The sequence below is a fragment of the Myxine glutinosa genome, chromosome 2 (assembly GCF_964187855.1).
Source record: "Myxine glutinosa chromosome 2, kmMyxGlut1.1, whole genome shotgun sequence".
Classification (NCBI taxonomy): domain Eukaryota; kingdom Metazoa; phylum Chordata; class Myxini; order Myxiniformes; family Myxinidae; genus Myxine; species Myxine glutinosa.
In genome coordinates, this window is record NC_136262.1 from 85645033 (window position 1) to 85717121 (window position 72089).

At 44.8% G+C, this 72089-nt stretch overlaps 1 protein-coding gene across 1 annotated transcript; it reads left to right on the plus strand.

The window, feature by feature from the left end:
• The first annotated feature begins 10081 nt into the window (after positions 1-10081).
• LOC137421637 (uncharacterized) lies at positions 10082-48563 on the plus strand. Its single transcript, XM_068107880.2, has 7 exons — positions 10082-10355; positions 22474-22601; positions 24185-24270; positions 36445-36538; positions 39338-39412; positions 39631-39721; positions 48190-48563. Exons 1-6 carry the CDS (start codon positions 10204-10206, stop codon positions 39696-39698), a joined length of 603 nt encoding a protein of 200 aa, XP_067963981.2. The 5' UTR covers positions 10082-10203; the 3' UTR covers positions 39699-39721; positions 48190-48563.
• The last annotated feature ends 23526 nt before the right edge of the window (positions 48564-72089 follow it).

Genomic DNA, 72089 nt, shown 5'->3' on the forward strand with positions numbered 1-72089 from the left:
AGTAGAGTGACCAGGTCTGAAACCAAGTTGATGATCAGAGGTCAAGCCATTGGAGAAGAGGAAAGATTTCATATCTGAAGCAATGATGGATTCCATGACTTTGCTGATAATTGGGAGAAGGCTGATTGGTCTGTAGTTGCTGGGATCTGTTTTTGCACCTTTTTGTGGAAATCGGTGATGTTGGCAGATTTCCAAGTAGATGGCAGATGACCTTGAGCAAAAGAGAGGGTGAAGAGAACAGAGAGAGGGAGTGAAAGAGTGGAAGAACAGGATTTTAGGACCGGTGGGCTGATGCCGTCAGGTCCAGTTGCAGAATCAGAGTCGAGGGTTGACAGAAACTTTTCCACCTTGTCAGGAGGAAAGGACACAGAGTTTTGTTAGCTCGGGTGACGGTTGATGGGAGTTTGTAAAGAGATGGTGGAGGGGAGGAATGAGAGTGGTGTGGGGTTGTCGTGGGTATTATTAGATAGGGTGACAGTTGAAGTGGGATTTTGAGGAGATTGTGGAGGGGAGGTTGGCGGGGGAGGTGTGGGGTTGTCGTGGGTATTGCTGGCTAGGGTGACGGTTGAAGGGGATTTTGAAAGGAGGGTGGGGGGGAGGTGTGGGGTTGTCGTGGGTATTGCTACCTCGGGTGATGGTTGAAGGGGGATTTTGAGGAGAGGGTGGAAGGGAGGGTGGGGGGGAGGGGTGGGGTTGTCATGGGTATTGTTAGCTAGGGTGACTTTTGAAGGGAGGGTGGGAGGGAGGTGTGGGGTTTTCGTGGGTATTGCTACCTTGGGTAACGGTTGAAGGGGGATTTTGAGGACAGGGTGGAGGGGAGGAAAGAGAGAGGTGTGGGGTTGTCATGGGTATTGTTTGCTAGGGTGACGGTTGAAGGGGGATTTTGAAGGGAGGGTGGGGTGGGGGGGAGGTGTGGGGTTGTCGTGGGTATTGCTAGCTATGGTGACTGTTAAAGAGGGATTTTTGAGGAGAAAGTGGAAGGGAGAGGAGGGGGGAAGAGGTAAGTGTGGTTTGGTCGTGGGTGTTGTTAGCTAGGATGACGGTTGATGTTTGTTTTTTCTGGAAAATTGAGATGCCTCAAAAAACCAAGGCCACCTAAGTTGAACAGAGATCCAGCCTTTTTACCAAAGGAAATAATCAAGAAATCCAAGTCAAATCAGTTGTATCAGCAGTAAATATCCTCCAATAAGAGATGGCGGAAAATGTGTTGTACTCTTGGAACAAGAATGCCCATAGGGTCGCCCGTAAGGTGGGTACTCTGCGAGTACACACAAATGGGCAGTGGAATATAAAAAAGAGTTGGACAGATTGGGCATAGACAAAGAAGGTTCTTTGGAATGGCTAAGAAGAGGTCAGCTCAACTGGGACGGCGAACGAATCTTAATAAATACCCAAGATTAAGGACACCACACCAATAATAATAATAATAATAATGCATTTATTTTATATAGCGCTTTTCAGGAAGCCCAAAGACGCTTTGACAGAGTGCAAAACATAACGCATAGCAAAACATAAAGACAATTGCAAAAAAAGAAGAATCAATAGGGAAATATTCAAAGCACAAAGGAGGGAGAAGGAGAGGAGATAGTCAGGGGTTAGATGCTGTGGGTTAAATGTTGAATGCAGTGTTGAACAGGTGGGTCTTGAGTGATGTTTTGAATGTGGTGAGTGAGGAGGAGTCTCTGATGGTGTGAGGTAGCGAGTTCCAGAGGGTGGGAGCAGCGATGGAGAAGGCCCTGTCCCCCCAGGATCTAAATTTGGTCCGGATGGGGGGGGTCAGGAGGTTGGTACCAGCAGAGCGGAGGTTGCGGGTGGGAGTGTGTCTGGAGAGGAGGTCAGCCAGGTAGGATGGGGCCAGGTTATGGAGGGCTTTGTAGGTCAAGAGGAGGATTTTGTACTGGATTCTCTGGGAGATGGGGAGCCAGTGAAGCTTGTAAAGGACGGGGGTGATGTGGTCACGGGTCCGGGAATGGGTGAGTAGACGGGCAGCGGAGTTCTGAATGTATTGGAGTTTATTGGTGATTGTTGAGGGTGAACCATAAAGGAGGCTATTGCAGTAGTCCAGACGGGAAGTGATGAAGGCGTGGATGAGGGTTTCTGCAGCCACAGAGGAGAGGGATGGACGGAGACGGGCGATGTTTTTCAGGTGGAAGAAGGCTGTCTTTGTGATCTGTTTAGTGTATTTGTCGAAGGAGAGGGTTTGGTCAAAGATGATGCCAAGATTCCGGATGTGAGGGGAGGTGGACACTGGGAAACCGTCGATGTTGAGGGCAAAGTTATGGGTGGACTTGGTGAGCGTTTTTGGGCCAATGATGATTATTTCAGATTTATCACAGTTAAGTTTGAGGAAGTTGATTTGAAGCCAGGATTTTATTTCAGTGATGCAGTTTGTCAGGATAGAGTGGGTGGCGGTGGAGATGGACTTGGTGGAGATGAAAAGCTGGATGTCATCGGCGAAGCAGTGGAATTGGAGACCATGACGGCGGATTAAGTGACCGAGGGGGGACAGGTAAAGGATAAAGAGGAGGGGGCCAAGAACTGAACCTTGGGGGACACCTTGGGGGAGGGGAGCAGTGGGGGATTTGCAGTTATTGATGGAGATGAACTGACGTCTGTCAGAGAGGTATGATTTAATCCAAGAGAGGGCAGTGCCGGTAATGTTAAAGGTGGTTTCAAGTCGGGTGAGGAGGATGGTGTGATCGATGGTGTCAAAGGCAGCGCTGAGGCAGCAATGGATTTAAAAAGATGGCGGGACTAAGCCAGACGGCCAAGTGTAGGTTCTGCAAGACAGAAACATACAGTACTAGTCACCTGCTCTGGAGATGCAAAAAACTATTATCAGAACAACTTTACACACAACGGCACAACAAAGTATGCATAGTGCTTCATTGGTATATCAGCAAAATTTAAACATCCCAGTACCAGAAAACTCATGGAAACACGAACCAAGGGCAATCATTGAAAATGAGGACGTCATGCTCATGTAAGACCTGATGATTCCATCGAGCGTGCACATAGAAAACAAATCATTGTGTCCGGACATTGTACTCAGGAACATAAAAGAAAAGACAACATTGATGTTTGAGATATCAGTACTCAACGATTTTGGACTAAAAAACGCAGAAATCAAGAAAATGACCAAAAACCAGGACCTCAAAAATGAGGTAAAGAGATCTTGGAAGCTGAAGAGCATTGAAATTGTACCAGTGATAATTGGAGCAACAGGAATGAAAAAGAAGAACCTCACAGATTTTAAAAACCATCCCCGGGAATATTACCACAAATTAACTACAACTGGAGGCGCAATCCGGGGTTCGGTGACGATATTGAAAAGAGCCTTTGGAAGAAAACTCTGAAAAAGTTGAACAACTTGGTCCATGAACCATGATCTGTGTACCAAAGAGGAGATTGTTACTTTGGGTCCTGGGAGGACTCCGTTCCACCTACTGAAACATGCAAATGAAGATAATATCCAACGACACATACATGCATGTATATATATATAGAATTATATATATATATATAATATATATATATATATATATATATATATATATATATATATATATATATATATATATATATATATAATTATATATTTATATTTATATTTATATATATATATATATACAGACTTGGCATTTAATATGGAATAGAACTTACTTTTCAAGATGACTTAGAACCAAAAGTTCATTGGAATTATGTTGAAATTCTTCTAGATTTTGTTAATGTGACCTTTAAAAGAAACAAAAACCACATTTGACATTTCGAAGCAAATAAATTGATCCTTGAAAGTGATGTAAACTGATATCAAACTCAATTCACGGACAGTACTGTGTTAAACTTCTGTACGTTTTCCAGAAGTATCTCTTTATTTTGCACATTAGCCAAAATTTTTTTTAACAAAAACGAAAGTTAAATTACGAATGGGATTACAGACAGTAAAATTACAGCTCAATACTTCGTGTAACCTCCACGAGCATTCAGGATAGCACGTACACGTTGAGGCATGCTGTTCACGAGATTTGCCAAGGTTTGGACAGGAATCGCTTGCCATGCAGTTACAATAGCCTGCTGCAATTCACGCACAGAGGCAGGCTGCTGGTCCAAGTTGTCGATTTGATGCATTAATTCTGCCCACAAGTTCTCTATCGGATTCATATCCGGGGACATAGCAGGCCACTCCATATGCTCTACACCACGGTCAGCAAGAAAGTGTTGGATTATGCGAGCACGATGAGGCCGTGCATTGTCATCTTGGAAGACAAAGTTTCCTCGAAAGGCTGCATGAGCAAATGGAAGCAATGTTTCTTCTAGAATGGCCCTGTACTTGAACTGGTTCAGGTTTCCATTCAGAACAACCAGGTCAGTTTTTCCCCCTGCATGAAAAGCAGCCCAAACGGTCACCCCACCACCTCCAGCTTGGACTCTTGGCACTATACAATCTTCGTTGTAGGCTTCATGCACTTGTCTGCGCACTCGGACGTGGCCAACTTAACGATAGACCAGAAATCTAGACTCGTCACTGAAGATCACGTGATTCCAGTGTCCTGGCTGCCATTGACGGTGCTCTCTGGCCCACTGCAATTGGCGCTGGCGCTGTTGTCTGGTCAGGTGTGGCTTTCTCAGGGGACGCCTGGCACGATAGCCTGCTTGAACCAGTCGTTGGTTGACTAGCCTTCTGGATACAGGCACATTTGTCAGTTGCTGCCACTCAGCCCTAAGCCGATTAGCTGACTTGGTAGGGCCATTGCGGACTGACCAATGCAGCTATCGATCATCCCTCCTTGTGGTTCTGTGGGGATGTCCTGGCCTCAGTATTGGAGAAGGGACACCCCTCTGAGCATTTCGTTTCAGCATCTTTGACACCTGACCTTGAGTGATGCCATACTGCCGAGCAATAGCACGCTGTTTCATGCCGGAATTTCGTAAAGCCACCACTCCATGACAAACAGCATTGTCGAGTTGACGGACCATCTCCAGAGGAAGTGGCAATAACTTTTGTAGACGGGCAGCAGTTGTTTTCCACTAATACAGAACGCAACAACCCTTATATACCCGATTGTGAAGCCAATCGTCAAATGTACCTGGCCGTACATTTTGTTACGCCACCTGTGATATAATCTTGATATTGACTTTTTGCTGCGACAGACAATCAGTGTCTGCGCGCGTTCTTTCAACAAAGAAATCACCGAAGTGTAAAAGAAACTCACCAGATTGATATAATGAGTTCAGAAAATAAAACCAAGTCAAGAAAAAAAAAAAATTCCATATTAAATGCCAAGTCTGTATATATATATATATATATATATATGACTCCATGGTAAGATCTCCAACCTTTAATTGAACAAACAATGACTCAACGTTTCGATTAACAACATGTGAAGCCACACGCCTACGTTAATCTTCCTCAAGAGTGATAAAATCATCTCAACATCCCCTTATATGCAAAGTGGGCGGGGTATATGCAAAGTGGGGTGGGCAAAGCTGGACAGCCAATGAAACCGTATCACACCGCTCTCGTGAACGGAGACGTTATTGACCAAATTCAAAAATCAACCGCATATTAACGGCTTAAAATAATCCTGTAAGCAATGCTGGATTATAACTCGTCTTTAGAAAATCAGGAACAATAATTACATTTTATTAAAAGTTAAACTTGTAAACAATTAAATTGTAAATTAAATTAAAACTGCAAATATATCAAAGAAAAATTTTTTTTTAAGATAAAATAAAATTGCCATAATATCAAGATCATCACATGTGGCCCTAGGCGGTAAACGGGAATGCGGGATGGAGGGGAGTTATAGGGGGGGATAAAATGGGGGGGGAAACCAGAGAGGGGGGTGGAAGCGGAGGGGGGGGGGGGGTGGGAGAGGGGTGGTTTGGAGGGAGGGGGGGGAGGGGGAGGGGGCAAATTGTCCGAATAAAAACCTTGTGTGACATATTACCAGTCGTTGGTTGGTACATAATATGTCACACAAGGTTTTTATTCGGACAATTTGCCCCCTCCCCCTCCCCCCCTCCCTCCAAACTACCCCTCTCCCAAACCCCCCCCCCCCCTCCGCTTACACCCCCCCTCTGGATTCCCCCCCCCCATTCTATCCCCCCCTATAACCCCTCGCCATCCCGCATGCCCGTTTACCGCATAGGGCCACATGTGATGATCTTGATATTATGGCAATTTTATTTTATCTTAAAAAAAATTTTTTGCTTTAATATATTTGCAGTTTTAATTTAATTTACAATTTAATTGTTTACAAGTTTAACTTTTAATTAAATGTAATTATTGTTCCTGATTTTCTAAAGACTTGAGTTATAATCCAGCATTGCTTACAGGATTATTTTAAGCCGTTAATATGCGGTTGATTTTTGAATTTGGTCAATAACGTCTCCGTTCACGAGAGCGGTGTGATACGGTTTCATTGGCTGTCCAGCTTTGCCCACCCCACTTTGCATATACCCCGCCCACTTTGCATATAAGGGGATGTTGAGATGATTTTATCACTCTTGAGGAAGATTAACGGAGGCGTGTGGCTTCACATGTTGTTAATCGAAACGTTGAGTCATTGTTTGTTCAATTAAAGGTTGGAGATCTTACCATGGAGTCATTTGGATTTACTCCCAACCGCAAATCTTTGCTATATATATATATATATATATATATATATATATATATATATATATATATATATATATATATATATATATATATATATATATATATATATATATATATATATATATATATATATATATATAATCTTCTATATATATAAATATCCGGTGTGTACCCAGATTTATAATAGGTACACCATATCCCTGCGCATCGAAGAGGTGACTAAGGGTTGGCGTCAGGAAGGGCATCCGACCATAAAAACATTGCCTCAAACAGGGAACCATGATTGTCCTGGGCCCCGCAAGGCTAACCCCTGCTCTAGCGGGGAAAATGGCCTTAAAACGATCATTCATTCATTCATATATAAAAGAAAGTTTTTGTTTGTTTGTTTGTTTGTCTGCGCGCGCTAATCTCCTGAACGGTGAAAATTAGGAGGAAACCTCGAACACAAAAAATGTCGGGACGGGCCCCGGGAAGGTTATAGGCTAGGTGGCGAGGCCGGTCGAGGCCGCTTCGGCCAAGCTGGGCCCATTTCGCAATTAAAATATTAACGCTTATATTAAAATATTAACGATTAATTTTCGCTCTTTCACGAGCCTCGATCTTGTATACAAAAAAAAAAAAAAAAAGCTGAGCTGAATTATAGTAGTCAATCTTCTAGGGCCACGAGTAAAAGCTGAATTATAGTAGTAAATTCATTCAAAAAGAACTAAAAATGTCGGGACGGGCCCCAGAAAGATCATAGGCTAGGTGGCGAGGCAGGTCGAGGCCGCTTCGGCCAAGCTGAGCCCATTTTGCAATTAAAAGCTGAGCTGAATTATAGTAGTCAATCTTCTACGGTCGCAAGTAAAAGCTGAATTATGGTAGTAAATGCATTCAAAAAGAACCAAAAATGGCGGGATGGGCCCCGGGAAGGTTATAGGCTAGGTGGTGGGGATGGTCGAGGCCGCTTTGGCCGGGCTGGGCCCATTTCGCAATTAAAAGCTGAGCTGAATTGCAGTAGTCAATATTCTACGGCTGCGAGTAAAAGCTGAATTATAGTAGTAAATTCATTCAAAAAGAACCAAAAATGTCGGGACGGGTCCCGGGAAGGTTATAGGCGAGATGGCGAGGCTGGTCGAGGCCGCTTCGGACACAGAGTACAACAACAAAACCCCCTCCAATCCCAGAACCACATCCACTCACTCACACACCAAAAAAACCAACAACCGAACACTTACCCTGACAACATGCACCACTCAAACAAAAACACATTCATGCAAAACCACACCCACTCATGCAACACACACATCCACTCCTGCAACACACACTCACACACACACACACACACCATTCACAGTCGGGACGGGCCCCGGGAAGGTTATAGGCTAGGTGGCGAGGCCGGTCGAGGCCGCTTCGGCCGGGCTGGGCCCATTTCGCAATTAAAAGCTGAGCTGAATTATAGTAGTCAATCGTCTACGGCCGCAAGTAAAAGCTGAATTATAGTAGTAAATTCATTCAAAAAGAACTAAAAATGGTGGGATGGGCCCCGGGAAGGTTATAGGCTAGGTGGTGAGGATGGTCGAGGCCGCTTTGGCTGGGCTGGGCCCATTTCGCAATTAAAAGCTGAGCTGAATTACAGTAGTCAATATTCTACGGCCGCGAGTAAAAGCTGAATTATAGTAGTAAATTCATTCAAAAAGAACCAAAAATGTCGGGACGGGTCCCGGGAAGGTTATAGGGTAGGTGGCGAGGCCGGTCGAGGCCGCTTCGGCTGGGCTGGGCCCATTTCGCAATTAAAAGCTGAGCTGAATTATAGGAGTCAATCTTCTACGGCCACGAGTAAAAGCTGAATTATAGCAGTAAATTCATTCAAAAAGAACCCGGGCAATGCCGTGTGCTTTCGCCAAGTATATGTATAATTTCAAAACACACCTGGTCACAAGTGTGCCACATTGACTGGATCCTCAGCATCAGCCCATTTTGGCACTTCAACCTCGATACGGTCAGCTACATTGGGCCAGCAGGGTCACATACACCTCCACATGCAGCAGCTACACCTGGATGTGTACATACCCCCACCCACAGCCAGTGAGAACACAGAGTACAACAACAAAACCCCCTCCAATCACAGAATCCACAGCCCCTCACCCACTCACTCACACACCAAAAACAACAACAACCGAACACTTACCCTGACAACATGCACCACTCAAACAAAAACACATTCATGCAAAACCACACCCACTCATGCAACACACACACCCACTCCTGCAACACTCACTCACACACACACACACACACACACACACACACCATTCACAAATCTCTAATTATCTTCCACGCTCAGTCACTACCCCTTTAGGCTGAAATGATCCACGACCCACAACCTCAACCTACACCGTTTGACGTGCCTCCATAAACGTCCTCCATATCCAAAGTGAGCCTTTCAAGGCAACTTGGGCCATTCTGTCACACATCCTCTTTCTTTTTGTCCCACACACTCCAAGCCGAGTAAGAAATGCAGAAAAGGAATTGCCAATATACCATCTACACCCCACCTCAAATGGCTGACAAGAAACTCGCCAACCCTTCTCCCGACACTCTGCCACCAGCTCACTGTACTTTCCTCTCTTCCTCTCGTGCACCCCCTCTATGTTCTCTTCCAAAGGAACAGATTATTCCCCTAGGATGACCTGTCTTGTTGCACCTGACCAGATAACAATGTCAAGCTGCAACCTTGTCACACAAATCTCCTCTGGGAATACCAATTGTAGCTTTAGGTCTGCCACCACCTGCCGATCACAAGCATTTGAGAGCCCTTTTGCTTTTCACCTCCTCCTCTTTCTACCTCTGCCCACTTGGCCCGCTTTGAAAAACAACACCTCTCCCCCATCGGTCTCCTTCTCCACTCTTCTCTCTCTCGATTTTAGTACCTCTTGTGTGTATATATATATATATATATATATATATATATATATATATATATATATATATATATATATATATATATTATAATATGTCAGGTATAATATAAAATTATACGTGGCACATTATGCATAGTACGTGATTATACATCTTATACATGACACACACACACGCTCAGGCACACACACACACACACACACACACACACACACACACACACACAGACACACACACACACGCGCAGGTGAATACTTGAGAAAATGAGACGTGGGAGGGCTCCGTTACACTTTCTGAAACCCGTATATGGAGATACCAACCAACCAACGACACACACGTTGAGACAGACACAAAGGTGGAAGTGTGAGGTGTAAGCTGTTCTAGTATCTCTCAGATGAAAAATTATACTTTAAGAAAATGTATTTCTTTTTGCAGGACAACGATTCTATTTCAATGGAACTGCTCACACTCCTTATCTACCGAGATTGATGAGTTGGAGATCCCGCACGGAAAGGCGACCATGCCAAACTTGCATTTCCTGCACCATATTGTTTCTGCTTGCATTGGTTTTCTCATATCAAATTACCGTTTATGGCTGAAATAAATGTAAACGTTGACGTGTTGCTTTTGGTGCGTGCACCATGCAGGTTAAAACTACGAAATCATTTATATTGTAAATTATGGTGGAGGAGGAGGAAGAGGGGAATCGTTTGTGCTGTTCGTCAAGCGTTTGGCAAGACCATTCTGCAAGTCCAGTTTACGATGAAAGTAACAAACTTTCAGAACTGCAAATGAAAAAGAAGGTCTTTGAAACGATGCTCCTGGACCAGTGGTAAGTTATAACGCAATGGTAACTCTTTCTATGCCTTTAAGGCCCGGATGCAAATCTGTCCTATTAGTGAGATACAAAATGTAAACTGTTCAGCCTGGCAAAGGTATGCGTTTGTACAGAGTGCCGTTTGAGTATTTATGTCCGTCCATTCCACCTCAACTGAAACGTGGTACATGGCTTTATTATGATAAGCTACAGAATAAGTTTGAGTTTCAGGGCATTTCGTCCATTTTTCACAGAGATATGTCCTTTTTGGACTTTGAAAATATCACATCGGTAGGGGAAATGTATTGCGAGGAAGAGAGGATGTCGGAGGGGTGTTAGTGCAGAAATGTAATAGATAGATAAACTTCCATGAGAGCAAAAATGTTCTTTCCCTTGATATATTTCTTTCCTCTGGCTGCTGGAGATGTTGATATTCCAACTCCATGTTTAAAAATCTTATCATATTTTGGTCTCACCTTTTCACTTTCCAATATCCAGCACCAACACTACTTTACATTCTGTCAATACGACTTATTTTACAATCATCTTTCCATTGCTAAAACATGTGGACAATTTGTGAAAAACACAACAGCTATGTTGGATCTTAGCAAATCCCGAGGACAATTGGTGAATCTATACTTAACTAAAGTCGAATCAACTTGTTCTTGTCACCGATGCAACTCATCTGCCAAGTTTTGTTGTAACCCGTCCACAATCTTTATTATATCATGCTATAATATCGTTTTTGGCCCTATCTCTCAATGGTGAAACATTCGTTAAGAAATTTTAAAAATTCTCATATCCGCTTTCAAATCTTAACCAAAATCTAATGAATTTGTCCTTGTCACACTCAAACTGTCCACCATCTTTTGTCCGAATCTGCCATTAACTTTTTGATATCCTGCTTACCGACAGACAGGCAGGCAGACAGACAGGGGTGAAAACATAACCTCCATCTACCCTCGGTGGCAAAGGTATTATCCTTTATATATTTTACGAGCAGGGGTACCCGGCTTTGCCGGGTGCTGTTCGAAACTCAGTTGGCATTTTGAATAAAAAAATAAAATAAAATTGTGGTGGTCTAAAATACAAAGGAATGAGATTGGGGAACATTTAATATTACCTTTCACGTAAAAGGTTTAGACACTATAGAGTGATTAAATAAACAAGACCAAAAGTCTAACAGCGGTGTAGCTGGGCTTGAAACATATTACAGACTTGGCATTTAATATGGAATATATTTTTTTTCTTGACTTGGGTTTACTTTCTTAATTCAGTATAGCAATCTGGTGAGTTTCTTTTACACTTTGGTGATTTATTTGTTAAAAGAACCATGTCATTGATTGTCTGTCGCAGCAAGAAGTCAACAACAGGATTATATCACAGGTGGCGTGGCAAAATGTACGGACAGGTGCATTTGATGATTGGCTTCACAGTCGGGTATACAAGGGTTGTTGCGTTCTGTATTAGTGGAAAACAACTGCTGCACGTCTCCAAAAGTTATTGCCGCTTCCTCTGGAGATGGTCCGTCAGTTCGACAATGCTGTTTGTCATGGAGTGGTGGCTTTACGAAATTACGGCATGAAACAGCGTGCTATTGCTCGGCAGTATGGCATTACTCAAGATCAGGTGTCAAAGATCCTGAAACGAAATGCTCAGAAGGGTGTCCCTACTCCAATACCGAGGCCAGGACGTCCCCGCAGAACCACAAGGAGAGATGATCGCCAGCTGCACCGGTTAGTCCGCAATGGCCGTACCAAGTCAGCTAATCGGCTTAGGGCTGAGTGGCAGCAACTGACAAATGTGCCTGTATCCAGAAGGCTAGTCAACCAACGACTGGTTCAAGCAGGCTATCGTGCCAGGCGTCCCCTGAGAAAGCCACGCCTGACCAGACAACACCGCCAGCGCCGATTGCAGTGGGCCAGAGAGCACCGTCAATGACAGCCAGGACACTGTAATCACGTGATCTTCAGTGACGAGTCTAGATTTCTGGTCTATTGTCAAGATGGCCGAGTCCGAGTACGCAGACAAGTGCATGAAGCCTACAACAAAGATTGTATAGTGCCAAGAGTCCAAGCTGCAGGTGGTGGGGTGACCGTTTGGGCTGCTTTTCATGCAGGGGCCAAAACTGACCTGGTTGTTCTGAATGGAAACCTGAACCAGTTCAAGTACAGGGCCATTCTGGAAGAAACATTGCTTCCATTTGCTCGTGCAGCCTTTCAAGGAAACCTTGTCTTCCAAGATGACAATGCACGGCCTCGTCGTGCTCGCATGATCCAACACTTTCTTGCTGACCGTGGTGTAGAGCATATGGAGTGGCCTGCCATGTCCCCGGATATGAATCTGATAGAGAACTTGTGGGCAGAATTAACGCGTCAAATCGACCACTTGGACCAGCAGCCGACCTCTGTGCATGAATTGCAGCAGGCTATTGTCACTGCATGGCAAGCGATTCCTGTCCAAACCTTGGCAAATCTCGTGAACAGCATGCCTCAACGTGTACGTGCTCTCCTGAATGCTCGTGGGGGTTACACGAAGTACTGAACTGTAATTTTACTGTCCGTAATCCCAGTCGTAATTTAACTTTTGTTTTTGTTCAAAAAAAATTTGGCTAAGGTGCAAAATAAAGAGATACTTCTGGAAAACGTACAGAAGTTTAACACAGTACTGTCCATGAATTGAGTTCGATATCAGTTTACATCACTTTCAAGGATCAATTTATTTGTTTTGAAATGTCAAATGTGGTTTTGTTTCTTTTAAAGGTCACATTAACAAAATCTAAAATAATTTCAACATAATTCCAATGAACTTTTGGTTCGAAGACATCTTGAAAAGTAAGTTCACCCCCACAAAAAAAATATTCCATATTAAATGCCAAGTCTGTATAAACCACAAACACACATGATTAGCTTTTTAAACAGTCGTTAATGCTTGCTTTTCATGACATTAAACAAAGAAATTTGGAGGAATCTAGACATCTATGTGGTAAGTTTTACTTACAGAACTGAGAGAAGATCTACTGTAATCTAGATTATACCCCACATGGTTGAGTAGTACCGTTTTGTTGGACGAGACGTAACGCCGATGCTTTTGATATTTGATGGTCATTTTAACAATCGGTTTGTTTGTGTTTCACACTGAATGAAAAACATAAACGTAAGCATGGCGATTGTGATATATGACAGGTTCGACGATATGTTCGGCATGAACGGCATACAAATCAAAATGGCGGAGTGTGGAGAGTCAGCAGCTGCACCACCGTAATGACATCAGACGTAATCACATCACCCTGTCATGTGACCAGATTCTCAGCTCTGATTGGAATACGTTTGAAGGGACAGACATACGGACGGACAAACACTGTTCTAGATGGGCTACGCCGTAAAAATCCAACTTTCTTTCCGAAATTTTCTCATATGGTTTTTGCCTAAACACTCCCCGGCACATTCGTCGACAAATGTGTGAAAGTTTGCCGAAAATCCATTTGGTCATCTCTGAGAAAAATGGTGACACGAGGACAATTGTAAGACCAACATCTCTTTTATAGTATAGACCAGTGGTTCCCAAACGTTTTTATCCATGATCCAAATGGTACTGATGATAAAATCGGTACTTTGTACCGATGGGGAAATTTGTACCGATGGTAAAAAAAAAAAAATTCTTGGAGAAAGCGTTTTCAACGTGAAAATCCCCTTCAAAACCGGGATTTTGAGTGGGGTCTTTCAGGTTCAGGTCGTGATCCTGGATTTGGGAACCTCTGGTAAAGAAATTAAAATAAAAGATGGGTGTTAGTGTTGCCAAGCAACCAGTTCCATTGTAAACTCCATTGTGTTGAATCACGTGACCCGCAGTGCGCAGACCAAAACTGCACCGCATTCTGTAAGCAGCTGTGTAACTCAAGTAAATCAAGAATTAGTGATTAGAATGAGCACTTAATTTAAAAGTTTACAGTTATAATTATTTTACATAAATATGTACATCAAAAATGATAAAATATGAGCTGGAAGAAGTGTGTGATTATTATTAATAATCTTTATTGCCCCATTTCCAGGGAAATTCCTCTTCAGTGACACAGTAAATTCAAAACATAATGTAGAAATAGAAGACATCAAAAGGAATAAGATTAACGAGTAAGATATGGAAGATGGACGAAACAGCAAAACAGCAAAGAATTTGAATTTAACACTCAATTGCACATGGTATAAATGACCTTTTTAAAATGTTCTTCTTCATAAGCATAGAACGATAACGTCTCGCTGATGGCAGTTTTTTCAAAAAGACTGTTCAAGAAATGTCTTTCATCAGTACACACATGCATCTTCCTTTTCACCTCTCACAAATATAGACTCCATACAGATTGAAGGTCCACCCAATTTAAATGCTAATGTAAGGACATTTCTCAGTCTTGACTTATTCCGCATATTTATATATAACTATACCAGAAAACCAAATTATATGACAAAACACTGATCAGCAAGGAATTAGTCAACATCCGCATCATGAGCGAGCTCACACCAAATGAATTCAACTTCCTGAGAAGATACAATCTTTGCATCGATTTATTGTACACAGCATTGGTATTTTCATCAAAAGTTATACAGCTTGTTTACAATAATAGTGCCCAGGTTTTTGAGTTTGTGAACATTTTCCATCTTTTCACCATTTATGGTTACATACTCATGATTGTGACCTTTGCTAAAATCCTAAATCATCTCTTTAGTTTTACATACATTCAGAGTGAGACAAAATTCCCTACACCGCTTATTCAACGTTTCAATCTCAATGTGGACTGGTCTCCATCAATCATCTGTACTGGTCTCTGATCTCCACTGCCTCTGACATCAACTCTTCCTGGGAATTCTTCCAAAGTAAACTGCTCTCTTTCTCATGCACAGATTTATCCCATCTCATCTTCAGTTGTCATACCCTTCCTCCCGTCCATGGAACACTGAAGCTTGTGGTGAGGCAGTTGCCAGGAAGCAACTTGCGTTCACCTCATGGAAGGCTAATCCAACTGAAGGAAATCTCAGCTCCTTTAAAAAAGCTTGGAACAAGTGTGTGTCTACCCTCAGGAGAGTCAGGATACAATATCTCTCTACTCTCAAGACGGAAATCTCAAACCTGTCTCCCTCCTCCAGATCCTGGTGGTGACTGGGCAAAGCTGTTTGTGGTGTTTGTTCCCCTTCCCCCCTCCCTTACCTCAAACGGCTACACAGCTAACTCCGCACGTGACAAAGCCGAATGCCTCAACTCTGTGTTTGCCTCAAAATCTTGTGTCCCAAACCCATCTCTCTCTGTACCCACCACACCCAGTCATACCCAGCTGCTAATGGACTCTGTGTCCTTCTCTCCTGACAAGGTGGAGAAGTTTCTGGCAAGCCTCGACTCTGATTCTGCAACTGGACCAGACAGCATCAGCCCACGGGTCCTAAAAACCTGCCCTGCTGCTCTATCTCACTCTCTCTTTCTTCTCTTCACCCTCTCTTTTGTTCAAGGTCATCTGCCATCTGCTTGGAAATCATCCAACATTACAACTTTAAACAAAAAATGTGCAAAAACAGATCCTTGCAACTGCAGACCAATCAGCCTGCTCCCAATAATCAGCAAGGTCACGGAATCCATCATTGCTTCTGTTATCAAATCCTTCCTCTTCTCCAATGGCTTTTCTCTGATCATCAATTTGGATTCAGACCAGATCACTCTACTCTGGACATGCTGCTTCTGCTGTCTCAACAATGGGTGGAGGTCCTCAATGCCAAACAGGAAATCAGAGCTGACTCCCTTGACATATCTCGTGCCTTTGTTACGTGGTCCTCCCGGTGACTACCTGGTCTCGGTGACCCCCGGACCGTGAGAGGAACTCCGCCAGAAAGATCTATGATTTATACGCTTTCGTAACGCAATCAATATGAATTCCAGTCAATAACAAACCCCACACCAAGGATCCGGAGTAATCAATAATATATTCCCCCAAGGAATCCCCAACCATCAACAATCAACAATCAATATTACAAAGATGGCCATCTTACATATGTGTCCCCCCCTGTCCCCACTCACGACCACTTGGGTCACGGTCACTGTCCCTCACAATGTCTCTCTTCTCCGCACACGGGCGGTTGAACGAACCCCGGGCGGACGTGCTCCAAACGTGCACGTCTCGTACCGGGGACAGCTGCTGCAGCGCACACCTCCTTGCCAAGCAATGGGGCAAAACCAAGCACGGCTTGCAAAGCGCGCGAGGCCCAAGGTGCAACCCGTACGCGTCCTTGTAGACAGTGAGGCGAACTGTGCCGGACGCTTGGTTCCGTGCACGAACCCACGGCGACTTGACGTGTAAATGGGTAATTACACGTCCAGGTAACTCCTCTCGCCAGACGGGCTTTCACACGCAGCGTTCCCCACGCTGCTCAATATCGATACCGCTCTTCTCGGCGCTGGGCGAGGAAGAGGAAGATCGCTGCTTCTCCCGGACCTCGTGTCTTTTCTTCTTCCGTTTCCGGTCTCCTTTTCCCCAGAAGGGCTCCTGACCCTTTAATCACAACAACCTTTAATCGACTACACATTAATAAGCAAAGACCTGAATAGTAATTCACATAAATCCACATAAATCCATAACACTCCCCCCCCTTCAAGAAAGAAAGTTTGAACCCAGCGAAAACTTTCTTTGCCGGCCAACTTTGATAAACAAATCAGATAACTCCCACCCCCACATCATCAGTTCCCCCCGGGCACAGTTATCACTTAAAAATAAAGCAACAAAATTTCACACAATCCCCTAGATTAATTCCCTCTGGACCCAGCGTCAACCACTTCTAGTTTCTCTTGAATGGCGGTTAAGAGGTGGTGACCAAAGCCCCCAAATTTACCTCTCGATAGCACTTTTTCAGGAGGCCCAGCTGAGTATTCCCTACATGTACGCCTTAAGGAATGTGGAGTTCCCGGTTAGTCCGGGGAGGAAAGTTCATTACATGGACGCCTTTAAGAACGTGGAGTTCACGGTTAGTCCGTGCAGGAAAGTTCACTACCTGGACGCCTTTAAGAACGTGGTGTTCACGGTTAGTCCGTGTAGGAGCCCCGGCTCGGCGGCTCCCCCGTATCTAGTGCTTCAACTTCTCCAGACTCTTAACAGTTACGGTGGGACCCCTTGTCCCAGCCGTTACTTGACTGGCGGTCTCCTTCTCGGCCAGTGCTCTGACATTCCTTCTTTCGGGAGGTGCCGTAACTCTGGGAGCCTCCATAGTAATATCGGCTGCTGCCAACCCCAAAACTACCGCCAAGTTGTCCTCTTCTGTAGACCTCTCGACGCCTACAAAATGCCTTCCCTACTGTTATGGTCCGACCCTCCAAAGCCTTACCATTCCAATTCTTCTCTGCCTCTCTGGCGTCTCTTGTGCTTGCAAACGTGACAAAGCCGAACCCTCTTGACCGTTGCGTTTCCCTGTCTTTTACCACCCGCACTTCCACCAGCGGCCCATATCTGTTGAAGACAGAGGTCAGAACTTCTTCCTCTGTGTTGAAGTTCAGTCCCACGACAAATAACTTGGAACTTTTGTCGCCATCCCGAGCGGGGGTGGTGTTATTTCCCCTGCAGGGCTCTTTACCCACCCTTGGGTTACCATAAATTTGCCCCCCGGCCAAATCATTCCCGATAATCACAGATACTCCCTCTACAGGAAGCGTGGCTTGTAAGCCGACGGTGACCGGTCCTGACACCAAATCGGATTCCAAATGGATGACATGAAGTGGGGCACTAACACAGCCACCGATCCCTTGTAACCGAACACTATCACCAGTTGCGGTACTCTTTGACAATGGCAAAATGCCTTCAAGCAATAAGGATTGATGGGCTCCTGTGTCCCTCAAAACCCTAACCGGTCTTGGGTTAGTCAAGTCTCCCTTGAGTGAGACCAACCCCTCATAAATAAATGGTTGGTAACTCTTCTGTGGGCGATATCTTACGCTTGCCATCGCATTCGGAGTGGTAATAGCCGGACTCCGCTCTGGGTCTTCCCTTTTCATGAGGTAACAACTGGACATCAAGTGTCCAGGTTTCTTGCAAAAAGCGCAAGTAGGCCCGGAGGAAAAACTCGTGGTCTGCCTCGGGCCCCCCGAAAAATAAGTTTGTCTTGGGCCCGTAGCCCCCTGATTTCGAACAGTTCGGGTATCAGCGTTGACCCCATAATCATCTTGAGGCCGCCGCCATGTATTGTCGTTCGCCACACCTGCTGTTCCACACCTCCCCTGCGGAGATCTAGGCGAGGAGTTAGGTTCGTGGACCCCTATCCGGTGTGTTAAGGCATAATCATCTGCCATGGTGGCTGCGTCCCACAACTTCGGTACTTTCTTTTCCTGCAGGTACACTTTGATGTCCTCGTGGACACACTGTTGAAATTCCTCCACCAGCATCAGGTCACGCAATGCTTCGAAGTCGTTCCCGACTCCTTTTGACTCACACCACCAATCAAACATATTTTCTTTCACTCTAGCAAACTCCACATGGGTCTCACTCTCCCTTTTCCTGGCATTCCTGAATTTTTGCCGGTAAGCTTCCGCAACCAACTCATAGGCTTTGAGGATGTGCTTCTTCAATACCTCATAATCTGCACATTGGTCCATTGGTAGCGCCGAATAAATCTCTTGAGCTTTACCCACCAGCACACTTTGCACTAGTATGGTCCAGGCCTCCTCCGGCCAGTTTAACTGTCGAGCCATTTTCTCAAAGTGTGGAAAAAATTGAGTGACTTCCTTTTCACTGAAGGGTGGAACCAGCCTCACATGTCTGCCCACCTCCCAGGTGTTCTGGCTAGGTGTCGACCCCATCAGCAAGGGTGGTACCTCTCCCCGTTCTCTCATTAAATCCAGCTCCTTGAATTTAATCTCTTGCTGAAGCGCCAGATCACTTTCCTTCAACTCCCTTTCGGCTTTTCTCTCCTCTGCTTCGAGTTCCCTGGCAGCTCTCCTCTCTTCTGCTTTTCTCCCTTCTAACCTTTCCTGGAGTTCTCGTTCCACTCTCCTTTCCTCTGCTTGTTTCCCTTCTCTCCTCTCTTCTGCTTTCCTTTCTTCTTCTGCTCTTTCCTTTTCTGCTTTCCTTTCTTCTTCTGCTCTTTCCTTTTCTGCTTTCCTTTCTTCTTCTTTTAACCTTTCCTGGAGTTCTCGTTCCACTCTCCTTTCCTCTGCTTGTTTCTCTTCTCTCCTCTCTTTTGCTTTCCTTTCCTCTTCTGCTCTTTCCTTTTCTGCTTTCCTTTCTTCTTCTTTGATCCGTTCCTGGCTCCGTAATTGCAACTCCAGTTTCCGGAGCTCAACGTCTTCTGGTTCTTCGGGTAGCCACTCCCAGGCTAACTCGTCCCATGTTCCTAATCCCACCATAGACTGTATCACCATGGTCTGCAACTCTGCCTTCCTCAAATTAGTTCGGATCTCCAAGTTAAAATGTTTGGCCAATTTCAAGAGGTCCGCTTTTAGTAACGCTCGGAACTGTGCCTCACAAGGTGTTACCGCAAAGTTCTGTGCCACAAACGCCATGGTGCCTATCGTTAACACCTGTTAACCTTCACCCAAGACTTTACCCCTAATTTCCCAAAAATTTACCAATTAATACTTAATTAATAAATTTTTATTAATAAAAATATTATTTTATTATTTTATACAATTTTAGATCCCGGACGAGCCCCCAATTCTGTTACGTGGTCCTCCCGGTGACTACCTGGTCTCGGTGACCCCCGGACCGTGAGAGGAACTCCGCCAGAAAAATCTATGATTTATACGCTTTCGTAACGCAATCAATATGAATTCCAGTCAATAACAAACCCCACACCAAGGATCCGGAGTAATCAATAATATATTCCCCCAAGGAATCCCCAACCATCAACAATCAACAATCAATATTACAAAGATGGCCATCTTACATATGTGTCCCCCCCTGTCCCCACTCACGACCACTTGGGTCACGGTCACTGTCCCTCACAATGTCTCTCTTCTCCGCACACGGGCGGTTGAACGAACCCCGGGCGGACGTGCTCCAAACGTGCACGTCTCGTACCGGGGACAGCTGCTGCAGCGCACACCTCCTTGCCAAGCAACGGGGCAAAACCAAGCGCGGCTTGCAACGCGCGCGAGGCCCAAGGTGCGACCCGTACGCGGCCTTGTAGACGGTGAGGCGAACTGTGCCGGACGCTTGGTTCCGTGCACGAACCCACGGCGACTTGACGTGTAAATGGGTAATTACACGTCCAGGTAACTCCTCTCGCCAGACGGGGTTTCACACGCAGCGTTCCCCACGCTGCTCAATATTGATACCGCACTTCTCGGCGCTGGGCGAGGAAGAGGAAGATCGCTGCTTCTCCCAGACCTCGTGTCTTTTCTTCTTCCGTTTCCGGTCTCCTTTTCCCCAGAAGGGCTCCTGACCCTTTAATCACAACAACCTTTAATCGACTACACATTAATAAGGAAAGACCTGAATAGTAATTCACATAAATCCACATAAATCCGTAACACCTTCGATATGGTCTACCACCCCGCTCTGCTCACAAAACTCTCCTCCTATGGTATCCATGGAAACCTCCACGCATGGCTCGTTCAAGGTCATCTGCCATCTGCTTGGAAATCAGCCAACATCACAACTTTAAACAAAAAAGGTGCAAAAACAGATCCTTGCAACTACAACCCATAATGCTTCCTCTCTGTTCGCAGCCAATGTGTGGCCCTGAATGGAATTCTCTCATCTCCCCTTCCTGTCCAGGCTGGAGTTCCTCAAGGTAGTGTTCTGGGCCCTGTGATTTCTTTGGTATTAATCAATGATCTCTCCGACTCTGGAAAATCCTCTCTATCTCTTTGCTGATGACTCCACTCTCTGCTGCTCCATACCTCATCCCTCCGATCGGCAGTCTGCAGCCTCTTCACTCTCTGCAAACCTGGATAACATCACAAACTGATCAAACAAGTGGAACATGTCTTTCAAGCCTGACAAATCTCCCACTCCCACTATGTCTCTCCGAAAAGACCGTCTGGACAACCCTCCCATCTACTTTCTCAACAATCCTCTCAAAGAAGTTTGGTCACTCAAGCTTTGGGTCTCTGCCGTGGTCTTTCCTGGGAAAACCACATTTCCAAACTGGCCTCCTCACCACAAACAAAGCTTTCATCCACAGCTCAATGGAATACTGTTCTCCCCTCTGGGCTGGTTCTCCTGCCTCAAACCGAGCTCAGCTTCACACAGTTGAAACGAAAGAATTCAGAATCATTGGAATCTCCAACGAAGAAACTGATTCTGAGGGCCTATCACTCGCTCACCACAGGCAGGTAGTTGGCCTTTCTGTCTTCTACCGACTCCTCTCCGGCCTCGCTCTCCCTGCTCTGTCTGTGCTCTGCCCCCCAAATATTCATGCATGACGCACAAGATCTGCCAGCAACCCTCTTCTGGTGAAACTGCCAAAATCAAGACTCTCTGCTCACCTTCACTCCTTCATTCCTCTTTTCTCCCGCCTCTGGAACAATCTCCCACACTCTCTTCAATCCCTCTCCTCCCTCCAGGTGTTTAAAACAGCTGTTCACCACCATCTCTTGTCTTCCCCCCATCCAAAACCTTGATCTTTTCTACCCCTGCTTCTTTCTTGAAATTCCCAGTCGTGTTCATTTGCTTTATACCCCCAGCCCCCCCCCCCCCCCCCTTCCACAGATCTACTGACATCCCTGTTCTTTACTGTTGTTGTGCTTGTGTGCTTCCCTCTCTCTCCCCATCTTGTCTCCCACTCCCTTCATTGTATGTTTTATGTGTCTGTGGATGTTTTCATGCTTAATGTGTTAGCTCTTACACAATCCTCGATTCTGTATCCCCAAAATATATATATATATATACAATAATAAAGATACTTTCCAAAGTACTGAACTGCAAATTCGAGATACCTGCCACAAGTTTGCCTCTTTCATTAACCACATTGGAGTTGTCAAATACAGTAAGGAGTAATTTTTGCATCTAAATCCCATAATTCTTCATTGCAATATTATTCTATCATCATGATTATAATCACTCACCACGAACCTATGTCACTAATAACATAATGGAATTCAAACTAAAAAGTTACTGAAATGTTTGTGCAATGACTTTAAAAATAAATGACATGACTTCTTGTTACAGGAAACTCAATGACAAATTAATGTTGTCTCAAGGACGACTTCACCAATGCAATATGCAGCTGAAAGATCAAATTGCAGAGCGTCGACTTTGGAGCATGTCCAATGAGGAGGAGTTGAAAAATTTACAAGGTAATCTCATAACTATCTTCTCAATACGAGCTTCCTATGCATCTCAGCCTTTACATTTATCAGGGGATTGAATCAAAATATTAAACATTGATCGGTGCATGCTACTGTTGATTCATTCCCCTTTCCATTGATTGAATCAATCATTCTCCTGCGCTGCACCGACTCTTTATTATCATTATTATTTTTGTATACAAGATCGAGGCTCGTGAAAGAGGCAACATTAATCACACAATTTGAATGACACCAGCAACCACTGACACGTTTTCTGTTGTTCTTATCCATTACTATGTTATATCTTCTACTTTCGGATACGAGGTGTTGGACAAAATGGTGTATAATTATTCTGTGTTACTTTTTTTATGAATGTCACATAATTCGACAATTTTATGGCTCCGCCGACAAACTTGCCCGAGGAATTATGGTTTCGGGTTGTCCATCCGGCAGTCCGTCCATCTGTCCATGACAGGTTTTCGTTACCAGATAACTTGAGAAGGGATGAAGGCATATTAGTCAAACTTGGTGCTGGTATGTATAATAAAGTAACGATGAACTGATTATATAATGGGGTCACGAGGTCAAAGGTCAGAGGTCATGTGAGGTAAAAATCCTTTTACCACTATAACTTGTGAACCATTGATGGGATTTTGCCCAAATTTGGTATAAGTATCTTACTATAATTCACCAAATGTCCGTCTGTCTGTCTGTTCGAAGGTACCGTAAAAACTGCTGAACCGGTCGCAAAGATATTTTGGGTGGGTACCCTGGGATCTCCAGGAGTAAAATAGGCTGTTTAGTTTTCCCAATTTCAGCTTTGTCTCCAGCATTCTCAGGTTTGGACTCCCGCATAACGTTCATTGTGACGATGTTCTAATTGTGACGATGTTGTGACGATGTATGTGTTCACGGTAGTGTTTGATGTGACGGTGTGAACGTAATTTAGTCATGTTTTTCGTTTCATAATCCTTTAATGAACGTTTAATGTTTAATGTTTAATGAACGTTTAATGCCCATCGATGTCCGGGGCCGCATGCGCGCTACACTGGACGGGCCAGCGTGTACCTTGCCCTTCGCAGTCAGGCTCGGGTAAACCGCTGAGCCCCATCCGTGATGGGGAATGGGGCTTGAGACAGTGTCCCACGAACGAGGAATTCCCAGCAAGCGCGAGTCATCAGCTCACGTTGATTAAGTCCCTGCCCTTTGTACACACCGCCCATCGCTACTACCGATTGGACGGTTTGATATCCTCGGATCAGCCCCTATACGGGCCGTTCTCGGCTCGTATATTATGATGCAAAGATTAACTGATTATGTTTTGGCATCAAAGGTGAGGAGTGAGGTGATTTTGTGATTTTGGTGAGGTCAGAGGTCATGTCAGGGAAAAATGTGATAAATTAGAACAGCTGAGTGGATTTTAATAAAACTTTGTACAAATTTGTACAATGATGTAAAAATGCGGGTGAAGGCATATCGGTCGACATCGTGATGACGAAGAGTGTCGTTTTATTTTATTGACACATTATCCCGTGCTGGATACTTTTATTTTGGTGTTTATTTTTCTCAACATATGTACTTTGTTTTGGCAGTGGAATGCCAGAAAATGAAAATGTTTGAGGAGATTGACATACCTTCTGAACAAAAGGACCTTCATCTTGCAAAGAAGCTTCTTCAGGTAAGGCTTTTATGTACATCTAACATTGCTTGAAGCTCTCAACATGCACTGATGAGATCACAAATGCTGAGGATAGATACAGTCACGTGAAAAAGTAAGTACACCCCACGTAAAGTTTTGACTTTTTCAACATATTTCAACATACAGCTATTTGATGTTCATTTCAACAATATTGATAGATAAAGGTGGTATAATATAACAAATATCATGAAACGTTTACATTTTGTAGTCCATTGTATAATTTAAACAGCAAAGCTGCCCCAAACCATAATATTTCCACCACCATGCTTTACAGTTGGTATCATGTTCTTGTGGTCAAATGCTGTCTTTGATTTTTGCCAAACATGTCTTCTGGTACTGTGGCCGAATAGCTCTACCTTTGACTCATCTGCCCAGAGCACGTTGTTCCAGAAGTGCTGGTCTTTGCCTTGGTATTCATTGGCAAACTTTAGTCTTGCCCTGATGTTCTTTCTGGACAGCAAAGGTTTCCTCCTGGCACACCTCCCATGTAGATCAAATTTGTGCAGCCTCATTCTTCTGGTGGACTCGTGCACTTTGACATCAACAGTGGCAAGAGCTACCTGTAGGTCCCATGATGACATTCTGGCGTTCTTAGAGACTTCTTTCGGCATCTTGCGGTCTGCTCTCGGGCTGAACTTGCTGGGGTGGCCTGGCCTGAACAAGTTGGCAGTTGTTTGGAATCTTCTCCACTTGTAGATGATCTTCCGGACAGTCGAATGATTGATTTCAAATTGTTTGGAGATCTTTTTAAATCCCTTCCCAGACTCGTAGGCATCTATAACCTTTTTTCTGAAGGCCCCAGAGAGCTCTTTTGATCTAAGCATGGTGACACCGCACACTTCAACAACAAAGAGCAAACCAAACTAAATGTCTGAGGTTTAAATAAGACAGGTTCTTCCAAGATCCTCTCTAAAGATGTTCTAATCATTTGCACCTGAGCTGGTGCACCTGATTCTAATTTTAGGTATTTGAAGTAGTGATAAAATATGTAGGGGTGTACTTACTTTTTCCACATGCGAAATTTGCATTTATCTTTTATTGAAATTATGCAATGGACTAAAAAATGTAAATGTTTCATGATATTTGTTATATTATATCACCTTTATCTATCAATATTGTTGAAATGAAGATCAAATAGCTGTATGTTGAAATATGTTGAAAAAGTCAAAACTTTACATGGGGTGTACTTACTTTTTCACATGACTGTACAACTGGATAAATAAAATAATTGAGGTGGTGTCAATTTTGGGTGCGGTCAGTGGTGGAGGTGTTGCGAGTGTGGGCGGTGACAGTGAGGTTGTATCTGGTGCAGACGGTAGTGAATGTGCTGCGAGTGTGATTGGCATTGGGGTTGTGGCAGTCAGGGTGAGGTGAGTGTGATTGACTGTGGAGGTCCAGGCGATGGTAGTGGCACTGCGTGTGTGGATGGCAGTCTTGCTGCTGTGGCAGTAGGTTGTGGTTGGGATGTGGCAGATGTGGGTGTTGGTGGGAGTGTTGCAAGTGTGGGGGATGGTAGGGTTGCAGCTGGTATGGGCTGTAGTGGGGGTGCTGCAAATGCAATTGGCATTGGGGGTGCGGTAGTTGCAAGTGACTATGGGGGTGCATGGTGCTTCAAGACCAGCAGCAGTGGGACCCCTGTGGGCATGGGTGGTGGTTTGGGGTGTTTGTGTGTGTGTGTGGTCAACGGTCATGTGCTGTGAGAGCGGGGGTGGTACTTGGGGTGTGGCAGGTGTGGGTTGGCAGCAGGGATGTGATGGACTTGCACTATGGTAGGGGTGGGGTTGCGATGGGTAGGAATGACTGCGATGGGCAAGGGAGACGTTTTTTGTTGCTGATTAAACTATTAAATATATTGCTGCAGTAGAATGTAGAATCGAATGAATAGCTATAAAGGTACGTACTCGGACCCACCACCACAACCGACCTTGAGACCACCAGGCCACAAATAACTCTGCGCCCCGACGGGTTGTTAAGCAACTGCGGATGCCGGTTGTGATAATTACCGATAGGTCTATCAAGGTCCTCTCACCTTATGTTGTGTTACCTGTTGGTGATCTAATGACCTCAGCCAAGGTCCCCACCCTCAGCATTCACCTATCTCCCCTTCTACTACAGTCGAGCGAACCATGAGTAAACGCTGGCTAACCACTACCAAAGCAAAACATTGGGGAGAACTCCCAGCTACCGACACACTGTGTCGGATCAATGAAAGAAAGGATGAGAACGAAGCAAATAAAAAATGCATAACGATAATTTATTTACAAAGCAATGGTGTTAAGCACATTATTCACAAGTCTTTATTCACAAAGCAAAATCAAAGGCAAAAGGGCAAGTATTTACAGCAAAAACAAAGTCAAAAGGCACAAAAGAGCAGACTTATCCTGAGCACGTATTTTTATGGTATTAGCACACACAGAGAGACATGGTACCTTCATTTATTCTGTGAAGAAGAAAGAATAATAGAATGAATGAAGCAGTTTGGAGTATAGGAACGACTCCTCGCATACGTCATGTAACCAGGCGGGGTTGTGTTAGGCCAAGTAATATAAGCGGGAGGGAGAGAGAGGAGGGGGAGAGGTTGAGGTTAAGGATGGGGGGCATGGGGTGCTGGAGTGTTATTGTGGTGTCAGGAAGCATGTTGTGTAAGTGTGGCGGTGCCGTGTGGCATGCCGGATATTCCATAGCGTCATTGCGCCCTCACCTTGCATTGCCCTCTCCTCGCTCTGGACCCAACGTGACTTGTTCCGGTCACAGAGCAATGCAATGTTAGTTTGTTCTGGCAGGCGACCCTTCGAGCAGGCAATGCTCATAATGAGGTGCCCCTGACACACACATAACAGCAGCCACCACCCAAGCTGCATTCTCGGCTTTATACTCGCCATACCAGACATGGCTTCGAGGCGAGTACATTCCATGCTCGTGTCTTTCTCACTCGTGCAGCCATTTGCCATTTATGTTCATCCAGCTAGTGTGGAGGTTCTCGATGAAGCCTTCACTCCAGCCCCTTGCATGCGCTAGCGATGGCAGATTGAGAGAAAGAGATTGCTGGAACGGACCGATGGTGGATAGAGAGAAAGCGATTGTTGCAATGGACCTCTTGTGGAGTGAAAGAAGAAAGAGATGATTGGAACACATCAATGGGCGATTGAAAAAAAGAGATTGTTGGAACGGACCTGGGATTGTTGCAACAAACTGAGGGTGGCCCACAAATCATCATCAGGGAGGTCCTGCACAAGCTATATGGTGGAGGTGCTTTCAGACTGTGGTGCCCACAGTCCAAAACAAGTCACCCGACTTCATGAACTCAACATCCAGGACAATGAGACTCAGGGCTCCTAACGTCACAAGGATGTCGGAGGTTGGTTGGCTCCAAGAGTGTCGTCCGCCATGCCAATCTTCCCCTGCACCCTTACAATCCACCCAGGAGCTTCCCGACCCAGATAGTGGCTCAATCTCTCACCTTGGACTATCTGTTGAAGGTTATGCGGGCCTCACCAGGCCTTTCTCAATCACACAGATGCTTCGGTGGTTGTCCAGTGGGCTGCACTCATATCCTAGTCCTTGTCCATGCGGTTTTACCTGCGTCTATATGTTTTACCTGCATCTATACCCAGTCCAGCATGGTAGGTATCCTCTTGCTGGCTGTCCCAGAGCCTCTGGGGTTTAATGAGGAGTCAAATTGGAAGACAGGACTTGTATGCTACAGTATGTGAAGGTGTTATAGGAAGGAGAAAATAGGAGGGGGTGTAGCAATCTGGAAAAAGACAGTATTGTGTTGAGAGAAAGGGATGACATTAAGAAGGGAATTAATGTAGAAGATAGCTTCTGGGCCTGATGACCTCATCCAGCATCAGGAAGGGAACTGTGAATATACGTGAGAGATTGGAGGAATAGTAAGATACTTGTAGGATGCCTTTATAGAGATCCTCGTATGAGTGAAGAGCAGGAAAGGTGGTTTGTGAAGAATTCTGAAAGGCCTGTGAAAATGGAAGAGTAACGTATTGGTTATGGAGGATTTTTTTTTTTTGCCAGGGATAGATTTGTGCCAGCAACAGGGAAACTAACATATGAATTATTGCTGAGTTTTGCTCACCACATCCGAGGAAGGACGCAGCTGCCATAGAGTTAGTTCATCATCGAGCAACGAGGTTGAATCTGGGACGATTTAGACTCATATATGGAGCAGATGAAGGAAACAGGACTTCATTCATTCCAAAGGATGTCATTATGAGGTGATCTGATGGGGACCTTTAGGATAATGAATGGTGTATTGACAGAATAAGTGCAGAAGAGGTTTTAGCATCATCGACAGCGGGCAATAGGACAAAGGGACCATAACTTGAAAGTGAAGAAGATGAGAGTTAGGATGACATTATGGCAAGGGCCTGACGCTCATAAAGTAGTTAATGAATCAAATGGTCTTCCTGGAAAGGTAGTTGCAACAGAAATGGTAGCTGCCTTCAAACTCTAATTAGATGGGTACCTCAAAGCAAGTGGGGCAGAGTGTTACATTGGATATTGGTAGAAATGTGGCGGCATGATGGGCCTCATGGCCTCCCCCTCCTGCTGCATCAAATTTTCTTGTGTTCTCACGATGCGCTAGCATTATATTGTTACAGATCGCGGTTATGATGTTATAGACCGAGCGGTGGTTTAAAACCGCGACCTAACAAAAACTCACCCGATTCACCCAGACTTTGGCCGGATCGCACCGCAGCTGCTCAATGAGGGGAAAAGACAAAAACGACGAATGCAAAGAGGAAAAGGAATAAAACGAGAAGACGTACAGACGAGTAATGGGTTTTATTATTTACACACACAAGCAAAAAGGGGCAATCAAGTTTTATTTACAACACATAGTCATAAGACGCAGGTGACACAGTGCAAATTTAGCTTACCTACAGGCTTAACTTATCCCAGGACAGAACAAACAGAACGCTGACTCACGCGGGGGATGCCAGGAATGGCAGAAGGTGGATGGCTGGAGGGAGAGGGAGAGGTCCAAGGGGGGGTCCCGCAGCACAACCGGCGCGTTCAGCAGCCGCCGTTCCTCTTTGGCCCTGCTCCAAACCGCCGTTCAGGCCCCCTTTGGCGGTTGGGTGGTCTTGCGGCTGCGGCCTCTGTCCGCTACGTTCTCAGGACTTGTCTGGTCCAAACCCTCAACTCCTCCTTGCTTCTTTCACTCCTCACCACCGACTCCTCACCGCAACCAACAACCTTGCAACCAACTCCTCAACCAACTCTTCTCCCTCAACAACCCTTCTCTCTCTTTTGCGACCGACTCAGTCCAACCCAGAGTGCATCTCTTTCTACTCACTTCCGGTTGCGCTTTTTATAGCGCCCCCAGCGATCACGCCCCCGGCGCTTTGGACACGCCCATCGGGGGTGCTCACCTCGGCCCTGGTTGGTCGCGCGACCCTCGGGCTCTGCCCTGGATGACGACGGGCGGGCGCGCCCCTCCTCCCCTCTGACGAGGTGCGACACGCCTTTCTTCTCCGACTCAATGCCTCGTGGTTAATGGCGGCAATTGGATCGGAGGTAATTGGTAATCGAGGGCTCAGCAGTGACGAGAGGGGGAATGGAGGTTTTGGGAATGGGAATGAAGGGAATCTATCTCTTTCACTGGTGCAATGGAGTATTTCAATTAATGGAAGACACAGCCTTACACTAATACACAGAATAAGATATAACTGTCAAAAGAAAGGATATATCGTGTCCTGCATGTATGTTTTATGGACTAACTACGGAAACGCCCTTTGACCTTTATACAACCACAAACGGAGGGAGGAGGGGTGATATTTTACAACAACCTTTTACAACAACATTTTACCACAACAACAAAATAAAAAAACATTCTCATATCCACAACACTGCACCCTCCTCCCCTTAGGCACGTCCCGGGCCTATTACTTTTACCTTAGTGTGGCATGTAGGTGTAGTTCCCTCTACTTTTAGCCTGACCCTGAGTGCGACAGTTTTAAAACATAAATAAATGTGTCCCGCTGCTCCATTGCACCCTGCCTAACAGACTTACGCCCACAGTTAACCGAATTGCGGAATGGTCTTCAAACTACACACTGACGGTGGGAAGCATTATTTACAATTGACGCTATTTTTATTTACAAAACTAACCCAGGACCTGTAATTGTTCTTTCTGGGGGGAGGACAGTCTGCTCTGCATCAATGCACCATGAAAGCACCTATAACGCACCAACACACCCTCAAGCACCAATCAGTGCAGTCACCACTGTTCATCAATAAAATAAATCCAACAAACCCAAACCCTGCAGGTGATCTCTTGCTCTTCGGCTCCCTCTGCTGGTTATTATTTGTTCTTCCAGATGTTGTCATTCTTTTGCTTTGCTTACTGGCGGCCTATTTTCAATAAAGTGTGCCCAATGTGTCCTTTTTTTATTTGATTTTATTTATGGCCCACAGGGCCGACTAGTGTGGTTCACCTGTGGGGCATCGGTGCCCTGTGGCCAAGGTCCGCCAGCAAGATTTCGGGCCCTCATGGCCGGTTCCAGCAGAGGGGCCTTGCCCCAACCCATGGGGTCCATAAGTGGTGCTCGGCCACTGACATGTGGTCCATAACGTGGTGCATCGATGCAGACAGCTGGTTCTGGGAATTTCGGGCGCACAATGGCCGACCCACGCACGCTCCCCTCGGCGCCCAACGGCGCTCAGGTCCTCATGTGGGAGACAAAAAGGGGGGACAAGACAGATGAGCGAGGGGTAAGGTCTCAAGGGTACACGTCAAAAAGGCAATGCAAGGCAAAATGCGTACGGAGGGCGAAGTGAGAAAGCTCGTCCCTACCGTACGTCACCCCCCTGTCACCTAGCCTACCCTTGCCCTTACGCCATATGTACAAAATCTACACATTACCAATTCGTCACTACTGTCACGTCTTCCCCATATTTCCCCTATACCAAATTCGTCACCACAATCCCTCTACTTCAAAAATTTGCCATCATCAATTCATCATCAATCCTCATAAGGAGGAAGAGATGGAATTACGCACAATGTCACACCCACGTCATGATGCGTCTCACATTCCAAACATTTGCACAGTAAAAATAATTAAACATGGCATGGTGTGGAGTACCTGTCACCTCAGGTGAGTGGATGCAGATGGTGCGAGGAGATCCTTCATCCTAACTATCCTCTAAATGATTTTAACACACTTTACACTACCCGGGTTCTTTCTCCGGCCAAACCATTGGCCCTCTTACACTATGGGTTCTAAAAACCAATTCCCATTGGCCAAACTGTGGTGCTTCTCAATTTGGGGTCTCACTCCCCCGATTCATCTCCCGGTGCTCTAGCACAATTTCTGGGCTGCGACGTGTACCTCTCCCAGTGGGTCTACCCACCTGCACACCTCCACCACTGCAGTTGCCACCCGAGCTTACCTAGCTCCTCACCCTAACCTATCTAACTGGGGCAGGCCCCTCCTGGCTCTGTCACCCCACTCGGTGCCCTCTGGCACTGGGCTACCCGGGTCCGTCCTCCGGATCCTCGGGCCCCATCCACAACAACTACTACCGGCTCCCAGAGCCCACCTGCGGCCTCACCTGGCCGACATCCTCACAGTGGTGGAGCGCCCAACCAACTACACACACTAACAGGCTACACGCCCAGCCATTTCCACAACACCAACGCACCCATCCACATACCATTCTGTCACCCGCACCACAGATGCCAATATCCAACTACAATTTACCTGTACCCTCTACCTAACACTTACACTACCCGCCCCGGGTATCCGTGATGGGGGTCCACTCTTCCCCCATTCACACCTTTGCACCATCCACTCCACTCCACAATTTCCACCATTCTCACTCCACTACCATCCATTCCACTACTCCATACCATTTATTCCATACAACCACATACACCTGTTGTTGCACACCTGTGCAATCCTACCTGGTGCCACCTGCACCCTCCTCCTCTTCCTGGACCAGTTGGTCAACACAACACACAATCACCACTACTCCCTCATACACTGCTCCACACACCTGTTCAGTTGCACACCTGTGCAATCACACCTGTCCAATTCTCACCTGTTCAATCCTCACACACACGGCATCATCTCAGCTAACTACTCCCTTCTGAAACTTGCGCTTCCCAGTCGTCCCTTTAAACTATTGCGCTCCCACGTCATTATCATCCACACTAATCTACCTGCGTCCCCACTACAGGTATCAGTCACTAACTAAACTTAACGTTACCTAATGTCATCTTCTAGGGCCCTATCCATATAACCTAACCCACCCGGGCTAGTTTTCACTGCCATACACCCCATAAACTATAGCTCCTTTGCCCCCACCTGGGAAGGGTGGGAGGGATGCCAGCCTTACCCACCGGGCCCATCGCTCACTACCAATTTTGCACATCAAATTTCAACAAATCAAAAATTTGGCCAATCACTGCCCATCATCTGCCAATCATTACTGCCAATCCTTTGCCAATCATCAAATTTTGTTTTTCTCTAATTTTGGGGCCGAAACACTATCCTCATCATCCGTCTACTTATTAGATCCTCTCGGTGCGCCGTGACATCATTAAACTCGGTTCGTAAAGCCGAGCAATGAATTCGGGTGGTTTGGTCGCCTGCAGGTTGAATCCGTCCGGCTTTCGGTTCAAGGGAGGTGGTTTGGTTGGACCGAGATTCCACGCACCATCTCGGCGCGGCACCTTGCGGTCCCGGGCCCGATGGCTCCATCTCCCCTGGTCGGAACCCCGTCCCCACGAGGGGGCACCGTTCCGCTTCCTCCCACTCGCCCTCGAACCGGACCGGTCGCCTCGCCCGACAAAGCCCGGACTCGACCGTGTGGGGCGGGGCCAAGCCCGAATCGGCAACGACGCTTCGAAGAGAAACGACGCAGCTTCGATCGACGCCGGGCCTCGCACCCAACCAAGCACCCCTCGCACCGAGTGCTCGCATCGGCTATCCGTCGCTCTAACCACTAAACCGGTTACCATCGATGCTTCACTTGCATGCTTACAAGCATACGCTACCCCTTTCACCCTCACAAAACCTGGCGTTCCAACGCCGTCCGTACATTCCACCAACGCTCTCTCTGTTACACACCACACCTCTTGCGCACACTTCGGTCCACACCTCTCCTCCGTTACGTCCTCCGTAACACTCACCATGGGCGTGCACTCTTGCATCCACCCACTAACGCGCTCACATGGGCTCTCCCACACCCGCGCCATGACCAATTCAGGTGTGCTTTCTCGCACACGTTCCACCACCACCTTACTCTCCGTGTCACACTTCGTACACCCCGACGTGCATTCTCGCTCGCACTCGGTTTCACACTCGCGCTCCGATGTGCCCTCTCGCACCTGCGCCATCACCAACTCACTATTCGTGTCACACTCCGTACACCCCGACGTGCATTCTCGCTCGCACTCGGTTTCACACTCGCGCTCCGATGTGCCCTCTCGCACCTGCGCCACCACCAACTCACTATTCGTGTCACACTTCGTACACCCCGACGTGCATTCTCGCTCGCACTCGGTTTCACACTCGCGCTCCGATGTGCCCTCTCGCACCTGCGCCACCACCAACTCACTATTCGTGTCACTCGCCGTACACCCCGACGTGCATTCTCGCTCGCACTCGGTTTCACTCCCACACTTTATAACACACCCACTCGCCGACGCACACTTTTTCCTCCCACGCGTGCCATTTCCACTCACACGGGACCCTTCACCAACGCCCGGATGCTTCCTCGATCCCAAGCGCGCGAAAATTCTTTTGTCGCTAAACATCCTCCTGCAAAATCTACCCGCACAATATACAGCACGACTCACCTGGGGGATCCTTTTCTCCACGCGAACCTGCAAACTTCCATTCGGGTTAGCGAGTACAGCATCATGATTTGAGCAGGGACTTTGTACATAATCCATTTCTCCCTGCAATTCCCGGGTTACCTCCGTCATCTCTTCAATTTTAATTCCCGCTACTCCTTTTTCTTTATTAACCTCGGCGACTGTTGGCTTTAATAAAATTCCCTCTACTTCATCGGTCGCCGGCTTTTCCAAACCCCGTGTCGCGATTTCTACCCCCGTCATTGTACCCGTGCTTTCCTCCGCTTCGCTCAACCAGCGCTTTTCGACACGCGTTACCTCCCCGTGCACCCGTGGGACCTGCTCGCCCAACCTGCGGTCAATGTCTTCCTGTATTCTTTTTACCGTGGCGTTTATTTGCTCCTCAAATCCAATCGGGTTGTACCTTGCTTCGTGCCTCGCTTTTTCCGCGTCTAGCCCCTGGGTAGCCATCATTGCATCAAATCCCTTACTGTCACCCCTCAGAGCGGCACTGAAATGCATCATGCAAACACCCCAGTCCATTGGCACTGCGGGTCCGGCTATCGCCGTCACGTACGGGAGGCTGCCATTTTGTGCACCTGATATTCCCGCAACCACACCTTCTTTACTCTCCTCCACCATTTTTTTTCCTAAGTCCTGGGTCGATTCTACCCCGTCTATCTCTCCCACCGGCATCCCGTCGCCTTGAACAGCCATGGCGCGATTTCAAAATTCGGGTTTTGCTTTAAAAAAAACCAAATTTCGGCAGCTCGTAATTTTGACCAAAATTTTTTTTTAGATGTTTTAAAAATTTGGTTCGGGACCCGAATTCCACTCCCAGACACCAATTGTTACAGATCGCGGTTATGATGTTATAGACCGAGCGGTGGTTTAAAACCGCGACCTAACAAAAACTCACCCGATTCACCCAGACTTTGGCCGGATCGCACCGCAGCTGCTCAATGAGGGGAAAAGACAAAAACGACGAATGCAAAGAGGAAAAGGAATAAAACGAGAAGACGTACAGACGAGTAATGGGTTTTATTATTTACACACACAAGCAAAAAGGGGCAATCAAGTTTTATTTACAACACATAGTCATAAGACGCAGGTGACACAGTGCAAATTTAGCTTACCTACAGGCTTAACTTATCCCAGGACAGAACAAACAGAACGCTGACTCACGCGGGGGATGCCAGGAATGGCAGAAGGTGGATGGCTGGAGGGAGAGGGAGAGGTCCAAGGGGGGGTCCCGCAGCACAACCGGCGCGTTCAGCAGCCGCCGTTCCTCTTTGGCCCTGCTCCAAACCGCCGTTCAGGCCCCCTTTGGCGGTTGGGTGGTCTTGCGGCTGCGGCCTCTGTCCGCTACGTTCTCAGGACTTGTCTGGTCCAAACCCTCAACTCCTCCTTGCTTCTTTCACTCCTCACCACCGACTCCTCACCGCAACCAACAACCTTGCAACCAACTCCTCAACCAACTCTTCTCCCTCAACAACCCTTCTCTCTCTTTTGCGACCGACTCAGTCCAACCCAGAGTGCATCTCTTTCTACTCACTTCCGGTTGCGCTTTTTATAGCGCCCCCAGCGATCACGCCCCCGGCGCTTTGGACACGCCCATCGGGGGTGCTCACCTCGGCCCTGGTTGGTCGCGCGACCCTCGGGCTCTGCCCTGGATGACGACGGGCGGGCGCGCCCCTCCTCCCCTCTGACGAGGTGCGACACGCCTTTCTTCTCCGACTCAATGCCTCGTGGTTAATGGCGGCAATTGGATCGGAGGTAATTGGTAATCGAGGGCTCAGCAGTGACGAGAGGGGGAATGGAGGTTTTGGGAATGGGAATGAAGGGAATCTATCTCTTTCACTGGTGCAATGGAGTATTTCAATTAATGGAAGACACAGCCTTACACTAATACACAGAATAAGATATAACTGTCAAAAGAAAGGATATATCGTGTCCTGCATGTATGTTTTATGGACTAACTACGGAAACGCCCTTTGACCTTTATACAACCACAAACGGAGGGAGGAGGGGTGATATTTTACAACAACCTTTTACAACAACATTTTACCACAACAACAAAATAAAAAAACATTCTCATATCCACAACAATATCATGGCACAGAAAAAACCGTCCTTGATGAAAAGCTCACCATCTCCTTGCTGCAAGTTTGGATTAGATATTGGGAGCTAACACAGGCAATGTTTATTGATAATTTACAGCCAAATGTTGTTGTTGGTTTGATGAAGCAAAGCATTATTAACACAGCATGATTTGGCATTTATGATTTTTTCACTATATTTTAACAATTACTTTTTTGGTATCCCATTAGATTCCTGACTGTAAGGAAGAAATAATGTCAAGAATACTCTCTGCCTTGTTGAACAATCCCACCATCATGCAAATAATTGGCCTGCTTTGCCAAGGTGAGCATCATTGAGGTGAACACATTGAGGAAGAATGGTCCACAACATTTTCAAACGTCAAAGGGTTTGTGGGTGAATGTCCTACGTTCTTACCTGGGAGATCCTACCTTATTATCAGAAAAAAATGTTCTTAGAAAATTGAGACGTGTCCAATAACAATATTGTAATTTAAATGTTTGCCAATGACTTTACTAGGTATTAGTGTACTTTTACATGAATTATGTTTTATTTTGTATGCACCCTATGGCTGCTGGTTGCATCATTGCTGAGAGTGTGGTTGTGACACTGATGCAGTTCCACGTTTCCAGTCGGTGGTACTCATTTTGCCAACCTCGGAACGATGACAGGCATGATTGCAATCCAGGAAGGGCTAGAACTATGACGCAATGTACTCGACCAAGTGTGCAGACCAGGTTCCAGCGATAACTCACTTACTCTTCACAAAGGACACTGTGGGATCTTTATAGCATTCACCAACTAATGCTGGCAGATAAGACACCTAGTTTAACATATATTTGAGGGATGGAACACACATTGATGCATCACCCTTCAAGTGAAACACCATGATTACAGTTTATTGTTGGATTGAGATTCGAATCCAGGCTACACAGATCAGAGGCGAGGGGGCATAACATCATGATCCAAGGGTTCATATTGAAACACTAACAAAAATGTCATTGTTTTGACAAAGGAGAGATCAGAGGGTGCAAAACCAGAAATGAGGTGGAAGAAGACAGAGACCATCGACTTGTAGTCAATGGCGAGGTTATAGACACATAGAATCAGCTTCATTGTGAGAGATTCAAATGATCTCGAAAGCCTTCCACAGCATCAAGCTGAGCAAGATGTGAGGCAGGGGAGCCAGCCCAGAGGGGAGAGGACCGTCACCTTGCATTATGTGTAGATCAGTGAAAAAAAAAACCATTTAACCCTTTCTTAAAATCAGGCTGAAACACAACAAAATGTGGAAAAAGTCAAGAGGTGTGAATACTTTCTGAAGGCCCTTTAATTTGGTTAAGCGGTGCAGCAGTGCAAATCAGTCAAACAAACGAACTCCTCAATTTATCATGATAATTTCCAGTCGATTCTTTTCATGCAGAGAAGTAACGTATTTTATTACGTTATGACTTGTAATAACCACTCCAACCAGGAACTAAACACATTTACACATAGAATTTGCATCGAATCCATCACCACTTCAGCCAAAACAAACGGACTATGAATGCTTTTTTAACAACCTAAAATCTGCCTGGGTAAATCCCAACTACAACCATTCAAGTTTCAACTCATTCCGTCTAGAGGTTTCAGAGTGCATACAAGACAGACAGACAGCATACTTGCTTTGTACATATATATATATATATATTAGCTTGGCTCGGCTGGCTACACTCGCCTCACCCACGCGTCGTTACAGAGGAACAGACTTATTTTAGCTGAGGGTAATGACTGTACCTGAGTTGCTTTGTCATGATTTACACCAATCATAATACAAACAATTATTTTGCACAAATGTATTTGTGGTCTTTGTGATATTACATTTTTATAGGCAATTTAGGTTGAAGATTTAGGTTGAAAAAATAAATATGAATTCAAAAAAGAACCCCTCAGCACATACATACGGGAGGGGTAGGTGCAGACTGGAAGTTTGGACGATTACACCTCACCACCACGTAATTAAAACACCTCACCACCACATGATTCAAAACACCTCACCACCACGTAATTAAAACACCTCACCACCACATGATTCAAAACTCCTCACCACCATGTAATTCAAAACACCTCACCACCACATAATTCAAAACACCTCACCACCACGTAATTAAAACACCTCACCACCACATGATTCAAAACACCTCACCACCACGTAATTAAAACACCTCACCACCACATGATTCAAAACTCCTCACCACCACGTAATTCAAAACACCTCACCACCACATAATTCAAAACACTTCAACACCACGTAATTCAAAACACCTCACTACCACGTGATTTAAAAACACCTCACCACCACATAATTCAAAATATCTCACGACCACGTGATTCAAAACCACCACCACGTTATTAAAAACACTTCACAACCTTGGAAACAAAAGTTTTAGGGAGTAGTTCAGTGACAACACAGACAAAGCCCAGATATATAGATTGATGAGTCAACCCCCCTGGCGTTAATTCAGCGATCGACGGGGATTCGAACCCAGGATCCCAGGCTATATATATATATATATATATATATATATATATATATATATATATATATATATATATATATATATATATATATATATATATATTATTTATATATATATATATATATTATTTATATATATCTATATATATATATATATATATATATATATATATATATATATATATATATATATATATATGACCTATATATAAAAAACACAAACATCTGCACTTCCTGCTCAATAGAGAAACTTGACTCTCATACATAAACATTGCACCACTTTAAACAACACAAATGTGTAATCATTGGATAGCACAATGACTGTTATCTCTAGTACCTTCATATACTTCACGTATTGTACTTCGATCAACATGCCATATGCTGCTAACATGGAAGAGTCTTTTGTGCATGAAATCCTCCCCCCTCAAAATTCTAAAGTTCCTGCAAGAGATGCATCTTGACAAAAAAAACACATCTTTACACAAGCACATCTTAAAATTACATATTCTTCACCAAATTGTTTCCACTTAAATGCTCTAAGTGGAGGTTTGATCATGTTCAGCATGTATGTAACTTTGCCTTTTGGATGATTTGTGGTGTTGCAGTTGTTTTCCAGATTCTACCTATGATGCTCGGCTGCCTGACTGCTGTCTTCTCATTTTTTTGCCTCTCCTTTTCCTGTGAGTCTTATCTTTCCTCATTCACTCACACCGTACATTTTGCTGTTATTGAATTAATGAACCATAACAATATTGATTCAAGTATGGAGGCCTCACTCAACGTGATTTTGTGCAGAATAATCTTACTATGGTGCAAAAGCCAAGACTTGCAAAATTACTCATTATTGTGTACTTCTAATTTATCCTGTTCTCAAATTTAACCTTATCTTCTGTTGCAGCAACACTTGGAATAATTGTTATGTTGATGGGCTTGATTGCTTTGTTGAAGCTGCTCCTGACAAATTGAAATGAGAGCATCTTCTACTTCAGGTGAGAAAACTTTGATAGCACTTGTGGAAGTGTAAATTTATTAAGCAAGCAACTTTTATGAGCCTCAACCCTTATTCCTAGTCTGCGGGTGTTTTTTTTATGGTTTGCATGCAAAACTTTGCGATCTCCCTGCAGTTGGCAGTCTGCTGTCCTATGTTCTAACTAATGCTTCATTGGAGTCTGGCTCATCGGAGCCCCGGGTACTCAAATCACCGATCCTATATGCACATGGGCTCAGGCAATCCGTGTGAATGATGTGGAGATGGGAACGTTTCCCATCTTGATCTTGAAGATCGTGTCACTGATTTTCACCCGGACGATGCCCAGACCTTGCCAAGGCGATGTGAGCTTGGGGCATCAGCTCTTTCTCCTCCAAAGTTTAAATAACAAATTATTGTCTCCCAGAGCGTACACATTCACCCTGCCCCATGCGTTGTGCCAGCGTTTCATCTGCTCACCTTCGAGATGAAGCTGACAGCATGTGAATGCATTGACCTGCACCATGCTCTTGTCCAAGTGACATGGGTACCCTTCCGCAGGTGGTTCACCTGGCCCACCTGGTGGCTTTCCACATAGCAAATCTACCAATGATCGAAACTCCCTCCCGTACATGAGCAAAATGGGGCCACAGATGTAGTCTCATGTTGAGAGGCCCAGTAGGCCACGCACACATAATAGTCATCCCAATTGTTCTGATGGGTGGTGGTAAACAAGGCAAGTTGTTGCATCAGAGTTCTATCGAACCTTTCTACCATCCCATCGTATTGCGATCTCAACAAGGTCATTCGGGCCTTTCAAACTGCGAAGAGTCTGCACACCTCTTTCAGCAATTGACTCTCAAAATTCCGACCATAGTCTGCGTGCAGCTCTTCAGGTAACATCCCATGCCAGCATACAAACCTTTCTGCAAAGGCTTATGCTACCACACTCGCTTCCTGGTTGGGTAATGTGAAGGCCACAGGTCACTAGTCAGATTGGTCGTTACATATTCACCACTAATCATGTGGCCTAAATAAGCCACCTGTTTGTGAACAAGTTGCATTTGCTTGGGTTCAATTTCAATCCTGCTTTTCTCAAATGCTCAAACACTTCATTCAAATTAGTGACCGTCTTCTCAAACGTTTCGGCATGTACTAGCATGCCATCCAAATAAACTCGGCATGTTTGCCACATCGTGTCATTCAACACACATTCCTTCAATCGTTAAAATGGTTCAGGGACATTGCACAATCTGAATGGCATCACCGTGAACTGATAAAGTCCCTTACCTGTAGAAAATGTTATCTTCTCTTTTCCTGCCCGATCCTTCTCCACTTACCAATACCTCTTTTGTAGATCTATTGTTGAAAACCTAATGGATCCTGAGACACCATCTAGGATATCGTCAGTTCTGGGCAAGGGATTTGGAGTCCTTGAGTGTCATATTCTTCAGCTGTCTATACTCCACGCAGACCGCATGGTCCCATCTCATTTAACCAGCACAACTGGTGACAACCAAGGACTTACCGAGCATTCGATGACTTGAGCATCTGTCATTGTTTCCACCTGCTCGTCGGCCTCCTCCCTCGTGGCTAAAGTAAACATCAAGCCGGCTGGCGCACAGACCAGGCCACTGCGGTGTTAATTTGGTGTTTCACCACGCCTGTACGTCCAATATCCTCGGAGGACAAAGAAAAGACACGGCAATCAATATCCAAATTCACGGAAATCATTTTGGGCAATGCCACTTTTTCGTTTTTCATCGAAACTTTCATGACAGAGACTTAGCATTTTCCTAATTCGTTCTGGCTAATCTCTTTTTAACAATGGAGTTTCCAACAAGGACTGACTAGGTCAGCTCCACAATGTCACTATTTGGGGCGCAGCATGGCCACCTTCATGCCCTTCCTCAAAGTCCTTGGCTCTATGCTTATATTTATCACCCTGACAGTCCCTTCCTCAGAATCTGTGTCTCTATCCTTATACTTATCACAATTTTTTAATTCCCCAGTCCAATTTGTCCACAGTAAATGAGCTGCCATGGAAATGAGGCTCACATCTATCGATTACTACCCAGCATGAGCCTGTGTGACTGCCACCTCCTAGTTTAGTCAGCTTCACTGTGTAGGTGTCTGGAGAAATGGTGCATGTCGGGCATCTCCAGCCCCTTCCTCCCTCAGCTCCACTCCTTCCAGCAGCAGCATCTCTGACCCCACTCGTAAAATCCCATGGCCCAAATCGATCTTACAGCCACTAGCAATTAGTCAATCCAAACCCATTAAACGTATGCCGCACACCTCTGCCACCCAAATGTCGATTCGTTGTTTTATACTGCCCAATTGAAATCATGGAACCATCTCCGATGATGGGAGCCATCACATCAGTGGCCAACTGCAAACTATAATCTTTTAGATGGCTTATATTTCTCCAGCTATTTTCACTCTGATCTACGACCACAGAGTTCACAATGGTAGTTTGTGCTCCAGTGTCCACAATGGGGTCCACAATGATGGCTTCAATTTGGCACCAAATTTATTATTCACCCATTCCAATTTGTCCACAGTAAATGAGCTTCCATGAAAATGAGGGCTCACATCCATCCATTACTGCCAAGCGTGACTTGTGAGCCTGGCACCACCTCATTTCCCTGGTTCTGGTGTGGTGGTGTAGGTGCCCGACTGTCCTCAACTGTGCTTCCTCTGGTGGGGTCGATGGTCGAGGACTGTAGGGGGTTGGGGACCCTCCTTGCAAGGGTCCTGGCAAACCTGTTCCTTGTGACCCACTTGTTATAATTAGCAATTTCAACATTCTGGCCAATCTATCTTTAACGATGGAGTTTCCAGCATTCGTTGATGGAGCATGTTCCATCGACCCTCCAAGTAACTCCCTCTGATAGGCCTAATTGATGGTCTTACACTCGGCCCACCGGATCTCACCATTGGTCCATCTCTTTGTGCTCCAGCGCCCATACTCTGCTCGTAATAGAGAATGCACACTATTTCAGCTACTGTTGGCTCCCAGCCCATTTCGTTTACTCCCAGCAACACGTCTGGCCCTGAGGGCTCCACTTGTTTCACAGCTACCAGCTGGAACTCGACCCTACTGTGCAGATGTCTCACCCGCTACCAATGGGTGGCGATGTTGGACACCTCATGCATGGTAGCCATTTGCCACACCCCCAGCTGTACCTGGTCTGGGATCGGGTCTTAGTTCGGGATGGCCTAGATGAACCGATCCAGTGCTACACTCTCTTTAGCAGAGATGCTGAATGATGCGACAGATATCATGAGCCAATTTCGCTACTGACTCATCAAGTCAGTAGGAATCCATCATTGCTTCGGATATGAAATCTTTCCTCTTCTCCAATGGCTTGATCTCTGATCATCAATTTGGATTCAGACCAGCTCACTCTACTCTGGACATGCTGCTTCTCCTGTCTCAACAATGGATGGAGGTCCTCAATGCCAAACAGGAAATTAGAGCTGTCTCCCTCGACATATCACGTGCCTTCGATACGGTCTGGCACCCAGCTCTGCTCACCAAACTCTACTCCTATGGTATCCATGGAAATCTCCATGCATGGCTTGCGGACTTCCTCTCTGGTCGTAGTCAACGTGTGGCCCTGAATGGATTTCTCTCATCTCCCCTTCCTGTTCAGGCTGGGGTTCCCCAAGGCAGTGTGCTGGGCCCTGTGCTTTTTCTGGTCTTTATCAATGATCTCTCCGACTCTCTGGAAAATCCTCTCTATCTCTTTGCTGATGACTCCACTCTCTGCCGCTCCATTCCTCTTCCCTCAGATCGGCAGTCTGCAGCCTCCTCACTCTCTGAAGACCTGGACAAAATCACAGACTGGTCAAACAAGTGGAAAATGTCTTTCAATCCTGACAAATCTCACACTCTTACTATGTCTCTCCGAAAAGATCGACTGGACAACCCTCCCATCTACTTTCTCAACAATCCTCTCCAAGAAGTTCTGTCGCTCAAGCTTTTGGATCTCACTATCTGCCATGATCTTTCTTGGGAAAACCACATTTCCAAGCTGGCCTGCAAAGCCAGTCGCCGACTGGGCATCCTCCGTCGTGCGAAGTCCTTCCTAGGCACACCTGAGCTCCTCACCACATACAAGGCTTTCATCCGCAGCTCAATGGAATACTGTTCTCCCCTATGGGCTGGTGCTCCTGCCTCACACCTAGCTCGGCTTCACGCTGTTGAAACCAAAGCTTTCAGAATCATTGGAATCTCCCGCGATGAAGCTATCTCTGAGGGCCTTTCACTCACTCACTGCAGGCAGGTAGGTGGTCTTTCTGTCTTCTACCGACTCCTCTCCGGCCTTGCTCCCCCAGCTCTCTCTGTGCTCTGTCCCCCAAATATTCCTACAGGTCGCACAAGATCTGCCAGCAAGCCTCTGATGGTTAAACTGCCAAAATCTCGACTCTCTGCTCACCTTCACTCCTTCATTCCTCTTTTCTCCCGCCTCTGGAACAAACTCCCACACTCTCTTCAATCCCACTCCACCCTCCAGGTCTTTAAAACAGCTGTTCACCACCATCTCTTATCTTCCCCCATCCAAAACCTTGATCTTTTCTACCCCCGCTAATTCACCCCAGATCCACCTTGTTTGAAATTCCAACTTCTTTCCTGGAAGTCCTGGCAGTGTCAATATGTTTTATACCTCTCTCACCGCCCCCTTCCCATGCCCCCCCCCTAAGCCCTCGCCCTCTCTCAGATCTCTCGATGTCTCCATGTCTCTCGGTCCCTGCTCTCAAATGTTGTGTTTGTGTCCTTCCCCCTCTCTCCCCATCTTGTCTACCGCTCCCGATGTTATATGTTTTATGTGTCGGTTTGTCTTTCTGTGTGATTAATGTTCGCTCTTTCACGAGCCTCGATCTTGCATACCAAAAAAAAAAAAAAAAAAAAGTCGCTTCCTACCAACGGTGAGCTCGCCTTTCACCAGCTTGCTCTGCTGTTCTACCCCAAAACGAATTTGTGGGGCTGCAATAAGGTCTGCGCCAATGGTTTAACCCAAAGCATAGTTGTTGGCACTTCTGCTACTGCTCCTTGCAATGCATCCACCACATTGACCCGACTCTCATCTTCGATCCAACAGTTCCCTCGGGCTATGCAGTTAAACGGTGAGGAACACCACCCAAGTCACTCTTCCCTATGGAAGAGCACATTGCTAAGGGGATAGTGCATGATCACGGGGGCCGTGCCGTGGCCGTCAGCTCTGTTGCGACTGCTACCGGACCTAGTCCCCCTAAACTACCGCTGTTGCCACAACATGTTAGCTCATCGCACTATCAATGCTGTCTGTCCTCAACCACTCAACCCCCACTCGCTCAACCAGACCTATAGTTGTGCCATGTACCCCCAAACACCCCATGCTCTCTTTTGCATACTCCCTACTGGAAAGTGTGGTTTTGGATTCTTACCTCTTTATGTTTGTGCACTTCCTCCTTCACTCCATGTGTGTGGGAGTCTCTATACCTTTCCACATCTGTCTTCGGTCGGTCGCATGCCACCTCCATTGCCTTGAGCCTGTTGTCCTGCCCCTTCATGGTCACACTCACCTCAGACCTTACTGTCTCCACATGTCTTTGTGCCTACATCTTCAAACTTACTATTTCCCTCTTTGTACCCTCTACCTCCTTCTATACTTTCAATTTGTTAGTCTCTATCCTGAAAGTTATCCCCTCCTACCTTCCTACCATGTCCTCATTACTCTTTCTACATTCCCTCTTCACTGCAACCATCTTCCCTTCTCCATTAGGCCTTATCACTCCCAACACACCTGGTGCCTCCTCTTCCATTCCCTCTCTATTTTTCTGGTGCTATTTCTGTTGTCTTTTTCTCTGTCTCTCCTTCTAGCCTCGCTGACACTATTTCCATTTTATTTTCCTCTGTCTCCTTTGCTATCATCATCATTTTGTGCACAGCCAGCCTGTGGCTGTGGGTTTGCATCATTGCTGTAAACGCAGCTGTGCAGCTGATTTAATGTCACCTGTAGGTTAGGAGAGGAATTTTTAATTTGCTCAGGGTGCTGGCGATAACTCGCCTACTCTTCACGAAGGATACTGTAGGATCTATAACGTACACTTACTAATGCTAACAGACGGGATGCCCAGTTTAACATCCATCCGAGGGACGGTACATAAACTGATGTCTTGCCCTTCCTGTGAGACACTGGGATGAGAGTTTATAGCTGGATTCAAGATTTGAATCCAGGCTCGACAACTTAGAGGTGAGTGTGCATACCTCTAGGTCGAAGCCATCCTGCCAGCCCAAAATGAAATTAAATAAAGGCACAATATAGTGATTGGTTACCTTTTTCCACAATTAAATATAATTATCATGCACAGTGCATTCAGAAAGTATTCAGACCCCTTCACTTTTTTCACATTTTGTTATGTTGCAGCCTTCTGCTGAAATCGTTTAAATTCATTTTTTCCCTCATCAATCGACACTCAATACCCCAAAATGACAAAGAGAAAACAGGATTTTAGAAAGTTTTGCAAATTTATTAAAGAGAAAAAACTGAAATATCACATTGACAAAAGTATTCAGACCCTTTACTCAGTACTTAGTTGAAGCACCTTTAGCAGCGATTACAGCCTCGAGTCTTCTTGGGTATGACGCGACAAGCTTTGCACACCTGGATTTGGGGATTTTCTGCCTTTCATCTCTGCAGATCCTCTCAAGCTCTGTCAGGTTGGATGGGGACCGTCGGTGGACAGCCATTTTCAGGTCTCCCCAGAGATGTTCGATTGTGTTCAAGTCAGGGCTCTGGCTGGGCCACTCAAGGACCTTCACAGAGTTGTCCCTAAGCCACTCCTGCATTGTCTTGGCTGTATGCTTAGGGTCATTGTCCTGTTGGAAGGTGAACCTTCGGCCCAGTCTGAGGTCCTGAGCGCTCTGTTTCAGGTTTTCATTAAGGATATCTCTGTACTTTGCTCCGTTCGTTGTTCCCTCAACCCTGACCAGTCCCCCAGTCCCTGCTGCTGAAAAACACCCCCACAGCATGATGCTGCCACCACCATGCTTCACCGTTGGGATGGTATTGGGCAGGTGATGTGCAGTGCCTGGTTTCCTCCAGAAATGGTGCTTAGAATTGAGGCCAAACAGTTCAATCTTCGTTTCACCAGACCACAGAATCTTGTTTCTCACAGTCTGGGAGTCCTTTAGGTGCTTTTTTGCAAACTCCAAGCGGGCTTTCATGTGTCTTTCACTGAGGAGAGGCTTCCGTCTGGTCACTCTGCCATAAAGCCCAGATCGGTGGAGTGTTGCAGTGATGGTTGTCCTTCTGGAAGTTTCTCCCATCTCCACACAGGATCTCTGGAGCTCAGCCAGAGTGACCATCGAGTTCTTGGTCACCTCTTTTACCAAGGCCCTTCTCCCCCGATTGCTCAGTTTGGCTGGGTGGCCAGGTCTTGGAAGAGTTCTGGTTGTTCCAATCTTCTTTCATTTAAGAATTATGGAGGCCACTGTGCTCTTGGGAACCTTCAATGCAGCAGAAATTTTTTTTGTAGGCTTCCCCAGATCTGTGCCTCGACACAATCCTGTCTCTGAGCTCTGCCGGCAGTTCCTTCGACCTGATGGCTTGGTTTTGGCTCTGATATGCATTGTCAGCTGTGAGGCCTTATATAGACAGGTGTGTGCCTTTCCAAATCATGTCCAATCAATTGAATTTGCCACATGTATTTACCACTTTTACCACAATTTACGACATGACTCCAATCAAGGTGTAGAAACATCTCAAAGATGATCAAGAGAAATGGGAGGCACCTGAGCTAAATTTAAAGTGTCATAGCAAAGGGTATGAATACTTATGTGAATGTGATATTTCAGTTTTTTCTTTTTAATAAATTTGCAAAACTTTCTAAAATCCTGTTTTCTCTTTGTCATTATGGGGTATTGAGTGTCGATTGATGAGGGAAAAAATGAATTTAAACGATTTCAGCATAAAGCTTCAACATAACAAAATGTGAAAAAGTGAAGGGGTCTGAATACTTTCTGAATGCACTGTAATCATGAAGCCTAGTGTTGACTTAACGGTTAAGGTGGCTGGCTTGAGATCTTACGGTCTTGAGTTTGAGCCACTGTCATGTCGCTGAATTAACACCGGGTGGGTTGACTCACCTCCCGAGGTCGGAAAAATGGGTTCCAGCTGACTGGTAATAGGGGACATTGCATCAACGGCACAGCTGTGCCCCCAGAAAATGATGCAGCGAGCAACCACAGGCTGCATACGAACCACCACCACCAAGTAATCAAGTATATTAATTAAGGACTTGTTCTTTAATGCAGGAAAATGAGGTAGAAAAATGCCATTAAGTGAATGATCGTTTGTGGAATTTTTTTGGCCCTCACTTTAGTCTCAAAATAGGTTTGTGTATTCTATTTAATTCCCCCACGTTTGTAAAACGTGCCCATTTAAGCTCTCTAAGGATCTGCTTTGCTGTGATAATATGAAACCTCGTTTTCTCCTGCAGGAGTTCAGATGATAAAATGCATGGCAGAGCTGGCATGCCAACTGTAATTGGCTGGGAGAGAAGAAATGGATTGGGGAACAAGTAGGATCCAACACAAGCTTTCGCTGCTATAATGCTAAAAACAAAGTCCCTAGACCCGGCGGCTTAAAAAAATATAAAAAATTCCACCTTTGAAGCAGCTATTTGCCATCATTAAGCAAGAAACTATCAACTGGTTGCTATTGTCATTCGACTACCCATTCTCGAGATGGACATATCATGCAAGCGCGTGTTAAATGTTTAGCACCTGAAATGAGTCTGTGGATACCACGTCATCTATGAACATTATCCTCACCACAGCAAACCTGTAAATAAAACTTGAAACGGTAAATCTCAAGCTGCGTTAAAGAGTGAATTTTTATTATTTTACTTGTTCATCGACCCAAAAACGAGATGCCTTCATCTTCCACATTAATGCTGTGACCAGAACGGCCACAGGCAGCATCACACATTGCTGAGACATCTGGAGGAATTGCTCTCACGTTTACAAATCAAAAGGAGCTGCTTCAGCAGTGAAAGGTTGGGGATGTGCTGTCCACCACTCATCACATGATCTTCGATACAAAGTACAACCTCTCCTCCCCCCTCCACCCTCCACCCACCCTCCCCTAACTCTCCTAAGGCTGGATTGAAGCCCATGCTTTAGAGTTTTAATCTTCTTCTGCGTCCATTAAGCTGCCGCTTTCTTGTTCAGCAGGCACTTCAAATAATTGCTTATCAAGACTTTTTAGCCAAGCACTCAGCAAAGGAGTCCATATTGGATAAATATGTTGCAGCAGTTGCGTGGATTTTCTTCAATGCGATGGAGTGAAATTGCAAAGCTTGCCGGCTTTGGACGCAATTCAGTGGTTATTGCTGATGTGCACAATATTGTTAGCCCTTGCTCTACCTAATTGCAATTTTATTCTTCTTTCGGTATAGACTCAGTATTACAATAATTTTTCGCTCACTTTATTATTGACTCTTCATCTTTGCACTCCTTTATTGCTACTCCTCGCAAATGTAAGCCAGGGACCCTCGATAGATTCAATATTGGAAAAAATAATTTGAGAAAAATAACAGGTTTTCAAAAGGCTGAGAAAAGCGGGCTGGAAAAGAGGACTATGATAAGATTTGGGAGGAAGGGGAAATGAGTTTGACAGGACATCGGAGTTGGAGGATTGCTCAAGATGTGCTCATTTAAGCCCGAGACTTTTCTTTTTTCTTTTCTTTTTTTGTGAGTTAATTACGATAAGTTGAATTTTTTTCTTTAATATACTTGGGCTAAGGCTCATAGTAGAGCTGACACACACATACACACACACACACACACACACACACACACACACACACACACACACACACACACACACACACACACACACACACACATACACACACACACACACACACACACACAAGGACATAGCCTACTGACTAGACAAACACTTAACACAGCAACTGAGCTTTGGAGAGGTGCCATTACTACCGTCACTTCCCGTGATACTTTGGGTACCAGCGACGTCATAACAATGGCGCCGCTTTTCTCACCATACTCAGCGGGGCATTTCCTCAAGACGAATTTCCTCCTCCCCATGGATGCCAACCGATGGGGATTGTCCGTGCTCTATCCTTTTCAAGCAAGGAGGCAGCACGCACCATTTTTAGTCTTTGGTATGACTTGAACCTGTCCAAACCGGATGGGTGTTTTTTAGGAGACTACATCTCCTTACTGGATTTTTAGCTCTTTAGCTCTTTTTTTTTTTTTTTTTTTTTTAGCTCTTTTAGCTTTTTTTAAAGCTTTTTTTAGCTTTAGCTTTTAGCTTTTAGCTTTAGCTTAGACTACATCTTTAGCTTTTAGCTTTTTTTTAGCTCTTTTTAGATTTAGCTCTTTCACGAGCCTCGATTCAGTATACAAAAAAAACAAAAAAAAAAAAACTGGATGGCAGTTGGCTCCCAATGGGAGCTCATCTACCCTTTGCCAGGTGTTGTCTTTGGTCCTGGAAGGGTGTCACAGTCACCCTCCCCATTAGCAAAGCCAGTGAGGGGTGTCGCTTTAGTCGCCGACAACCTGACTAAGTGGTAGTAGCACTGGGTTACATGTTACCAGTGGCAGTCCCAAAAGACTGACTTGACCTGGAAACATCTTATAGGTAATACACCTCTTTTTTCAATGATCTCTTTTCAAAATGTAATATGTATTTCTGTAATTTTGTATTGCTACTCCGACCTCCTACATTCAATATGAAAAAGTTTATGGCAATGTTATGCAATTATTTTGAAATACAAATGAACGCTATGTTGAATTTCGAGTTGGCTAATCGACTGTTTTTAAAGAGTATCTATATAAGAATATCATTGTCAAGCTTCATGCTTGTATCACAATGCGAACGATATTTTGCATGAGCCACCTGGCTAAAAAGACCTGTGCTGATTTGTCCTTGTGACAACTGAGACATGCCATGGTACTTCATCTGATCCGAACAGCACGCCCATTTGAAATCATAAAATGGACAGGCCTGCTTCACAATTGCACAGCATGCCCTGAAAAAACAAATTCTCATTGGGGAAAATTCCAATAAGAGAAAACATTCAAGTAAAATGCATCAATATATATAATTAATTAATTTCTCGAAAATGGTAAAAGCACTATCAGTTGATTCAACTAAATATATAAATGGTACAATTCGTGTACAATTCATTCAGTCATGCCCTCAAACACACACACACACATATACAGTATTACAAATTCAAAGTGCAGTTTTACAATTAGTTGCAATTAAGTCACATCTGAGTTTAATATTGTTACGGATCTCAGACGTCGGCTCTCCCCTTATCAAGGGAGGGTTAATCCCCTTGTCCTTTATCTGGCCGACGCGATCCTGGAAATTATCACGTTCCTTCCGGTCGGTGGTAAATAGGGTTGTTGGTCGAGTTTTAGTCCTATTACCTAAGTACTACCACCGACCGTGAAGCAAGGGAACAACTCCCGCCCGAATCACTGATATTGATGGAATATTGCCGAGCGGATAGCATTCTGCGATCCGAGCTGTTAACCAAGACTAGACCCGATTCTAACGGTTGGGATCGTGCCACGTTTACCCAATGGAGAAAAGACTAGGACGATCGGATTAAGGAGAAACAAGAAAGAACAAGGCAATTTATTTAAAATGTACAAAGAAGAAGAGGAAACGAAAGAATGTACAAGAAAGAAGAGGAAGGAAAAGGACACAGGGCAGCCTTAGACAGTCTTATTATATTCCCTGGACACGGGCCCGATCGCTCTCAGATTCGGTCTCAGACTTCAGACTCACGTGGGGATGCAGATGGTAGGGTGGAAGGTCCGGCGATGGTGTTCAGGCTCCGGTCCGGCTCCGGTCCTCGGCCCGTACCGGGCGATGAAGGTGGACGGCAGACAGCTCCCCGCGTAGCGTAAGCGCGTGGCGGACAATTATCATGACGGGGAAAGGCTGGTATACTGGCGGTTATACGTAGCGCTTTTCGCACACGTCCTCCCAAAGCAGCCGCCTCAATCAAAGCTCATAACGCGAGTTCTTTAGCGCGCTCTCCAACGAGTCCTTCATGAATGTCAACTTTCCCCCAGCGAGTCCTTCACATAAGTCCTCAATAAGCCAACCTTCCAACAAGTCCTCTTTAATGCGAGCTCGCTCAGGCAGTCCTCTCTGCACAGTCCTTCTCTTGGTCAAGCGCATATACTCTCGAGTCCTTCCAACCTTCCCCAGCGAGTCCTGTCGAAGGGCTTTGCGTGCGCGCTTTTATAACCCAAGCCAGCGAACGCTCTCGAAGCCACAACCACGCCCTGTCAAGCGATCTTACCTCAGCCCTGGTTGGCTGGTGTGGTTTTACCTGCTCCGCCTTGATGGCTGGTTGACGTGGCCGCACCTCCATCCTGGCGTTCCGCCCCCTTTTCGGGCCTCACCTCGTGGCTTTTGGCTGGGTTGAGCGAGCCCAAGGGCAGCGAAGGCTGCTGGCAAAGGAGCGTACCAAATTGGGAGGGCCAATGGGGCATAGACTGGAGAGCGCTTAATGGCGTCGCTTGGAGGGAGGCTGCAAAATGAACGAAGGGGCCTACTCTTATTTGTTTGACGCAACGCAGATGCAACTATTGGGAATGGCCTTATCGAAACACAGACTATGAAATAACTGACGTCCTAAGGTGACCTACATGTTGCTTGTGGCCTACGTATGGGGTGCTACCTTTAACCTTTAATGATGTTATATTTACAAGTGTGGGTTCTAAAAACCGCAACAATATCATTACAAATAAAAAAACTAATATCAATAATACGAAACAAAGACAATTGCACATTGATGAGGAGCGTCTTGTGTGATGCCAATAAAAGGTGCAAGTACCTGACTGACTTGATGCTGACTAAAGCTCTCTTTGCTTGGGAAGTGCCTAACTTGGCTGCCAGATCTCTTTCCATGCCAATAGCCTCCTCGTTTGGCATCCATACAGGGTCAAACATAAAGTGAGGTGTTCCACTCCCTAAACACATTCATACACTGATGCACTTATCCTGGTTTGGTCAGTGTTTTCTGCATATTTTGCAAAACATCACTTTTTTGTTCTGGCCAAAAACCAGCCATGTCATGATGGCGGTTACTCCCATGATGTTTGATGGAACTTGCATGCTTTGAACAGTCGTCTGTCTGTGTCTGTCTCTCTATATTTTCTTCCACAGACAGCTTGCGCTTATTTTGTACTATTGAATTATTCACAGCCTTGATAATCCTCCACAAACGTCTGAATTTGTTACTCCTGCGGTAGAATAAATGCACGAAGAGGGGATGACTTCTCTCCCTAGGCGTGACATCACCAATAAAGTGAGGACAGGTGCTTGACGTGGTCCATGGTTTCAATGCATGAGCTTCAAGGCACTTTTTGACGTGTGTTATAGGGGCGATTTCCCTGGCTTTGCTGTTATTCAATAATTATTATAACGACCTGATAGAATATACCAGACTTTTTCTGAAAATTTCAAAGTAAACATGTGAGTTATGTGATGTTAGTATTGTTACGTTTGTGGGGGGTAGGCAATACCTTAGTCCAGATAGAATTGCATAGGTAGTGTGCTCTGACTATCATGAAGAAGAAGAAACCCTCATGTATCATAAGTAGGGATCTGGTAGACCGTAAGTCGTGGAAGAGCGTATCTTTGTTCCCATCACGAGGGGTGGGATATGTTAATTAGCTAGGGATTAATGGTAAATCTCCTGTATGTAATGGCCTCTGTTTTTTTTCCTCTGTTCCTCATGGCACATGCAGCACACACACTTAGCCAGGAAATCGTGCATTAACCACACTAAATAAAAAGTGACTGGAAACCAGGCATCGAACACTACCGCTGGCGCCGCAGCCACTACATCACCACCTCAATCATGCAGGCCGTGTGGCCACGCCCTGAAAGGCAGTGATTGGTCTGGGATTAATTGGTACAAAGACTGCTAAGATGGCACTCGCTGATAGGAGTGGACACGGAGACATCGTAGGATGACGTCAGAGCCTTGGGTATAAAAGAACGCTCTGCCGACATTTTTATCCTCTTCTTGGTTCTTGATTTTCTCGCATGTTCTGGGTTTGGTGACGAGCGGTCGTCTCCCCGGCATTTTCTCATGGTTGGCTCTGGTCTGCTGGCTTTGGCGGTGAACGGTCAGGATTTGATATCTCGCTCTGCTTTGGGAGTTCATGGCTCGTGGTCGGAGTTTGTGGTGCTCTTGCACTGGGAGACATGGGTGTTGATGTTTGTGAACGAAAGTGTGAGGACAAGCTTGGCTGGAAGAGCGAGCTACACGCCAAGGTCATCCCCACACACAGACTTTGCGCCAACGAGCACATTTTCGCGCGCAAGGACGCGGGAACCGGGACGATTCCTGACGAGGTTCAAGAGCAGCTCAGAGCTAAGTGTCCACAAATAACATACATTTATTTTCGTTCTTTTATGTTTCCCTTTGTCTGTATTCGGGTCTATATGGGGGCGCTCCAATTAGGAATTTAGTTTTATCGTGTATTCTTTGTTACCGGCATTTTCTTTAATAAAGCCGGTATTTTTGTACATTTTAAACCTGTCGGCTTGGAATTAATTATCCAGGTGCGAAGAAGTTGGGTGGAAGCCGTCCAGGTAAGTTTGGCATCCTCCTTTCCCTCGCGTGTAAAGAATACCATCATCATTGGATTGAACGGCTTGGAGTTAAAGCTCGTTTGGTCATCCGTGTCACCCTGCGGTGTTCACTACAGGGTAGTCTCACGACAGTATTATTAGATCCTATAATGGAGCAAACGTGAATGTCACTGAAACTCTGCAAATTGATGTCTTGGAAATAGTTCCACCTTTGGGGTTCGCCAGTATTACAAATAATTTCCTTTATCTTATGATCGAGTATATGTTGTGATCGATTTAAATAAATAAAAATTTGAATGCTACAGATTGTATTATTTTTTCAAAAAACAAGAACTATAAAGTGCATTTCAAAGACTGTGCCACAGCGCATTGCCCACCATAGGTGGGCCAAAAAGGGTAATCCCACCCCTTTATTTCCCTGAGGGAAGTAGTGCCTGCTAGTACATCCAATTCAATATCACACGGCTGTCAGGGGTGAGAGTATATTAGCTAATTAGAGGCTGTGAGTCATACTATGTTGGCGTAATTCGCACGGATACATATGCATGGATACATATGCATGCACGGATACATATGCATACATATGCATGTCAGCGATGTGGTTCTGCCTAACAGGTGGATAGGTTGTGCTGTTCACTCCAATAAGGGAGGAAGTGTTACCTGATGTTATGTGGCCACGTTAGGTGTTGCTGTTGACTCATGTAACGTTGAATCCCATCATAGAGTTGTGACAACCTATAATTTGAAGCTATTTTGTTTCATTTGTGTACATTGTGGTAAGTGCTCTGTTTGCATCGTGTTTGGAGTAACCGCAATGGTTATCATTGTGTAAGCCGATGGTGAAGGGTATCAAATGACACAGGACCCGCCAGGTAAGTTGACACAGGTTTCAGTTTGTATTAATTTTTTGTTGTTGTTGTATACAAGATCGAGGCTCGTGTAAGAGCTAACATTAATGACAAAGAAAACAAAAAACAAACGGACACATAAGATGAAATAAAGGGAGCGGGAGACAAGATGGGGAGAGAGGGGGAAGCACAAAAGTACAACATTTGAGAGCAGGGACATCTCTAATGAGAATTTAATACAGAATGTAAAACTGTCACTGGCCAGTAAAGTAGACAGAACAAAATTCACTGCAAAGGAGACAGAAAAAATCAGATTTGAAAATAGTTGTTACAATTCAGTAACAAAAGTACATATGTTGAAATGACACCACAATCCTTTTACGGATTGCCATCACAACACCTTTTGACATTTTTGTCACAGGTGGTGTTACGGGGTCCCCCCCTTACCTCTGGTCTCGGTAGACCTCCGAACCCCGAGAGGGTCCCCGGCAGAAAGATGTGTTATCCTTGGTTGAAATCCAGCAAATAATGAAACCCTCAATGGAACCAGCAAATGAAACAGTCAAATCAATAATGCAACCACACCAGGTTATAAGCAAACAAGAATATATTATAAATCACACACAAAGAGCCATACAACAATGGGGGCAATCACCCCTACTTTCAAATCTTACGACGATAACCTTATCAAGCCCCCTTAACCCCAAACTCACGGCACCTTCCCAATGTCTCTGCCCCCCCCCCCCCCCCCCCTCCAAGGTGAAGTCCCAATGTCTCTGTGCGCTCCTGCGATCGGGGAGTCAAGTCCCGATCAAAGTCATTTGAGGCGTAGTCGATCGAGGCGACCCCGAGGTCACGTTGTTCAGCACCCAGCAATACAGCAGTGGAAAGGAACCTCACAAAGACGTGCTCCGACGTACACATTGCGGTTCAATCCACGAGCCTCCGTATAATTCTCAAGTGCCCTTTCTGGCACAGCCGTCCCAGGCAAACCACCGGGGAATATTGCCCAGCCGACACGACCAAACCCGGTTCACTGCAGGTTGTTCGCGTGGCGAAGATGGCGGACGGCTTTGTCTCGAACCCAGTCTTTTAGGCCAGGATCCTCCGGAACCTCAATGAGGATCCCCGACGACACAGGCTCCACGCACTACGGCGATGTCTCTTATCGCCCGAACTTCCCTTCAAGGACGCAAAGTTCACTCGCACTGTACGTCGACTGCTCGGTCCGGAGCTAAAACAACCACATCTCTTCATGATCTCCTACCGCCTCTTCTTCCTCACTCCACCTCTTCCGGTCACGATCCGTATTTCCGGCCACATTTTACCAGGAGCGCTTTTAAATCTTTTAACTATAATAACCCTTTCCCTTCAACCACAATCACCAGAATACTTCGAACCAACAACAATAATCATAACAACAATCATTATGGCCGAATCCGTAACACTTCCCCCCCTCAAGAAAGAAAGTTTGAACACAGCGAAAACTTTCTTTGCATGCCCTCTTTAAACAAGCAAAAGTAAATTCCCAACCCAAATTAGCAATCCCTGTGGGCAACAATATTCAAGCTTCCCCAAAAATAAAGCAACAAAATTTTACACAACCCCCAGAGCTTTCCAAAGTTAATTCCCTCTGGACCAAGCATCAACAACGACATTGTCCATGCCCCTCTGATTTTTACTTTTAGTTTCTCTTGAATGAAGGTTAAGGGGTTGTGATCAAAAACCCAAAGGCCAGCAAATCTATAGCACTTTCCCCGGGAGGCCGAGCTGAAAGCCAGGTTCCATGGTGGTTGGGTGGTGAGGCCTGGAAGTATTCACTACATGGACGCCTTTAGGAACGTGGAGTTCACGGTTAGTCCGGGGAGGAAAGTTCACTACATGGACGCCTTTAGGAACGTGGAGTTCACGGTTAGTTCGTGCAGGGAAGTTCACTACCTGGGCGCCTTTAGGAACGTGGTGTTCATGGTTAGTCCGTGTAGGAATCTTGGCTCGGCGGCTCAGCAGCATTCAGTGCTTCAACTTTTCCGGACTCCTAATAATTACGGTGGGACCACTGGTCACAGTAGTCACCTGACTGGCGGTCTCCTTCTCGGCCACTGCTCTGATAATAATCCTTCCTTCGGGAGCGGTCATAACTCTGGAAGCCTCCATAATAATATCGCTTGCGGCCACCACCACTACTACTCCATGGTCCTCCTCTGTAGCCCCCTCGACCCCTAGGAAATGCCTTCCCTACTGTGATGGTCCGACCCTCCAACTCCTTGCTATTCAGATCCTTTTCTGCCTCTCTGGCATCCTTTGAGTTTTCAAACGTGACAAAGCCAAACCCCCTTGACTTTCGTGTCTCCCTGTCTTTTATCAGCAGCACTTCCAAAAGTGGTCCATAGTTGCTGAAGGCAGACTCCAAAACATCTTCCTTTGTTTTGAAGTTCAGTCCACCTACAAATAACTTGCGAAACTTGTCGCCATCCCTAACTGGTGTGGTGTTATTTTCCCTACTGGGCTTTGTAATTGCATCTCCAGTTTCCGGAGCTCCACATTTTCTTGCTCTTCTGGTAACCAATCCCAGGCTACCTCTTTCCATGCTTCTAATCCCACCATAGATTGTATCACCACTGTCTGCAACTCTGCCTTCTTCATATTAGTTCGGACCTCCAAGCTAAAATATTTGGCCAATTTCCAGAGGTCCGATTTTACTAACGCTCTGAACTGTGCTTCACTAGGGGTCACTGTAAACTTATCTGCGTCAAACTCCATAGTGACTACTGGTAACACCTGTTAACCTTCACACAATAATTTTTTTTAACAAACCAAACAAAAAAAAAAGAAATTATTATTTTTTTGTTTGTTTGTTTTTGGGAAAAATTTTGGAATGTTGGAAAAAGTTCCAAATTTGGGAATTCTGGGAATGTTGGGGAATTCTTTCCCGGACTAAATTTAGGAATTTTTATATCCCGGACGCAGACCCAATTGCGAGCCCACAAATATCATCCCGGACGAGCCCCCAATTTCTGTTACGGGGTCCCCCCCTTACCTCTGGTCTCGGTAGACCTCCGAACCACGAGAGGGACCCCGGCAGAAAGATGTGTTATCCTTGGTTGAAATCCAGCAAATAATGAAACCAGCAAATGAAACAGTCAAATCAATAATGCAACCACACCAGGTTATAAGCAAACAAGAATATATTATAAATCACACACAAAGAGCCATACAACAATGGGGGCAATCACCCCTACTTTCAAATCTTATGATGATAACCTTATCAAGCTCCCTTAACCCCAAACTCACGGCACCTCCCCAATGTCTCTGCCCCCCCCCCCCTCCAAGGCGAAGTCCCAATGTCTCTGTGCGCTCCCGCGATCGGGGAGTCAAGGCCCGATCAAAGTCAATTGAGGCGTAGTCGATCGAGGCAACCCCGAGGTCACGTTGTTCAGCACCCAGCAATACAGCAGTGGAAAGGAACCTCACAAAGACGCGCTCCGACGTACACGTTGCAGTTCAATCCGCGAGCCTCCGTATAATTCTCAAGTGCCCTTTCTGGCACAGCCTTCCCCAGCAAACCACCGGGGAATAATGCCCAGCCGACACGACCAAACCCGGTTCACTGCAGGTTGTTCGCGTGGCGAAGATGGCGGACGGCTTTGTCTCGAACCCGGTCTTTTAGGCCAGGATCCTCCGGAACTTCAATGAGGATCCCCGGCGACACAGGCTCCAAGCACTCCGGCGATGTCTCTTATCACCCGAACCTCCCTTCAAGGATGCAAAGTTCACTCGCACTGTACGTCGACCGCTCGGTCCGGAGCTAAAACAACCACGTCTCTTCACGATCTCCTACCGCCTCTTCTTCCTCACTCCACCTCTTCCGGTCACGATCCGGATTTCCGGCCATATTTTACCAGGAGTGCTTTTAAATCTTTTAACTATAATAACCCTTTCCCTTCAACCACAATCACCAGAATACTTCGAACCAACAACAATAATCATAACAACAATCATTAGGGCCGAATCCATAACAGTGGTAATCGTAACAATTGTATGAAGATGTCTATATTGCACGTAGTTATGACAATAAAAGTTAACTAGCAAAGACAACAGGTGCAATATGCCACGTATGACCTATCTGATAATCTTGGAATGTGGGTTTAACATTATAATGTGATGGAGACATTTATAGGAGTTAATACACAGCAAGTGAGCATAGAAAACATCAATGCAGTTTACCCCAAGATGTCACACCAATAACATTCTGGCATTATCCAGCAATTCACTAATAACAGGTATCCAGCAATATCTAAATATCTCGTCCCTTAATATGGCATGTCTTGTGTTTAAAACCACCAGCGTGAACAAATGAACAAGACTAGCAACGATACCCGCCCTAAGGGCGGGGCTTCAATTGGGAGGCCCAAATGAAAAGGCTAAATATCAGAAATTGAAGGCTTTTTTTCTTTGAAACGATTTATATAAACATCCGTTAAATCTCGATCGGTGCAGCCGTTTGTGCGGCACCCGGGAAAATAACGTCATGCGGGAGCAAGTATCAGCAGGATGTAGCAGTGTGGGAGTCCATGTTTCTGATCCTCCATGCCGAAGTAGCCATCCACTTCTCCCAGCATTCCGCTCTTCAGATCCACCATGAGAGATTTAAGCTTGATACTGAAGACGCATGCAGTTAGTCCTCCCGATGTCGTATGCACTCCCGATACATGTTTCCTTCATTGTAAAAACTACCAAATCAACAGTTAAAAGGATTTTGAGCCGATAGGTGTTACGGCCTTTGCAAGATCGATGGAGACAGCGATCTGTTAGTGTATACCCCGCCAAAATAGCTATGTGGAATTCTCTCATGTAGAGATTAAACGTCGTTTGAACTTTGGCCGAGGTCATTATCTACTTTTAATGATGTTTATATACAAATGATGTTTAATGGTGTTTATATTGGTTTTGGGTCATCCTTTCTGCATATCTCGTGGGATTGTGAGTTGGAGAGACAGCCGTGATGGCAGGGAGGGGGTTGGAATTCTCTCAAGCAGGGATTCAACCCGTGTCCTTGTAAAAGGTCTTTGTCCGAGGTCACCGAGTCTGATCGGTGCAGCTGTGCAGCAATCGGTGCAACCATTTGTGCAACACCCGGTGCAGCGATCGATGCAAACGTGGACTCCCACACTGACACATCCTGCTGATACTTGCTCCCGCATGACGTTATTTTCCCGGTGCCGCACAAACGGCTGCACCGATCGAGATTTAACGGATGTTTATATGTCGTTTAAAAGAAAAAAAGCCTTCAATTTCTGATATTTAGCCTTTTCATTTGTGCCTCCCAATTGAAGCCCCGCCCATAGGGCGGGTACCGTTTCTAGCAATCGGATGAAAATTGAAGATTTTTTCAGATGAAAATTGATGATTTTGGAAGTTTGACCTTGAGTTGACCTTTTGACCTCAAAAATAGTAGGTTTCCCTATTTAGTGACTCGATATGCAAATGCTGTTCTATTTTCAAGTCAATCAGATGAAAATGTATGATTTTGGAAGGTTTTTTTTACCTCAAAAAGAGTATGTTTCCTAATTCAGTGAGGCAATATGCAAATGCTATTTTATTGTCAAGTCAATCAGATGAAAATTGACAGTTTTTCAGATGAAAATTGATGATTTTAGAAGTTTGACCTTGAGTTGACCTTTGACCTTTTGGCTTTAAAAAAGAGGGTTTCCTAATTCAGTGAGGCAATATGCAAATATTGTTAAATTTTCAAGTCAATCGGATGAAAATTGATGATTTTGGAAGTTTGACCTTGAGTTGACCTTTGACCTTTTGACCTCAAAAATAGTAGGTTTCCCTATTTAGTAAATCGATATGCAAATGCTGTTCTCTTTTCAAGTCAATCAGATGAAAATTGACAGTTTTTCAGATGAAAATTGATGATTTTGGAAGGTTTTTTTGACCTCAAAAAGAGTGTTTCCTAATCCAGTGAGGCAATATGCAAATGCTGTTCTATTGTCAAGTCAATCGGATGAAAATTGACAGTTTCTCAGATGAAAATTGATAATTTTGGAAATTTGACCTTGAGTTGACCTTTGACCTTTTGACCTCAAAAATAGTTGTTTTCCCAATTTAGTGACTCGCTATACAGATGCTGTTCAATTTTCAAGTCAATCGGATTTAAAATGGCGATTTTAGAAATTTGACCCCCAGATGACCTTTGACCTTTGACCTCAAAATCAATACGCTTCTCAAGTTTGACGACCTCTACAACTTGTTGAAGTTTCATGACGATCGCTTTGGAATTGTGACCTATAGGCCGGTGACAAACAAACAAACAGACAGACAAACAAGAAGACGTCATGCAGACCACGATACTTGCAAAAGCCACACACCCATCCCCCCCCCCCCCCTCCCCCGCCACCCAAAAAGGTTGCCATTAATCCATCAAATTGCCCATTTCATCAAGATTGAAATTGATGATCTTGATCAAAGCTTGGTTTAATAGGAAGAAAAATGAAGATTTTTCAGATGAAAATTGATGATTTTAGAAGTTTGACCTTGAGTTGACCTTTGGCCTTTTGACCTCAAAAATAGTTTGTTTCCAATTTAGTGACTCAATGTGCAAATGCTATTCGATTTCCAAGTGAATCAGATGAAAATTGACGGTTTCTCAGATGAAAATTAATGATTTAGGAAGTATGACCTTGAGTTGACCTTTGACACTTTGACCTCAAAAGTCGTTGGTTTTCTAACTTATTGACTTCATATACAAATGCTGTTCAATTTTCAAGTCAATCGGAGTTATAATGGCGATTTTAGAAATTTAACCTCCAGATGACCTTTGACCTCAAAATCAATAGGCTTCTCAATTGTGACGACCTCCACAACTTGGTGAAGTTTCATGATGATCGGTTTAGAATTGTGACCTGTAGGCCAGTAACAAACAGACAAACAGACAGACAAATGAAAAATCACTCATAGAGCGACACTTATCAAAACAGAACAAAGTAGAATGGCATCCTTTTGACCTCAAAAATAATTAGTGGTTGAATTCAGTTAGCTGATATGAAAACCCGATTCAAATTTCAAGTCAATCGATGAAAATTGAGGATTTTAGAAATTTGAAAAACGTGGTAGACCTTTGCCCTATATTGACCTTGTGACCTATGTTGATCAAAAAAATAGTTGGTGTTTGAATTGAGTTAACTGATATGTAAATCCCATTCAATTTTCAAGTCAATCAGATGAAAATTGAGGATTTTAGGATTTTGAAATTGTTGTTGACCTTTGGTCTATGTTGACCTTTTGGCCTATGCTGATCTCAAAAATAGTTGGTGGTTGAATTCAGTAGGCTGATATGCAAATCCTATTCAGATTTCAAGTCAATCGGATGAAAATTGAGTATTTTAGAAATTCGAAAAAAGTTGTTGACCTTTGGCCTATATTGACCTTATGACCTATGTTTATCTCCAAAAAAGTTGTTGGTTGAATTCAGTTAGCTGATATGACAATTCTTTTCAAATTTCAAGTCAATCGGATGAAAATCGAGGATTTTAGAAATTTCAAAAAAGTGGTTGACCTTTGGCCTATGTTCACCTTATGACCTATGCTGATCTCAAAAATATTTGGTGATTGAATTCAGTTAGCCGATAAAAAATCCTATTCAAATTTCAAGTCAATCGGATGAAAATTGAAGATTTTAGAAATTTGAAATGTTCGTTGACCTTTAGCGTATGTTGACCTTTTGGCCTATGCTGATCTCAAAAATAGTTGGTGGTTGAATTCAGCTAGCCGATATGAAAATCCTATTCAAATTTCAAGTCAATCGGATGAAAATTGAGGATTTTAGAAATTGGAAAAGGTTGTTGACCTTTTGGCCTATGTTGACCTTGTGACCTATTTGACCTCAAAAATAGTCGTTGGTTGAATTCAGTTAACTGATATGAAAATCCTATTCAAATTTAAAGTCAATAGGGTAAAATTGAGGATTTTTGAAACGTGAAAAGGTTGTAGACCTTTTGGCCTATGTTGACCTTTTGGCCTATGCTGATTTCAAAAAAATAGTTGGTGGTTGAATTCAATTAGCTGATATGAAAATCCTAATGAAATTTCAAGTCAATGGGATGAAAATGGAGGATTTTAGAAATTCGGAAAAAAAGTTGTTGACCTTTGGTCTGTAAGGACCTTGTGACCTATTGTTATGTATGTGGGTGTAGTGATATGTAGAGTCAGATAGATCTGTGTCGGTAACGTGCTTCGTCTGTCGCGGTAAGGAATCTGACCTGTAATACGTTTCATGTGTAGGCGATTTGTCGGTTAAGAGTATATCTGTGAGCATACCAGGATGTTCGAGTGATAAGTAGCGTAGGGATTAAAGAATAAAGCCCCTGTATGTCTCACCTGGTCAGCCGAACCTTTGTCCCGTATGGCAATGCACACCACTTAGACACTTAGGTAGGATCTTTATTGCAACACTAAATGATTCCCTTCCCTGACATGACTTTGGAAGACAGACAGGCAAGGGGGGGGGGGGGGGGGCTCAGGGTGCCGCCGCATGGACCGTGGACAGCTGCACCTATGACCTATCACCACGCTACACGCTACGTGCTATCACCACGCTACAGTCCTGTGATTGGTCGGCGAGCCTGGCGCGAACCTCCAGCCAACGAGTGCGAGAGGCGCGAAGCTGGGAGGTTCGGCGGAAGTCGCTGGTTGGTAGCACGCCAAGGCTGACGTCACCGAAAAGGTTATTTAAGAGAGCGCCGAACGCCATTTTTCAGTTTGTCTGGAGAGCCTCTTGCCGTTCATGCTCGTTTGCGCAGCTAGCCTTTTTGGACATCCGGCGCTTCATCTTGCGCAGCCCGAGTTGAGTTGAGATATAGCCCGAGTGGAGTTCGCTTGTTTCTTGCACGTTCACTTCGGGAGAGCTGACTGGGACGTGGCAGGCCGATCGTGTGGGAAGATCGACCTCGCTTGGAGCCGCTGGCCTGCGTTGGACGTGCGGTGCTTTTCCTGCTGTGGGACCTCGTGGTGCTTGGAGAGGTGCTCGGTGCTTTGGAGCTTGGTGCACGGACCTCGTGAGCGGCGGGAGGCTTGGAGTGGAGCCTGGTGCGGTGGCGCACGAGCGGGGCCGTGTTACACTGCAAGACGACAAGACCAGATAAGACTGCACACTACATTACCCATTTCCCCCAAACATAACGAACGTTTTTCTTTTGGTGATTCTTGTCCCTTGTTTGTATTTGAGGTCTGTGTGTGTGTGGGGACGTCCCGATTAGGACATTTGATTATCGTCGCGTTTCCCTGTCCCGATTCTTATTAATAAATCCTTGTATTATTTTGCTGTACATACTCGAACGCAGTTTCCCGTGTGATTGATTCAATAGGTACGGCTGCAGGGCTCTCGCGCCCCCCTCCATCCCGCGCGCTTTGGTGTAGCTTTTTGGTTCCGGAGTCCGCCATTGAGTTTTCGCCGCAGGGGTTAAGGCCTTCGCGATCGGCTTCCGTGACCGTCTGATGTTAATCAAAGATGGCCGCGCGACACTATGTTGATCTCAAAAATAGTTGGTCTTTGAATTCAGTTTTTTATATGAAAATCTTATTCAAATTTCAAGTCAATCGGATGAAAATTGAGGATTTTACAAATTTGATAAATGAGGATTTTACAAATTTGAAAAATGAGGATTTTAGAAATTTGAAAAGAAGTGGTTGACCTTTGGCATCTGTTAACCTTTTAACCTCCAAAATATATAGGATTTTGTCGGACCACGAACTCTATCATTTGGTTAAGTTTCGTGAAGATCGGTTTAAAATTGTGACCTTGTAGGCAAGTATAAGTGAGCAGACAGACAAACACACAGACACACGAACCGGAGTGATCAACATACTTGTCAAAAAAATCCAAAATTGCTAAGTAACAAACGGACAGACGAACAGACAGGGGTGAAAGCATAACCTCCATCCACCTTTGATATCGGAGGTAATTAATACCCAGCAACACTTTCCCTTATTTCCCATCTTCAGAGTTTCAAGGACTGATTACTCCCAGAAAGTTGACTGCTTTCCCATACTTGTCTGGCTGAAACCTACTAAGTGCCATCACAGGATGTCATCTTGGCATGAGTCAGACCAATGTTTCATGAGAAAGGCACTGGCCAGGTTGTCATCGTTGCAGCATGCCTTGTTGGCCAATTACCCCAGTCGATTCCGAACATTCTCACGTTTCATTTGTGTTGCATTTGACAATTTCATTTTGTAGAAATGTGTTGTTGTCAGGGCTGCAATCATAAGCTTGTCTGCCCGTTTCAGGTCGAAGTATTCCTGTATGAACAAATGGATCATGGAAGCACCCAAAGCACATACTTCTGTGTATGACTATTCGGCACCTGTTTCGGAGTGAGAAGCTAGTAACACTCTTAAATCGTCTTGGTCATTGTGAGAGTTACAGCTTTTCTTTGGAGCTCGAGACAGCATTGGCTGAGGCTGTGACTGAAACATCCTCAATGCTGTCAAGTCAGATCGTAAGGTCACCCACAGCACCCAGTGTATTTCACTCAGAATTCGACAACTTTGACCAATTGCTTAATGATATGACTGGCAAGTCCTCTGTCCACACTGCTCATGGGATCATGCTCCAAGATATCGAAGGATCTGAGACAGGTGGTTCAAAACCAGAAATCCCAGCACTACCAAAGAACAAGCAACGATCAATGACGCTGAAGAAACAGGATTCTCTTGCAGACTGTTACGTGGCACGTCGCAATAGTCCATTGCTTGTCATCAACCAGCTTACATATCCTGGTGCTGTTCAAGCACGTGAAGAATCAATGAATTTACAGACCCTCTGGGTGTTACTGAGAAATCGATGCAAAGATGAGCAACAGGTTGCAAGCTGGAATGGTTTCCTGTCGCAGACAGGAACAGTTCCTCGAAGTCTAACAACTATCGACTATTACCCAGTCATAGCTGAACCGATAACAGAGTACAAGACTGTACAGGAATGCCTTCGGTATTCTGAGCAGGCAACCAGTGAAGTCGATCAACACTATGTGATTACCACATTCGACTTGGGGGTATGCATGAAGGCATTCCCCCTGATATGGAACAACCCAATACGATACGAGAGACACATCGTGTTGATTGGAACCTTTCATCTCGCCTGCGCATATCTGAAAGTGATCGGCAAGAAGATGTTTGGCTCTGGTCTGTCTGATATCCTGCTAGAAGCTGGGTTGATTGGTTCTGGTTCACTGACAGGTGTGATGACTGGAAAACATTATGAAAGAGCAATGCATTGCCACAAGGTCATGTTAGAGTCACTGCAACGACTACTCATGGAACAGTTCAGCAAACAGGACAATGCTGACCTTCTGATGACCAGTCTTCCTGATGACTCAAGGGATAGACTAACACATTTGATTGATTTTGATATTGATTTTGATTTGATTTTGATTTTGATTTTGATTTTGATTGATTTTGATTTTGATTTTGATAACACATTTGACCTACTTTGTTGAGCCGAAATGGGCATTGCATCCCTAAATTTTTCTTGGTAACATTTGGAATCGTGTTTAGTATGCCTCTGGGCTTCAAAAAAAGTTGGTTTGGTTTAGAGGTGGGGGGGATGCTCGTGGACCATATGTGGCCCATGGCCTACTGGAATCTGGCTAGATCTCAAAGTGGTTCAGTGCAGACTTCATTCCAGTAAGGTTGATTGTCTGTGAGATATTGTGTTCCCTGACAGAGTGAAGACTTGCCTACCGACTCACAAGTTCCACTTTTACATTCTCGTCTTCTTCCGTATGCAGCACAAAGTTGCAGGTTGGCATCATTGGCTGAGGGTGTGGCTGTGCCAATTTTTTAATGTCCTCTGTAGATTAGGGCAGAAATTTTGAATTTGTCCATGGTGCTGTTGACAGCTCGCCTACTCTGCACGAAAGACACAATGAGATCTTTAATGCCCACCAACTAATGTTAGCAGTTAGGACACCCATTTAACGTCCACCGGAGGGACGTCAAACACTGGGCTGATAGTTTATAGCTGGGTTGGGATTCGAAGGAAGGCGAGGCAGCTTACAGGTGAATGTGTATACCTTTAGACCAACCAACCAGCCCCACATTCTAGTAGAGATGGGGACCATCTGTAAAAAAACGGCAGCCATCTGTGTGGGTCCTGTGAGTGTGGTATTTTGTTTGCCGTTCTGCAATGCTTCCCACATATGATGCCAATACTTTTCCATATCACAATGTTGGCACTCCCCATGTCACTCATTACTGCATCAAGGCTTATGTGAGCAGCATGCTGTATCAGATCAAGCATGATCTCCCTCAGGACTGTGCCATCTGTTGAATTGTCAGTTAAATAGTATCCGGCATTCTGCTTCCAGCATTATGCTATTCCTCCCAACATAAATACCAGAGTATGACTGGCAGCTGTTCCCATGTGCTCAGGTAAGATGACGTTGCCTCGAAAGTTTCCACTGCTTTCACCATACTTGACACATGGAGGACATCTCATCCAGAGTGAAACAGCATATGAGCTCCTCATCACACATCAATTGTACTTACAACTTCAGGAAGTTCAACACTTTTCCAAAGATGCCAGGCTTGAAAGGCCCCTTCTCCATCCTTCTCTGCAGCGTCCTGTCTGAAGACGGTGGATACTGCTACTGGAGGAGAAGCTTGTATCCAGATTTTGTGATGCTTTATTCATGGTAGTCGAAAGACCATTTCTCTCCTCTCATCCATCCTCATTTTTGAGATTCACATTGAAACCACGTAAACACCTGGAAACTTGTTTTTTGTTATTACCCTGCGCTCGCGAAGCGAAAAGCGGCGTTAAGCATTCTTGTGCGTACATGTGCCGTGTACCGTACGTGTGCCGTGTACCGTACGTGTGCCGAGTGCTGTACGTGTCTGCATTAAAAAAATGCATTTTCTCGGCAACCTTTGGTCCGATTGACATGAAATTTTCACCATATGAGGGCGTCCTCCTGTAGAATATTTTAATGATTATTATGACGTCATAGGTCACGTAGTACAGGCGCCATCTTGGAAAAACTTCGCACCTCTTTATCTCTGAAACCACTCCATGGAAAAAAATTGAGACCTGGCTCATTGTCAAGTACTCCCCATGGGGAATAAGATATGTTAATGATGATGTCATTGGTGCCTTCGTTATGACGTCATAATTCGACAAATACAACACTTATCCATCCGATCATTATAAAAAAAAAATCAGGAACTGTTGGTCTGATTGACACGAAATTTTCACCATCGGAGCGCCTTCTCCTTTAGAATATTTGAATGATAATCATGACGTCATCGGTCATGTGGCACAGGCGCCATCTTGGAAAAACCGAAAAATGTTGCAACTCTATATCTCCAAAACCGCTGCTTGGAAAAAATTTAAACATGGCTCATTGAAAAGAACTCCATATGGGGAATAGGTGTTGTTAATGATGACGTCATTGGTGCCATAATTATGACGTCATAATTCGACAGGGAAAACGCTTAGTCTGATCAGTTTTAAATGTATTGAGCGCGATATATGCAACAATTATATTAGAGAATATAAATTTATGATGTCATCGCTCACGTGATCTGGCAGCCATATTGGATCAAAGAAAAAAAAAAGTTCAAAAACAGAAGAGTTGGTTCGAAACAAGTTGACTGCGCAGGGTAAGTATTCTATGAATCCCATCTAGTGTTTGTTATATTTTCGAGTTGTCTGTACGTCTGTACGTCCGTCCTTCCGTACTCCATGGAAAAGGGCTAAACCTCAAAAAACGAGGGTTAAACCTCGTTTTTCTCAGCAACCACATGTCCAATTCAGACGAAACTTTCAGGGTAGCAGTGACACCCATGCAGAAAGTTTTTTTAAATCATAATTGTGACCTCATAGGTCACTTGGTATGGCAGCCATCTTGGAATAAACGTAAATAATTAAAAAATATTTCATCGGAAACCATTGAATGTAAAATTTTGAAACTTGGCACATTGTCAAGTACTCCCAATGGGGAACAAAAGCATGATAATGATGACATCATAGGTGAAGTGATATATGTACCTGCCAAAAATGTTTTAATCGAATTCCTTTTCCTAAAAATCTGAAATTGCATGCACATGATATATGACCCATTTGTATTGAAATATTAAAATTATGACATCATAGGTCACATGGTTTGGCAGCCATGTTGGATTTAACCTAAAACCTAAAAAAAAACATCTTCTCCCAAACCACCAAATCGATTGACTCGAAACTTTAGGTGTGTCATTGACTAGGCATGGCGATTAAAAGATGATCACGAAAACATCATTAGTCACATGGTGTGGCAGCCATATTGGATTGAAGGAAAATATTAAATAAATTATCTCTCTGAAACCGCTTACCCTATCGATGCGAAATCTTACAAATATAATCTAACACCATTGTTGTGTATAGTTTGAAAATGATGACATCGTATGTCATGTGATTTGGCAGCCATCTTGGATAGAAAAACGAACCTTATCTGATCAACACAAAACTACACAAATGTGACGGTCACATAATTGATAGTATGCATCATAAAAACATACTCATTGACGATTTTCCTTTGTATGATTTTTTCCCCATATTATTGGAGAGAATATTCGGTGAAAAGTTGTTGAGAAGTTGTTGGTGAGAAGAGAAGTTGTCGGCGACTAAACTGACTGATTCATTACTTAATTATTATCGATTTATTAAGTACTTATTTATTTTCTGAATGCAGAGTGCACTGCAGAGTGTGATCTGCAGTGTACTCTGACTGCAGAGTGTTATCCCCTACCCATACATATGCAGAGTGTACATTTTTAAAGGTCATATGTCACGTGGTGTGGCAATCATATTAGCTTGAAAGCCGATATTTAAAAAAAATCCCTTCTCTGAAACCGCTTCACCGATTGATGTGAAACCTGTCCTGACTGGTGAAAATGTGATACTTGAAAACAGCTGAAGGGATTTAAATCAAACTTCTTTATTTTAGGACAGTGAACGAGGGCATCTACCCATTGTGAGATTATGAGGAGGCATATTGGTGACACAGTCACATTGCTCTAGTTTTTTTTATACATGTGCTAAGGCTCGTAATAGAGCTCACACACACACACACACACACACACACACACACACACACACACACACAGACACAAGGACATACTGACGAGACAAACACTTAACACAGCCACTGAGCTTGGGAGAAGTGCCTTAGTTCCCTGCCATCGCTTCACGTGATACTCTGGGTACTGGCGGCATCATAAGAATGGCGCCGCTTTTCTCACCATACTCAGCGTGGCATTTCCTCAAGAGGAATTTCCTCCTCCTCATGGATGCCAACCAATGGGATTGTCCGTGTTCTATCCTTTTCAAGCAAGGAAGCAGCATGTACCATTTTTTCAAGTCTTTGGTGTGACTTCAACCGGTGAAAACTGGATGGGTGTTTTTTAGGAGACACCATCTCCTTAATAAATGGTCGTTGTCTCCCTACGGGAGCTCATCTACCCTTTGCCAAGTGTTGTTTTTGGTCCTGGCAGGGTGTCACAGTTACCCTCCGCACTAGCAAAGCCAGTGAGGGGTGTTTGTTTAGTCACCACAAACCAAACCATGCAGCAGGTAGTAATTAATATTTAGATGATTTATTCAATAAATCAAAAATACCCTTTCCAGCCGAATCACTTGGTCATTGTCGTGTCCAAATATTAGCTTCCAAGCTCAAAAAGCTTTATTGGAGCTATTGCAAAAGGAGATATTGCCCAGATGAGAAAGAAAATAAATAAGTACTTAATAAATCCATAAGTTATACTAGAGTCCCTGTATAAAGAGAGTTGCGCCATGCGCTGACCCGAGATTTCTGGTCACGTGATTTCGTGGCGCCATTTTGTGTCTAACTTCACCGTGCGTGAACGTCAGCTTGGTACGGGAATGTTGTTTATTGCCAAACAAAATGACTGGTTGTTCTGCTTTTGGTTGTTCAAACCAATCTGGGAAATATAAGATGTATAGATTTCCAAGTGATAAAGTCAGAAGACAAATTTGGGAAGCGAAAGTCAGACGAAAGAGCTGGAAAGCGATCGACTCCTCGAGACTCTGCCAGGTAGGCCCACGCCGCTTGATGATCGATGTTCAAAAGCAATTCTATCTGCTCGGTTTTTTTTGGGTTGTCTGTCCCTTGAAAACCCTTTTAAAGGGAAGTGATTTGTGTTTGTTTATAATCTTCAAGGAGCTGACCAAAAATGCATTTCCGTGGGAAGAACCCTGCTCAATTTTTTTCGGGTAGTCCTAGCGGACCGCATATTGTCATTGATTGATGAAATGTCCCGGTACAGTGACATTGCCTGGTCTGCGATTGGGTAGTCTGCGGGCAATGTCACTGTACTTTTTCAGAGGGAATTAATTTTGATTTTATAGGGGTGGGAAACCCATGGTCCGTTTTGTTTTCAGTTGTCTGTCCGTCCATTCAAAACTTATTCCGAGGCAAGTTATTTTTTTGGTTTAAAATCTTTAGCCTAATCGGCAATCATAAAAGCAATTTTAGGGGGGGACCTGCTCAATTTTTTTGCGGGTTGTGCAGCCATCCATACGTCCAAAATTTGACGAGTTATTGTTTGCTTTGTACAGTGCTCATGCGTCTTGTGGCATATTTGCTCAAATATTTCCCACCCCGGGATTTATGGCCAAATTGTAGTGATGGAAGATTCAGAGAACGACAGCATTGGTTTGTCTTACTTATAATGTTAGCTCTTATATGCAGTGTTGGCTTGTAATATGCATTGCCATACCACTTTTAATATCACCACACAGCTCTTTTTCACGGCAATAGCTGAGTTTTTGACAAAACAAATATCACCTGTATGTAATAATAAGACTAAATATGTGTAGTAAAAATTTTTT

Excerpts from the sequence above, each read along its gene's own strand:
- LOC137421637 (XM_068107880.2), top strand. The coding sequence starts at position 10,204 with ATGGTGGAGGAGGAGGAAGAGGGGAATCGTTTGTGCTGTTCGTCAAGC. Across the intron at positions 24,271-36,444 it reads TTGCAAAGAAGCTTCTTCAG|ATTCCTGACTGTAAGGAAGA; the intron begins GTAAGGCTTTTA and ends GTATCCCATTAG. Across the intron at positions 39,413-39,630 it reads TTTTTGCCTCTCCTTTTCCT|CAACACTTGGAATAATTGTT; the intron begins GTGAGTCTTATC and ends CTTCTGTTGCAG.